The sequence below is a fragment of the Nyctereutes procyonoides genome, unplaced genomic scaffold (assembly GCF_905146905.1).
Source record: "Nyctereutes procyonoides isolate TBG_1078 unplaced genomic scaffold, NYPRO_anot_genome, whole genome shotgun sequence".
Taxonomy (NCBI): Eukaryota; Metazoa; Chordata; class Mammalia; order Carnivora; family Canidae; genus Nyctereutes; species Nyctereutes procyonoides.
Genome location: NW_026575133.1, coordinates 48495027 through 48567115, shown reverse-complemented (window position 1 = coordinate 48567115; position 72089 = coordinate 48495027). Strand labels below are relative to the sequence as shown.

The 72089-nt window shown below is 42.4% G+C and overlaps 1 long non-coding RNA gene and 1 pseudogene across 1 annotated transcript; both read right to left on the bottom strand.

Annotated features, from left to right (window-relative positions):
- Positions 1 to 25024: 25024 nt before the first annotated feature.
- Positions 25025 to 25946, bottom strand: LOC129523190 (40S ribosomal protein SA-like; annotated as a pseudogene).
- Positions 25947 to 36441: 10495 nt separating this feature from the next.
- LOC129523117 (uncharacterized) lies at positions 36442 to 42376 on the bottom strand. Its single transcript, XR_008667078.1, has 3 exons — positions 42243 to 42376; positions 39030 to 39213; positions 36442 to 37093 (listed from the first exon to the last, which is right to left on the bottom strand). It is a non-coding gene; the product is annotated as an uncharacterized LOC129523117 (long non-coding RNA).
- Positions 42377 to 72089: the final 29713 nt, after the last annotated feature.

Here is a 72089-nt window from a genome sequence, read left to right as displayed (position 1 = left end):
TAAAAAAGCTGCTTAAAAAAAAACACAGTGAGATATCACCTTACACCTGTCAGATTGGCTACAATCAAAAAGACAAGAAATAAGAAGTGTTGGCAAGGATGTGGAGAAAAAGAAACACTGGTGTACTCCTAGTGGGAATGTAAATTGGTGCAGCCAGTGTGGAAAACAGTATAGGAATTCCTCAAAAACCTAAAAACAGAAATACCATAAGATCCAGAAATTCTACTACTGAGTATTTACACCCCCCCAAAAAAAAAACCCCAACAACCTAAAAATGCTAATTTGGAAAGATACATGCACCTCTATGTTTATAGCAGCATTATTTACAATAGCTAAGATATGGAAGGAGCTCAAGTGTCCATCAACAGATAAATGAGTAAAGATATAACTCACTCACTCACACACACACACACACACACACACACAATGGACTATTATTCAGACATAAGAAAAAAGGAGATCTTGCTGTTTGCAACAACATGGATGGGCCTGGAAGGTATTATGCTAAGTAAAATAAGTCAGACAGAGAAAGACAAATACCATATGATTTCACTCATATGTGAAATCTACAAACACAAAACAAACAAGTAACAACAACAAATAGGCAGGAACAGACTCATAAGTACAGAGAACAAACTGGTGGTTGCCAGAGGGGAGGGGGATGGAGATATGGGCAAAAATGGGTGAAGGGAGGTGGGAAAATCAAGCTTCCAATTATGGAATGAATAAGTCACAGGGATAAAGGTGCATCATAGGGAATATAGTCAATGGTATTGTCATAGTATTGTATGGTGACAGATGGTGAGCATAACATACAGACTTGTCAAATCGCTGTGTATGTTGCACACCTGAAACTAAGGTAATATTGTGTGTCAATTAAAATAATAATTTTTAAAAAACCAGGTCTGTTGATTCCCAGCTAAGTACCATGATAAGCAAATTTTCCAAGGTCTTCTAACACTGAGATTAAAGACAAGAGATCAAAGTTAGATTATCATTTTAGATTATCCAAATATGCCAGCTATAGGCCCCTCCCAGTGCCTGTAGTATGTTAGGGAGCACGGAGTGAGGGAAGGACCTAGGAAAGTGTGAATGGAAAGAACTTCTACCCACCTCAGTACCCTCTAGCCCAAGTTTCAACTGCATGTAGGTATAAGCAAATTTTCTCTCTAAGGACATCATTTGAAGTTCTTTTACCAACACGTAGCCATCAAAAACAGCCTGGGAAGAGATGATTTGATTACGTTGTGAATTAGAGTTTTACAAATATGCATTTAATTTAGAATTAATGGGATGAATTTTTTGTGAGTTAATTGAAAAAAATGATTATTAAACACAAATTCACTGATGTTTGACAAGTTGGTAGTAAATACCCATTTTGCACATGGCAGTTAATTCCCAATAAATATGTTTCTTTCAATAACCAGCTGGTTTTCATTTAACAAATAGATTGCTGTCTGGTGAAATGAGAATGGAGAATCAGGAAACCTTCATGGATAGCAGGGCTCAGCACCCCTTACCATCTGCCCAGTAGACTGTAGGTGAGAGAAGTCCCAGGACAGCCTCTGGGAGCCTGTCCCCCACCCTATCCCCAACACAATTCCAAGCAGCCAAGGGGCTGGTTGACAAAACCAGTAGGCTGTGTGTGTGATACCCTTTCTACCAGAAATCCTCTTCCTTCGCTGTCACCTGGGCAAACCTCTCAAACATCAAGCCTCACCTCAAAGACTGCTTCTCCAGAGTAGCCATCTCAGATGCCTTCAGGGTGGAGTTAGTCTCTCCCTCCTGAGTACTCTCACACCACTATGCATCTTTCAAACATTCATAGCATTGCATTAAAACCTGCAAATTCCTAACGGGCAGCCTCCTGGCATCTAGCAATAGCAACTATAAAAACAACGACAATCTGGCAGAGGCTGCTCCTTTCCTTCCCGTTATTTTTTCTCTTTTATGTCTGTAACAGAGACTGGATTTTACCGGGGACAAGTACAAGACTCTGTCTTCCAGCCCGAGTCCACCTTGCAGCCAGGTGTGACCACGTGATCAAGTTCTGACCCGTGAAATACACACCAAGTATTGACTAGAGAGATGACTCCTTAGGGAACTGATTTAGCTGAGAAATGGCTTCTTTCATCTTCTTTCTGCTCTGCCCCTCACCCCACACACGCTGCGGTTGTTCACAATGTGGGTGTGACAACTAGAGCTCCAGCAGTCACACTGGAGGATGATGTGACTTTGAGAGTAAAAACCACATACTGAAGATATCAGGGCAAAAATACAGATGGTGGGACGCCTGAGTGGCTCAGTGGTTGAGCGTCTGCCTTTGGCTCGGGGCGTGATCCCAGGGTCCTGGGATCAAGTCCCATATCAGGCTCCCTTCAGGGAGCCTGCTTCTCTCTCTGCCTCTCTCATGAATGAATAATAATTTTAAAAAATACAGATGGAGCCTGGGTCCCTAGTGAGTTTTTGACACCACCATATCATTCTTGGACTGCCTGTCTCCCTACTGCTTTTACAGGAGAAAAAGGGAACCTGAGAGTTTTAAAGCCACTACTATTTAGTCACATGCAGCTGAACTTACTTCTAACAAATACAAACAATAGCCAGAAACACTTATGAATGCCTACAAGTTTGTGGTTAAGTATTTATACTTATTCTAATCTCACACATACCACAATCCAATGAGGTCGATATTTCTCTTACCTAGGTGAAAATAATGGGACCCACAGACATTAAGTAGTAAGTCCAAGGTCACAAAGCTAGTAATTGATCAAGTCTGAAATTGCATTTATGTCTGATTCCAGAGTTGGAAATCTTAACAAGCACAACCTCTCAAATGAACAAGCCAGTGACTATTCAGAGAATCCATCAGCCTGAAAATGTAGATTCTAGGACCAGCTCAGCCTCTAAATGTCCTTAGACAAATCATGTCACCTCTCTGTGACTCAGTTTCCTTACCAGTAAAATGACAATGTTGAGCACCCTCTATTTGTCAGGAATTCTGCTAAGCGTCTTACAGATATTAACTAAGTCAATACTCGCAGCCACCCTACTGGAGGAATGCAATTACTGTTCTCACTTTATCAATGAGGAAATTGAAGCCAGCCCTGGAAGTTAAACAGCTTCCTCAAGGTAACAACCTTAGCAGGTGATGTATATAAAAGGATAGATTTTGGACCCAAGTCCATCTGTCTGTCTGACTCTATGACTTACTCTCTGAAATCCTCCCAGGTTTCTCACAGATTCTGAGTATCCCTCTTGTACACACAAGGAAGTGGAAGGTTCAACTACTCAGTGATGGAGTGAAGATTCCAAACTAAGCCACTTTAACACCAAAGTCAAATATTTTCCTGAGCTGTATGAGTGAAGGAAAATGTTGGACAAGTCAGTGTTTGAACACGGAGACTGTGCTGCATCCACAGGGCTCTGAGCCCAACTCTGGAAGTGCATGGGACATGCTATCGATCATGGCATTGTAGGAAAGGAAGAGTGAAGCGCAAGATTGTGAAATCCTCTCCACCCACACCTGAGCCTTCTGGAGCCTTCCAAAGAGACCCTGACGAGCTCACTGAGTGGCCCCAGGGGCCTCCACCACTGCTTTGTCTGGAAGAGAGCCTAGCACTTAATACGTACTTAGGGATTGTATTAGTTTCCTGTGGCTGCTGTAACAAATCACCACAAACCTGATGTCTTAACAACAGAAATTTATTTTCTCTCAATTCTGGAGGCTAGAAGTTTGAAATTCAGGGGTTGGGAGGGCCAGCCTCCTTTTGAAGGCTCAGGGGAAGAATCCTTCCTTGCCTCTTCCCAGCCGAAGCAATCCTTGGTTCCCTTGGCTTATAGATGGACCACTCTGATCTCTGCCTCCCTGTTCACATAATATTCTTACTGTGTGCATCTCTGTCTAACCTTACAGGCTCTCATAAGGACACCAGCCATTGGGTTAGGGTCCACCCTAATCCAGCATGACCTCATCTTAACTTAATTGCATTTCAGAGACCCTATTTCTAAATAAGGTGACATTCACAGATACCCCAGTGAGCATGTCAACATATCTTTTTCGAAGACACAATTCAACCAGCTACAGGAAATACTTTCTGAATTTAATTGAATATGCTGATTCTCTGCAAGGGATTCATTTCCCTGTAAGAAATCATGAGTGGGGCTAGTCTTAGTGCTGATATGTGAAAGTCACACAAAAAAAGTTAGTGTCTGTCTGTGTCTGTGTATCTGTGCATGTCTGTGTGTGTCTCGGTATGTTTGTATGTGTCTCTATGTGTGCATGTGTGTCTGTGTATCTGTGTGTGTCTGTGAGTGTGTTCCTTGAAACCTGCCATTATGTTGAATTCCACCCTTAGACATTAATTTCTTGGGTAGTCCCCTAAGAGGCTAGCCATTAAGTTAACTGTCATTCACCTGGAACTTGAATTCATCAGGGTGCATTTGCAGAGTGAAGGGCACTGAGAAGATGGCAAATGTGATAGGGTAAACCAAAGGAAGCCTGCTGGCCCTGGTAATACAAGTCCAGATAGATGTGTAGTAGGTACTTGGGAGATAGTACCAGGTAGGAGGAGTGACATCTAATAAGGAAAGGGGGAGAGACCTATTTCCCAGGGTGAGTGGTTGAGCTTAGTGACTTTTAAGATACCAAAATCTTTTTGATGTGTGGGGCTCTAATTCTTGATCTTCCCATGGTACTGGGAAAGAGTTGGGTCGGGCTCCTAGTCAATGAGACAAGGGTTCTAGTCCCACCCTTTCTTCCTGGCAGAGGAGAGACCTTACGAGAGTCACTGCGCCCACCCGCTATCAGTGAAATGAGAGTCTTGGGCATGGTCGGCCAGGTCTTTCTCAGGGCTGGGCAGATTTCCAGACTGTGTCCCACCCTGATCCACCTGGGCAAGTGCAGGTCCTGTGGCTACAGTGTATTTATTCCCCATTACCCACTTAGGAAAGTGGCTCTGAAGTAGCAGCTTCTCTGAGAGGGAGATGGAGAGAGAAGAAAAAGGAAAACAAAACAAGAGAAAATGATCATAGAAGTGAAGCCTCAGAAATTCGCTTTCAGTTGTGGGGATAGTGGAGCAGTAAAGGGGCCTCCATCAGGAGAATGGCTCTCGGCAGACAGAGAGGAAGTGGTCCAAATTAACCCTGATAGCAAACTTAGCTCTCCACACTGCAGAGTATACATCCAGAGTGAAAGCCATTTGAAGATTGTCTGCCACCAAATCAAACTGTTCACTTCCCATTAACAGCCCATCACATGCAGTAGGTATTCTTGGCCTGTGCTATTATGCCTCTGGGTTATTGTTTTAAATTTGAGTCATTACAACAAATTACTGTACTTAGCCCTTCTCAAGGAGCTCGGAGGACTTATTGTCACTCAGATATCCTCCTCTCCTGCCTCTCCTAAAGCTTTGCTGCCAAAAGCAGAGGATAGCCATTCCTATCCAGATGCTTCTGGACACTCCAGACCTTGGGGTGGGCTCTGAGGGTTGCCCCTGGGCACACTCATTACACATCTTGGTTCGCGGTGTTTAAGCCAAACCGTCTTTGCTCTGTCCTTTGGGAGAGAAGGCACTAGAAGCCAAAAGAGTGAAAAATAAATAAATAAACAAAAAGTCTGCCTCATACAGAGTCTACTCTGTGTGCCAAGCACTGAGTTAAGCTCTGACCTGCAAGAACTTAAAAAGTAAGCAGTCTGGGTTGGATGCTCTGGCTCTCTTTGAGCTTGCAAAGCTCTGAGCTTCCATGTATAGGCTGGGGGAAAAGGGGAGAGGTGGGGAGAAACAGGGAGCTATAGTCTGGAAGTGGACTCCCACTAGCAGGCTAAGACTCCACCTTGAGGCCATGCCCAGGCATGCAGTGAGAAAGCCCTCTCTGGGACCTGTCACTAGAGTCCTGAGACAGTCGGCATTGCAAAGTGCAGGCAGGCAGGTGATGTTCTGCAGCAGGTGCTGGTGGTAGGGTCCATAAGCCTCCCCATCTCCCCCAAAGACTAGAAAATGAGTCAGTGTTCTTGGTCTTGAAATATTATGAAGACATCTTCCAATCTTCAGGTTGAACCCTTTGTTGGACTTTGTACATATATGTATATTACCAATTCCAAAAGTACTTCCCCTCACATAGATTAAACACTAAATTTGTTGTCTCAACAAATGCTATTTACAAATAATGGTAACTGACATGGAGAAATTTACCTTCTTTTTTTAAGATTTTGTTTATTTATTCATGAGAGACACACACAGAGAGAGAGAGGCAGAGACACAGGCAGAGGGAGAAGTAGGCTCCATGCAGGAAGCCCGAAGGGGGACTCGATCCCGGGTCTCCAGATCACGCCCTGGGCTGAAAGTGGTGCTAAACCACTGAGCCACCTGGACCTCCCAGGAATTTACCTTCTAATAGGAGCTTTTCCACTTTTCCCCAAGAATTTACTTAGCTCTTACTGTCAGGTGTCTTCTACACAATATAAAAATATATCATCTTAAAACTCCTGGAAGTCAGTACTATGATTATCCTCATCTTACATATAAGGAAACTGAGGCACACAGAGGCTAAAAAATTGGCCCAAGGTCACATAACTACTAGGTGGTAGAGCTGGGATTTCAACCCAGGCAGTTTGCTTTCCAAGTCTGTGTGTTTAACTACTATTTCATGTCCCTGTATTCATTTTCATAAACTGGTGAAACCCAAGTGATCATTCTTTCCCTCCCTCATTCTGCATCGTGAGCTTTATTCCATTTTTTCTCCCATCTCACAGTATGTAAGAGCCTCGCTGAGCTCCTGAGGGTATTTGAGACCACACAGGGCTCTGTAAACTGTAAAGTCCTTTGTAAGCTGTAAAGTGCTAAAAAGTAAAGGTATTCATCACTGCATGTCAACTTACACATTTCAGCATTGCTTCTGAAGCAGAGAGGCTTTATCTCAGAAAAAGAATTCCTTATTCCTCCTGAAGAACCTCCTAAAGCAGAAGTGCTGGTTTATCCCATATGTCTTTTCTTTATAACTGGAGTATGTCCACTTTTTCTTTTCCCTAATCTTTGAAAAATAGCTCCAAAAGTGGTTCTCTGGGGAGTGTTTAGAGCTCTCCAAGGTGCTACATCCCCTTCTCTCCATGCCCTTTTCCTAGGCAGACACAGTTTCCTGTACTCTGATACTTTTTATATCTCTCGCCAGAAGCTTGTTAAATATGCTCTGCATGCATCTCTGCTTTGCCATTCCCCAGCCACCCCCAGAAATCCAGTCTAAGAATCAGTATCCAAAAATTATTCTTTTGTCTGTTCTGCAGCTTTCCTTATGCATTTTTAATCTCTCTCCCTTTCCCTGTCCCACATTTCTGGACTATAGCAGTTAGGGTGGCACCTTGCAGCACCATATGCTAGAGGCAGGAGACTGGTGATTTGGTCATCACCATTGAGCAAAGCTCCTTCCCCTTACACCAAGCAAGCTGGGACAGTTAGGCTGACGGTTTGGGGGTCTTTCTTAAACCTAATATTCTATTCTTTGGGGCTCTATGATCTCACAGACCATTAAACGTTTGTTTTAATAGGTCTCAAAATTCTGTGACAGATTTTTGGTCAAGTTGTTTCCATTAAAAAGTACTGATTTTAAAAACTAATAACTTAAAACTGCCACACATGCACCAAAAAAATGGTCCACAAAACATTCTTCTTTCCTTCTGAAGGTTTTACGATGCATTATCATTAACCAGTCTTTTACTATTAAACTTAAATGGCCAATTGACACAAACAGCTCTGAGACCATTCTTTCACCACTGATTAAGACTGGGGTGGCAGGTATTGGGGATAATACTCATTTAGCCTTCTGAGCTTTCTGGGCAGACTTGGTGACTTTGCCAGCTCCAGCTGCCTTCTTGTCCACTGCTTTGATGACACCCACAGCAACCGTCTGTCTCATGTCACGAACAGCAAAACGGCCCAGAGGAGGATAGTCAGAGAAGTTCCCAAAACACATAGGTTTGCCAGGAACCATATCAACAATATTAGCATCCCCAGATTTCAAGAACTTGGGACCATCTTTCAGCTTTTTTCCAGAACGACGATCTATCTTTTCCTTCAGCTCAGCAAACTTGCAGGCAATGTGAGCTGTGTGACAATCCAGCACAGGTGCATATCCAGCACTGATTTGGCCTGGATGGTTCAGGATAATCACCTGAGCTGTGAAGCCAGATGCTTCCATTGGTGGGTCATTTTTGCTGTCACCAGCCACGTTCCCACGACGAACATCTTTGACAGATACGTTCTTGACATTGAAGCCCACATTGTCCCCAGGAAGAGCCTCATTGAAAGCTTCATGGTGCATTTCAACAGACTTGACTTCAGTTGTAACACTGACTGGAGCAAAGGTGACCACCATACCAGGCTTAAGAACACCAGTCTCCACCCGACCCACTGAGACAGTACCAATACCACCAATTTTGTAGACGTCCCGGAGAGGCAGACGCAAGGGCTTATAGTTGGACAAGTTGGTGACAGACTGCAACCAGAGCTTCAAGCAGTGTGGTTCCACTGGCATTCCCATCTTTACGGGTGACTTTTCATCCTTTGAACCGAGGCATGTTAGCACTTGGCTCCAGCATCTTGTCACCATTACAACCAGAAATTGGCACAAATGCTACTGTGTTGGGGTTGTAGCCAATTTTCTTAACGTAGGTGTTGACTTCCCTAACGATTTCCTCATATCTCTTCTGGCTGTAGGGTGGTTCAGTGGAATCCATTTTGTTAACACCAACAATTAGTTGTTTTACACCCAGTGTGTAAGCCAGAAGGGCACACTCATGGGTCTGCCCATTCTTGGAGATACCTGCTTCAAATTCACCAACACCAGCAGCAACAATCAGGACAGCACAGTCAGCCTGAGATATGCCTGTAATCATATTTTTGATAAAGTCTCTGTGTCCTGGGGCATCAGTGATGGTCACATAATACTTGCTAATCTTGAATTTCCACAGGGAGATATCAATGGTGATACCACATTCACATTCAGCTTTCGGTTTATCCAAGACCCAGGCATACTTGAAGGAGCCTTTTCCCATATCAGCAGCCTCCTTCTCAAATTTTTCAGTAACTCTTTTGTCGATCCCACCACATTTGTAGATCAGATGGCCAGTAGTGGTAAACTTGCCTGAATCTACGTGTCCAATGACAACGATGTTGATGTGAGTCATTTCCTTTCCCATTTTGGTTTAGGTTTAGTGATGGTTTTCACAATACCTGTGTTCTGGCGGCAAACCTGTTGTGAAAAAGCTGTGATCTCACAGACCAAAAGTACATTGCTTTCCAGTCTCCTCCAAAGTGCCATGAACCTGGTTTCCAGGATCCTTTCCAGAAGATTCATCTGTTCTTATCAGTGCTCCACAACCGATGTCCTACAAAATTGCATTCTACAACATGTTACCATGTGTGCAGCAAGAAATGTACTCCTTATTGAAATAACTTTGGGAAATGTTGGTAGAAGAAAGGCACTACTGGGGCACTTGGGTGGCAAAGTAAATTAAGCATCTGACTCTTGGTTTTGGCTGAGGTCATGATCTCAGGGCCATGGGATAGAGCCCTGCATCTGGCCCCACACTCAGTGTAAAGTCTGCTTGATTCTCTCTCCCTCTCCTCTGCCCTTCCGACTCATGTTCGCTCACATGTGCTCTCTCTCTCTCTCTCTCTCTGAGATAAATCAATAAATATTTTTCTTTTTTTAAATGGCAGTGCTTCATCTATAAACATATCTTAACACCCCAAAAGGATCTGGTGGAGTGGTATGGCCCCAGATTTTGTGACCATAATTTTGGAGAAATCCTATTAGCATTTGCCAGAAGGAGTGTCTCTTAGGCACAATAGTCTTAAAAATTGTTAGGATCACACTCCCAGGGATCCCTGGGTGGCACAGCGGTTTGGCGCCTGCCTTTGGCCCAGGGCGCGATCCTGGAGACCTGGGATCGAATCCCATGTCGGGCTCCCGGTGCATGAAGCCTGCTTCTCCCTCTGCCTGTGTCTCTGCCTCTCTCTCTCTCTCTCTCTCTCTCTCTCTCTCTCTCTCTGTGACTATCATAAATTTAAAAAAAAAGTAAAAAAAAAAAAAGGATCACACTCCCACATCATTGGTTATCTCTTTTCCCTCCCCTCTTACCAGAAAACGCTCTGGTTCCCCAATTGCACACTGGCCCATTAGCCCTTAGGTCAAAGACATCTGACCTAACTCCTTAACTTTAAGGAGTTAAGACCAGATACTTCCCCTGGATCAGGCAATCCCTGAAATTCACCACCAAAGGAGGCAGATAATTCCAACAAAAGAGGCACATGGATTGTTATCTAGTAACACACTCTTTCAAAGCTATTTCCGTAGATGCTACAGCCACCTTTTCTCCAACCACTGTGAAAGAAGATGTCAACATAAAACTGTGGATACACTTTTCTGATTCTATAACATCTACACATGTGCACACACACACACACACACAGGACTTTCAGAGTGCAGTTAGCTCCTTGAGAAAGGCAGAAAAAATGTTGAACGAGACAGGTGGCCACCTCAGAGCTGCCTGAAAACTAGAGGACAATTTGAAGTCTAGAAGAAAAAAAATGGCTTTTGTCACAGAAATATGCAGGTGGATATGGAGTCATTTACTGAAAAACACCTGCTTTAAAAACATCTCTTGGGAAGAACTTCCATCTATATTAGAATTCATAAAACAAAAACATTCTGAATGTGTTATTAAAATGTTAACATCAGAAACTGTATGAGAGAAACCAGAGAGACTCTGGTTACCCAAAGAGGCTTCAAAGGAGGGAAATCCCTGAGCAATTATAAACCTCGATAAGCTTTTATTTTTATATATAAAAATACAGCAATGGTTAGAAGATCATAGATACCCAGTTTCAGATTGTTGGGAAGAATTATGGGCTCAAGTGGTAATAGGAGAAAGACAGGGGAATGCAGAAAGAAAATGAACATGAGCTGAGAAGTGCTGCACAATGTGCCAGGAAACCAAAGGGGTGATGTTATGCCACCCTGCCATAACCCTGCAAGTCAGGTAGGCCAGACCTGTGTTACTAAATGCAGAAATCCAGCCCCTGAGAGGCTAAGTTGCCCATTTCCATGATGAATATCTGACTCCAGAGAAAGCATGCTGCCTGCCTTTTCTATGCCAGCCAGCAGGAAAGGACTGTTTGAAGCCAAGTGGAACAGTCTCTGCTCCAGCCTGACTTCCTGAGTGGCATACTCAAAGCATTAAAGTCTAGGATGATGGCCACCTTCTGGAACAAGGGCCTATATGTGGGAAGTGAACAGTGAGTCTCAGGTTTCTTCAATATGTATTCATGTTGATTCTGCATAAGTCAAAATCAAGGGGGAAGACAATTGTTCCAGACCCTCATCTCTGAAACCTTTTAGCACAGAAAAGAGAATATGGGCTTTGAAGCCTGATAAACTTGGGTATGGGCAACTCTGTCATAACTGGCTAGGTCTGGTTAAGATTTAATATTAGTAATAATAATTAACTTTTGTTTAGCACAAGTTCTCTATGTGTCAATTTTTTTTCTACATCTTTTGCATGTACAAACACATTTAACTTCTGACAGTAAGCCCATAATAAGAGTTTTCTTATACTTATTTTACATATAAGGAGACTGGGGTGCAAAGTTGTTAGATGACTTCCCCAATGCCATATGGATAATTAATATTGGAGCTAGAGTTTGAAGCCAGGCAGCTGAAACCCAGAGCCTGTGCACCTATGTACTATGTGCCACCAGATGAGATAATGTTGGGGCAGTATCCAGCACAGGGCCAGGCCCTTGGTGTTAGATATATTAGGGGTCTTTCACACTTTCCCTTAATTCTCCCTTTTCAGATTTGCCTGCCTTTATCTTGAGAGGTTAGGGCAGGAGTTAACTTTGATCTATGAAAACCTGAATCAAATGCTTATGAGGAGAAATCTGGTCTAAGAATCTTTATTACAATTCTGTTAGAATCTGGCCACAGCTATATACATCTGTCTAAGAAGCATGACAGCTCAGGATGGGAAGAAAACTTGGAGATTATCTAGTCCATTCTGACAGTCATCAGTTACGGAAACAAAGGTCCAGGGAGAACAAGTATCCCACTCCACTCCCCACATCTTGTCTAGCATTGAAGCAAATCATAGCAGCACAGGGTATTGGAGGGTTCTTAACATGGTTCCTGTGGAGAAGACACAGGCAGAGGGAGTTGGAAGATGGGCCTTTTCTGGTATTTTAGGAGCTAAACTAATTCTCAGCCCAGAATTCAGTTGTGAAGGATAGCTTCCTCCAACAGGTTTAACAAAGATGGCAAGTGAATGGGTTCCAGACACCTTGCTGACCACTGCCTTTCTACCCCACACCATAGCTCCAAAGTAGAGTCACATATGAGACTTACTGTCCATGGTCTCAGAGTCATTAAAGGTAAACTCACCAGACTCTAAAAAACATTCTCACTCAGCACCAGCTTGTTCCAATAGTATATAAGTGAAGTTAAAACTATGAATGTCTATTGAGGTCCTGAGACCCATAAAATACTTAACACACATATATACCTTTTATTTGAAATGAATGTAAAAGATAAGAAGATACAACTATGTCTAGAAATGCATATAGGGTCAAGGGGCCAAATAAAGGTCAGTCACACACACACACACACACACACACACACACAAATCCTTCAACTTTTGTAACAACAACACTATAATTAATACCCCAGCCCAGGGCTCCAAAAGATAAGAATTTTGAATAAAAACATGATCAGTTAGAAAAAAACACTTAATGAGATGGTAATGTCCATATCAATCGAAAGACAAGAGACCAACCAAAGTAAATAAATCCATTAAGTATTAGTATTTCTGGCTTCCTCATCAGTCTTGTCTTTCTCTAATGAATTTGTGATGTTTTTTAAATTTTATGGGTCCATGTTATTCATGTCCTTTCTATACCGAGCAAGTAGAATAGCAACCAGTAATGTTAGAGCCAAGCATGTTATGAATAACATACTACCCTCTCCCTATATTATCAGAGGATTCTAAGAATTCAAGAGATAAATGACTCATTCAAGATCACACATCTAATGGCAGATCTAAACTAGAGCTTATAATAAGGGTCTTTCCCCTCCATCTCTCTGCCTCACATATTTACCCAAGTTATTGTTCTACTTTCCTGTATGTATGTACTCATATCTCTCTCTCTCTCTCTCTCTCTCTCTCTCTCTCTGACATTCAGATGGATATAATTCCACTGGACAGGTTCCCAATTGACAGCTTGGGCTGGTCAGCCCCAGTAATTCGTGTATCTACAACATTGCAAATGCACAAACCAGATACGTGGTGAAGGGCCCCAGATTTTAATTATATCTTATTTCACAGCTGCAGTCAATTCCTGCTACAGCTTAATAACCAGGTTGCACGAGCCGTGAACACTTTTTGTTGTTAATTTTGCTCAGGAAAATTGAGTTTTTACTACCATTTTGGCAGAAATGCTTATCATAACAATTATGACAAAGTGATGAGGATTGGAAACATCTGCAGGAATGAACTTGGAGACAGAAGGATGTCAGTTAGTCTGGATATGCAGAAAAAAAAAAAGAAATAACGTGCTGTTGAAAATCTGGGTTATGGTTCTGTCACCTGCTAGCTAAGACCAACAGGATACTTAAGGGGCCCAGGAGTGTCCCTACCTTACTACTAGGATGTCAAGGAATGCTAAGCCTTTGATAGCATGGACTGACTCTATTGCAGTATCCACTTCCTGCTACGGCTTTGGGGGAGATTTGAAATGAGGAGGTGAAAGAGCAGCCTGGGCTTAAAACAAAGAACCTTAGAGAATACTTCATCCTGCAGATGAGAAAACAGATCATAGAAGGAATGTCCCAAGGTCAATAAATGATATCTGAGCCTTCTAGCCCCCATGTCACAGCTCCTTCTCTCATATCTAAGATAAGCCAAATCGAGGCTTAAGTGAGCAAATGACTGGGATACCTTGAAATCCCTGGGAAGAGGGATCAAGTTGTCTGCTGGTCAGAGACAGGATAAATGTACAAATCCCAAGAAATGTGTCACCATCTGTGGCATTGTTTGGGAATCAGGGCATAGTCTGTACCAGGGATGCAGGTTATTGGTGTCAAAGAAGAATCTTGAGTGCCACCAACCTGGAGCAATGAGAAAAATAAATGCAATTATGCCAAATCCCATGGTTGCCTGTGGTGGCTTATTCCTGAGCAAATTTTGGGCATCTTTTTATTTCATGACTGATGCTATTAAAGAGTTCATGAGAAGAAAATCTATTTTTCTCCTCATTAAAGGCATCCAATGGCTCTCACTAGAAGTTATTTAGTGCTACCCAGTCAATTTTAAGACTGAAATACCAGACTTTCTCAATTCTTAGACACTATCAATTGGTAAGGTACACCATCAATTTAATAAGAGCTTATGGGAAAGAAAACCAGCACTACAATAAACATATACATCCATCATGGGATACAACCTTATTTCAGAAATGTGAAAATAAGAAAAAGTATTCACTTTACTGAATAATCAAGGATATACTATGTATAGTAGTCACGTGTCTTGATCTGAAATAGGTTATTAGGAGATGAGGTAGAGAAAAGAGGAAAGATCAGCTCTGGGAAGACCATGGAAAAGTCTAGATAAAAGAAGACACTTGGAATTTATTTGGTAGCACTGGAAATGAAAAAAAAAAGGACTAAATGGGTGTGTTATGCTCCTATCACTGTAGAACAGATGACCACAAACGTAGCATCTTAATACAATACCTATTTATTATCTTATAGTTCTATAAATCAGAAGTCTAGACTGAACTTAGCTGGGGTCTCTGGTCAGGCTACCACAAGGCTGAGATCAAGGTATCAGCTGATCAGCTGGGACTGGGGTCTCATATGAGACTCAAAGTTTTCTTCCAGGCTCACTTGGTTGTTGGCAACATTCATTTCCTTGCAACTGTGAAACTCATGGAGATTGCATCTTTGAGGCCAGCAGGAGACTCTCCATCCAGGTTTGTTAAGATGGAGTGTTATATAAGCTAATAATCACAGTAATGACTATCTCATCATAATCACAGTTCCTAAGCATTCTCAAGGAGAGAGGATCACTTAGGGCTGATGTTTAAAGGGCAAGAATCTTGGGGGTCATCTCATAACTGATGATTGCAGTAGGAGAGTTACAAGGATCAAAGAATCAACAAGACTTTGCTGGTAAAAGAGGGAAGTGCGGGATCCCTGGGTGGTGCAGCGGTTTGGCGCCTGCCTTTGGCCCAGGGCGCGATCCTGGAGACCCGGGATCGAATCCCACATCGGGCTCCCGGTGCATGGAGCCTGCTTCTCCCTCTGCCTGTGTCTCTGCCTCTCTCTCTCTCTCTCTCTCTGTGACTATCCTAAGTAAATAAAAATTTAAAAAAATTTAAAAAAAAGAGGGAAGTGCAGCACTAGTCTTGATAATTAGAATATCTTACGGACATATAAGGGATATTAATATTTTGAAGCAATTTACGTCATTTGCCTAAGGTCAACTTGGTACATCACTGGCCTAGCCAAAGCCAGGATTGTAAATTCTGTTTCTTGCCTATTGTACTCAAAACCACTTCTTCTACACCATTCTGAATCATTGCTGTGGATTTTCCTGAGAAATACTTCTATCCATGAAGGCTTTCTTTTCCTTTGGGTAACTCTAACCCAGGCATGGCTAGACCACAGAGACCACACCCTCTGGAGCTCATGAAAAATCTGGGCTCTGGTTTGGCTCTACATTTTCCTGCTGCTCTTATGCTGGTCATGCTGGAAAGCACAATTCCCTTTCTGAATTAGGAGTCCCTGGTTTGATGACATATAGCAAAACCTTATCTCCAAATACCAGCTTTAGACGGCGAGTGCAAAGAGCATGACTTGACTTAGAGGATGTTATGACAGTAATGATGAGGCCATAACCCTAGTATATTTTTGATAGAGCTACTGTTACCATTTCCCATAGAGAGAACCTCATTAGGGGGTTTAGTGCATGATTATGGACCACTAACTTCCTTAAGCTAGAAGGATGTGCAGAGTGCTATGGATGGCAGGAATCAACTGACAGACAAAAAATATCATTTATGTTTGGTCTCTGGACATTTACAGACACAAGCACCCACACAGGCACACAGGATAACATCCATGCATATATGGGTCCCAGTCAAGCCACCTGAATATTGATTTGTGAATAATGAGTTATTAGAAGAACTGTACCCTCCCTATCTTGTACAACCATCTGAGCTCCAAACTGCAACAATTTTTATCAACTCATTAAATGCACATCACTTAAATAAATCTTTCATAAAGGGGATTCAAACTATGTTAACAGTAAAATCTCTGTGGTGATCAAAACATAACATTAAAAATATGAAGGATAGAGGAAGAAGATGAAAGGATCACCTTCTTCCCTTTGGCTTCCTGCTGCTCTGGACTCAGAAATGAGAGAAAGACACTTAATTTTCCTGGGTCTAAGTTAGCTCACCTTTAAAATAGGAGTGTCTAATAGAATAGTGAGATGAGTTTTGAAATGAGACTAATTTATTCTGCTGTGTATTAATACCAAGACTTAAAGAAAATTACTTAATCTGTCAGAACCTCAATTTCCTCAACTATGATAAATAAAAAGTGCTTAAATCATAAAACTGTGATAATTATTTATGCTAATGTACGTGGAAAAAAACAGCACAGAGCATGGCATATGGCATATGGCAGGCGTTCAATAGATGCTAGTTTTTCCTATCCACACTCAGGATCCATTCCTACCCTTTACTTTTCTTCTTAATATTCTATAATCATCAATCTTCCTTTCAACAGTTAAATCATTCAAAGTATTAAAGCTCCATGAAAAACTGTACCTTAGCTTTTCTGACAGTCTGTATGTGGTACCCTGACATTCTCCCACTTCTGATTCCCTCTGTTAGGATTATCTAAGAAAAAAATACAAATGCATGGGTACTTATTTGTCAGCATCAAGATAGATGCTCTTTCTGGGAAGTTCTTTTCACTTTCTGGTGAAGACCTTAGACATCCCCTCCCACTGGTGACATTCATTGAGCAGGAGCAAACAGCATACTGTCATGCAAGGTTGAGGCAATGGCTTCTACAAGGATGAGCATTTAACAACTTAAATACACATATCTGTCTTGACTATTGAGGATGATCTTGAAATGCTCTGAGTTACTTTGTCAAGGCAAAATTAAATCCTACTTCCTAGCCTGTGTGACAGGAACAGAAAAGAAAAAGTATACATATGGTCAAGGGTCCTGAAAAGAGATTCAATTATATAAATCATAGAATTAGTATGCTTTATGAGCTATTTACTGCTGGCCTTTGAGAATAATTGATAGCATAAGCTGTAGGGATACCATTAAGGATATCAGAAAGATCTTTACAGGGATTTAATAGTCTTGACTCCTGGCATGCTTTCCCCATTCCCAAATTCCTCGTGACGCTAAAATAATAAAGGGGCATTATTACAGTGGAGCTTCTTTCGTTTTCTCTTTAGTTTAAAGGTCCTTGTGTAGTTCATCTATCTGTAACAACTACCACAAGTTAGAATGCTATTTGCTGGGACAAGATATCCTGGGAATTTGGGAAACAAATTCCTCAGTCTCAAAATTAATCCACTGTCAACTTTCTGATCATATAAAACCTTTACATAAGAGATTTATTCTTTGGGCTTAAGGAATAACATATATAAATTAGTAGCAGTCATTACCATCTTAGCATGATTTATCATATCACTTCGCAGAGTCAAGTAGCCAAATACAGGACCTGTGTGTTCAGTATGAGACAAAGCATGTTTTGCAGAAAATAATTAGCCTTGGAAATTGATCTGGAGCAAAAGGACAGCTATCTGCAAAGAACAAGTCAGGATCCACAATTATAGAGGGGAAGGAGTCTGAAAACCCAGCACTCAGTTCTACAGAAGAAAAATGGCACTATACTCCAGGCTAAAAGGGGAAAGACTATGGCCTGAAGCTAATCTTTTATTTGTGATTTGTCCTAGGGCTGCCTATACCCTGATGCTATCCAAGGTTCTGAAGCCTTTTTGTTGTTTGTATGCCAAATGTTATCCCCGCCTTCCTTTTCTTTGTCTCCCTTTACTCCACCTGTTGTACAGTAACTGTTAACATTTAATGACCACTCACAAAATGAATGATGCATACTGCATCGTTAACTCACTGACCAATGCATAAATACACTGAATCCAAAACGTCTAGTCTGTGCTTTGTGGACACACATATCATCATCAGGTCCTGAATTTAGCAACTCAGCGTTTCCTTTACCCTTTTATCCACTCTTCCATTCATCCATTTAATATTTATTAAGCTCCCAGTATTAGGCAAAATGCATGGAAAGGAGTAAATGGCCCTTACCTCTGTCTCTGTAACAGAGTCAGGAAACAGTAGAAAAATCATTTGGGGACTTCTTCCATATACAGTTGAGAGAGATATGGAAGAGAATTATGGAACTAAATCTTACTGGAATAAAAATTCTAAATCAATTCAAGGAATTTATAAAAATGTTTGAAATATTCAAAATTTAATCATATAAGAACAAAAACATCTGCACGAGGAAGGAACACAATATACAAAGTTAAAAAGCAAGCGACATACTTGGAAATATAATTGAAGCACATATAAAAGATATATACAATGCAATAGAAAAGAAGATAAAGTTCACAAAATATATTTTCCAGAAAAAAACAACAACTCTTCGGCATGGGAATGAATGTTCAACCTCCCTCCTAATATAAGAGATACATGTTTAAGTTACACTAAGATACCATTTTCATCTATCAGATTGGTAAAAATCTGGAAGTTTTGAAAAACCTTAGGATAGAAAACTGTAGGGAAATACGTACTCTCATAAGATGTCAGGGGTGAGGGCTAAATTACAATCTCTGCAGAGAGTAATTTGGCAATATCTATCAACTTTACAAATGCACACAATAATTGACCCAATAACCTCTTTTTAGAAATTTATCTTATAGATATTTCCACACACATGGGAAATGATACATGCATATGATTATTTGCTACAGCATTTTGGTTGGTGGAAAAAGGATTGGAAATGAATATCCTTCAATGGAGATTTAGCAAATTATAATACCTGCTTATAGTAGAATATTATACTAGTATAAAAATAAAAAGAAGGGTCTGTATATACTGATATGTAATAATCTCTAAAATATATTTCAAGTGAAATGACAATATAAATAACTATCCAGAAAGAATGCAGCAAATGGTAAGAAAGATTATTTATATATATTTGCTTATAGACTCGAATATATTTCTGCAAAGATAAGAAGCTGATAAACACTGATTGTCTCTGGGAAGCTAAAGTTGAGGATGTAGGAGAAACTTCCTCTTGTGAACTTTTAAGCTTTTTGGTGTTTGAGTCTTGTGAATACATTACCTACTTAAAAAATTGAGATTTTTTAAAATCAAACTTATCTTAGAAGGTGACTGTCATTCCTTATGACTTCAGTATTGATTCCTCCCTCATCTAACTGTTCTTGCTTTTAGTGTTTGCACTACCTATGTATTGTCATAATGATAAGCTTCTCTGCTAAGTGCTACATAATACTATTTAAACATATATAATATCAATAAATGAGTTGTGAAATTGAGTGATTTTATATTTCCTTTTTTCACATGAGTATATTCTGTCTTTGGAGATTTTTCCCTGAGGAGTTTATGAAAAAAAAAAAAATTAACAGTCATCAAATAACTTCCCTGCCCCCAAGTCTGCTTTGATGTCTAACCTAATCTCATAGCAATCCTAGTCCTGAACAGTATCCCTCTTCTTATTACACAAATGATAAATTTGGAGCACAGAGAGGATAAATGGATTTCCAATGGTGACTCAGCTAATAAGTGGCAGCTGAGCTAAGACCTGAGCGCATTTTTTCTTGGTCTGCTCAATACTGCCTCCTTGTGCAAAAGAAAAGTAATGGTCTTTGCAGTTTCAGTCTGGACTATACATTGCAGGGAGAGATTTAGATTTAACATAAATGCAAATAGCATTGCACCTGGGTGATAATAGATGTTCCGTAAATGTTGGTTTCTCTTACTCTTATATTCCTGTTTCTAGAAGATTACTATACATTTAGTTTGGTCAAAAGTACAAGATAATTTTTTTTTCTGAATCAAAGAAATCGGAATAATAGTTCTATGGTAAAGAAATGTCCCAGAGGAGGCATGCCAAAAGTAATCTCAAAACATGTTACAGCAAAGTCTCTTGGGATCAAAAGGGCAAGTTCGTTATGCTCTGAGATGTCCTGTTCCCCTCATGGTTTATGAGCTGGAAGGATCCCTTAAAGGGATCTGTCAAGACTGACTTTATAGTTTCATCCAGGTTGGGCACGAGCCACTTTATTAAGCCAAAGGAAGACGCTTATGGTGCCAGCTAAAATTGTACTGCTTCCATCCAGAAACAAGCAGAAGTCAAGTAATGTTTGAAATATAAATCCACTCCAACCCACTGCTTCAACAAAGAAGGTAAACGAGTGACAGAGGGCACCTACAGAGCCCCTGTAATTTCACATAATTGGCCAAAGGACTTCATTGTTCCATGATGCAAATGAAAGATCATTAATGGGCAGTAAAAAGGGGTGGAGGGTAAGAAGAATGCGTAACCGAAGACAGTTAATGCTTTCAGGGGAGACTGGCACATCAGAGCTCTGCTGTAATATGCAGTTGGCTAATTTCACTGAGGTATTGAACAAATGATAGATGGGGGATAGTTAACAGGCACCATGACAGCAATAATGAAGATACTCCCTGCCAGCAGAAGACCTCTGCTCCCGCTTCCTATTTAAATGACTTCTCATACCGCTGAATACCTGCTTGTCAAGAGTACTGGTTACCTATTCCCTCATGACTCAGGATGAGATACTTTCGCTCCAAAGGACCGTCTAGCTATCTACCACCAATCTGCCCATGCCCCCCTTCTCCTCTATTAATGTGATTTACCTAGGAAAGTGCAAAGCTAGGAAATTGAGCTACAAGGAAAATTGAACTTAAGAGCAGCACTGCAATTTCTACCCAGTTTGATGCTTTTCATTGCTTCTAAGTGGCTAGCGGTCTTCACTGTTTTCAGGGCACCACAATGTCAGGACAGACAGCCTTTAGATTTAATTGACTGTCATTATGGTGCTGTGTTTATGCCTTAGGAAGGTCAGATGAGATGTATAAGCCTATGTAAGGTTTTCTAGAGAAAAAGACCAAGAGAAACAGGAGAACAAGGCATGGTATTTGGACAGAGAAGAGTTGTGCTAGTATGTCCAGGTTTCGGAGACTGATTAGTAAGGAGGTAAATAACTTTCCTAATGACTTGGAAGGCAAGCCAAGAACACTTCATGAAATTTATACATACTATGACTTTAGAATCATTTTAAGCATTATTCAATTTAAGACCAGATCTAATAGGTGGAGTGTTTGTTAACCTTACAACCATTTTAATTTTCTGATTTCCCTCAAATATGCAAGGATCCCATGATTTCACCTAGATAGTAACTATGCAAAATATATATATATGTAATATATATGCAATATGCAAATATATATGTTATATATATTCACCTAGATAGTAACTATGCAAATATATTTTGCATGTATATGCAATATGCAAATATATACAATATATATGTTATTGCATATATATTTGCATATTGTCATAGCACAAAATTATATTGAATAAAAATCCTTATGTTATAAAGAGAAAGCTGTAAATGGCAGTTTGATGTATGACAAGGAGATTAAAGGTACATTTTAGACCTTTTCAAGCATGAGTAATTAAAAAAGGTGCAAAAATGAAAGGAAATGCATGACCAAATGTATTATTAATAATATAGCTTTCCTTTTGGGAAATACAAAGTTCAGTGTTGACTTAAATCTGAGTGAAATAGGGTCAGGAGGTCAACATTCAGATTTCAGGGGACTTATTTAGTAATAGGGAGAGGAATACTGAAAATCATAAAGAGAAATCCTAAATGTTCTGGTCTCTGCTATCCCACCTGGTCAAAGGATAAGCACATCCATAAAAATTCCACTGTTTATGGAGTGTCTGTGATGGGCCAGGAGTTTGAGTCATTATTTGGAAACTCCAAGAGAACTTTGAAAGGCAGGTATTAATATTCCTACTTGGCCCTTGAGAATCCTAGAGTTTAGAGAGGCAAGTTGACTTACCAAAAATCATTCAACTAATGTATGTTTAAGCTTGGATTTGAGTCCAGCTCTACCTCCAAAATTTCTCCATTCACAGTGCTATACACACAGCAATGTCAACATCACTTGGAAGGCCCAGATGTACCTGATAATTTTGGTGACTTTACTTTCAAGGACTCTTGACAGAATAGTTTATATTCCAGGCAGAGCACTCAGCAAGGTTTCCCTCTGGCTCTCACTGCTACCACTCATGTGATCTGAGGTTTCTCTTCTAAGCCCACCTCCTCTCTAGGACATCTCTCTGCCTCTCCTCTGTGCCCCTTTCAGCTCAATACAGTTAGTAAAACTTCATAAACATGTGATCACAGTGTGAAAACTAGGCATAGATTAGGTTTGTAGAGGTCAGTTTCTCTTGCTATTGGGATATGGACCTGGATGGGGTGGTTGTTTTCACACTCACTTCCAGTCCACCTTCATTAGCAATATCAGTGGGCCACATACCCATGTAGTCTATCACTGTTTGTGAACCTCCTCACTTTAGTGTTCATGGACAGTCCCACAGGCAGGCCGCTGGTGACACAAGGGCCAAGTACAAACCTATAAAGAGGGGAGGTTCTTTCTTGGAAGGGGTTTACTACCTGGAATCAGATCTTTATTCTCTTGGGTCCTAGGTCCTTCTTTCAGGCTCCTGTCAAAATCAGGCCTTTGTCGATTTCTCTTCAGTGTTGTTCCAGAATTTCACCTCTCCCATTTATCTTTGCTCTTTCACTTTGGGCAAATGGGAGGTGTAATAGAGCAGAGAAGAAGAATACTGACTTTGCATATGTATTGTCCAAGTAATGTGGGACAAGTTAGTTAAACCCCTCTAAAGCTCAGTTCTCTCTCTCTCTCTCTCTCTCTCTCTCTCTCTCTCTCTCTCTCTCGCTCTCTCTCTCTCTTTCTTTTGGGTGGGGGAGAGGGTGGTGCATAGAGGGAGAGAGTCTTAAGCAGACTCCATGCCCAGTGTGGAGCCTGACTCAGAGCTTGTAACCCTGAGATCATAACCTCAGCAAAAATCGAGACTTAAACATTTAACTGACTGAGCCACCTAGGTGCCCCTCTCTATTATTTTTAATAAGAAAAACAAATATAGTACCCACCTCATGAGTTTGCTATGAGGTAAAATGACAAATTTAAAACACATAATGCTTCACACATAAAAAGCACTTAGTAAGGGACTGCTGACACTATTCATATTATTATTATTCAAAAAGGGTTTTCAGGCAGCCCCGGTGGCTCAGCGGTTTAGCGCCACCTTCAGTCCAGGGCGTGATCCTGGAGACCTGGGATGGAGTCCCACATCCGGCTCCCTGCATGGAGCCTGCTTCTCCCTCTGCCTGTGTCTCTGCCTCTCTCTCTCTCTCTCTCTGTGTGTGTGTCTCTCATGAATAAATAAATAAAATCTTTAAAAAAAATAAAAGTTTTTCTACTTCCTCCTCCCCCTTGTTCCTCTCTCTTGCTTCTCTAAAACCTTCCAGTTCTCAACAACTTCTTGTCCCTCATCTCTACCTCCACCCACCCCAGAAGCTCCCCCCAAGACTCTCAATCTTTCCTGCTGGGATTGCAAATTCTCTTGCCCCACCTCTCCTAGCTACTTATCTCTGGGACTATTGTCTCCTCTCAATAACCACATTAGCATAAATGTTATTATCTCTAAAATCCAATTAATTTCAATTACTGTGGCCCTAGACAGATTGCCAGTGCTCTCAATTCATGGAAGATTCTAAGAAAGTTAAGTGTTGCCTCTCACTTCAATTTTACATGGCTGTAAGGACCACGGAAAACAGATGGAGAACCAGATACAGACCACCTCAAATCCCATTTACTCAATCATTCCAACTGTCTCAAGATGTAGGTTTTTTTCTAGAGTGAAGATTTTCACAACATTGTCTGACTTTAACTGGTCTCTGCTGGACATGTCTATAGATTGCAAACAAATAAAATGGGCAAAAAATGAGCAGCAAGAGAGATGCTAGGGGATGATCTAGAAGCATGTACAACCAAAGTAGGGATAATCAAGAACTGACTATATATGTACACCTGTCCTTAATATCCTAAAATTGCAATTTTAGTCAACATATTCAATACCAAACCATTGAATCTTGATTAGTCCTACCCGGTCTATTTTATGAATTCCTTCAACATCTGTCTATTTGATGACTATCCACTATACACCTACCATGTGACAGGCATTCTATTCTGGACTGAGCAAGGAAGAGGACAGACAGGGTCTCTCTCAAGCCTTTATTTGATGTAGAAGATAGTCACAAAGTACTTTTGCTGACTATTATTTCAAGTCATTAATACCTCTGATCCCTCTCATCAACATTGATACTTGAGAAGATATAGTAGAATAAGAAATTTTGCTCTCATTGATAATATCTCAAGGCTACGTGTAGCCCCTGGGGCTGAGGAAGGTTTTGGCTGTCCTTTGATAGTTCTAACCCATAGGTTTGGGTTATGTTAAAAAACAAAATAATAACAGGCTCAAAATGGAGTCGCCTATGCTAAGCCCCACATCACCAAACTAAGACTTAATTACAGCTTCAGCTTCTCCCAAAACTGAAATCTTAAACCAGTCAAACAAGAATTACTGTTGGCACTAGTGAAGCAGTCTGCCTAACAGACCTCTGCCATCCCCTGAAGGAAAGTGGCCTTGCCACAACCAGTCCATTCTTTGATAGTATAAATTCCTTGTCCTGCCTCCCTCTGCCTATAAAGTCTTTCATTTTGTACATGTCCTCAGAACTCCTTTCCTTTTTTTTGTCTTTCTTTTTAAGAAATTATTTATTTTCCATTTTGTTTGCCTTTGTGGAATAGCAGCTTCCCTCTGTGGAAGACCACTCAGTGGTTGTTCCTACCCATTCAGTGGCCTGAGCAGTGGGAGCTGCAGATCAGCCTTTAATGGCAGGCTGAGCACTCCAGTGTTCAGTAGGGACCTGCTGGCCAGGCACAGAGGACACCTGGACACCTGCAGACCAGTCCACAACTTCAGATGGAGTAGTAATCAACTCAGGAGCTAGAGAAGTCCATTCACCCTGAAATTCCTCCTTCGTCATAGCCTTTAGAGCATCAGCCAGCTCTCCCTTTTTAGTCTCTCCAGGATCTCTGTAGAAATAGAGTTCAGGCATGACCTCCCATGGGTGTTCAGGGGAAATGGTGCCAGGCACACTCAGAACTTCCTGGGCCACCATGCACCACATCAAACCCATTGGGTGAGCTCCCTTGTTATTGCAAAGGAGGGCAATGTCCACATAGCACAAAGGAGGATCTGGTAGGCAGGTTAAGGTAAGATGCCACTGTGAGACGCTGGTGGTCAGCCCTAGAATCAGCAACCACCAGAGGTCTCTGCTCCTGGAAGGCTGCCTGGATCTGGTGAGTGAAGTTTCTAGGAGTGAAGTGGCCAGCGATAGGAGTGGCTCCTGCAGTAGCAGCTCACTGGCCACAGCTCACTGGCCACAATTCCTGGGTGATTTGACCCTGACATCAGCCAGGTTTCTAATGGCAACAATGGCATGAGCTGCCAGCAGAAGCTTCTCCTAAGTTCTCTTCAGATCTATGATATAGATGCCATCACTATCCCTTTTGAAGATGTACTGTTCCATTTGGAAGTCTAGGTTGGTGCCACCTACGTGGGTTCCTGCTGCAAGGAATTTGAGGATATCTTCCTCCTTCAATTTGCAGGACCTCAAGGGCTCTGGACATTGTGAAAGTTTCCCTTTCAGTTACGACAAGAACAAGGAACAACATCATATGGATCCCTCCCTGGGTCGTGTGGAAATACTCAGAGCTCCTTTCTCATCTGTTAGATGATGCTACCCAATTCATGAATCTTTGAATAAAGCCAATATGATTTTTTAAAATTTACTCAGTTAACTTTGTTTTTTTTTTTAATCATTTAAGGTTGACCTTTTTCTATACATAATGAGTCTTGTAACTTTATCAGTGGCTCTCTCCACCCAGATAACACTGTCATAACATCCCCTGTCATGCCCAGCACAAGACATTCCCTAATGCTCCCAAGCAGTTGTCTTCAACAGACAGAGTTAGAACGTGGATCATAGTTCTGGTTCCTTTGTGTTCCCAATTCTCTTTCAAGAGCCATTTTTTCTTGTATTTTTTCAGGAAGTATTTTAGTAATACTTCTACTGAGTACTTAAAGTGACAGGTCTCATGCTAAAAACATCACATACATTTAAGCTTCAAATTAGAGATTATTATCCTTACTTTACAGAATAAGAAAGGGAGGACTAGATGGATTGTGACACTTTCCTTGGTCATTCAGTTTGTAGATGACAGGGCTTGGACCACCATCTTCACTTAGTACATGGAGATAGACAAGCACAGAGTCTGTTTCCTGGCCACAGGCTGCCACTTGCCAGCTGGGCTCAGTTACTGTCTTTGAGTGTGAGTTTTTTGAATATAAAGTCAGTGTTTTGGCCTCTACATGTAATATACATTTCTTAATGTATAAGACGCTAAAGCCTTCTCAAAGAGCCAAAGGGGTTAAAACCTATGAAGTGTGATGTTAAAGTCTTAAATGCTAAAACAGTGAAGGGGAGATGGACTCTCCATTTGTACTAAGAGGGCATGCTGCCCCCACAGCTGGTGACTCAGGATACAGGCTTCACATCTGGAACTCTGCTGGGCTTAGTGGCAGTGGCTTGGGAAAACCTGGTCTCCAGGAAGCCAGCGGCCCCAGGATAGGGGGATAGTGTCTGATGTGGGACACAATAGGAGGTGCAGACTCCAGCAAGCCCAAACACACTCATTTCCCCTTCTCTTTATACAAATGTTTAGCGGCTGGAAGAACCCCTGTGTGCAGAGGCAGGTGGCCAGGCTGGGCTGACAGGAAAAACATTCGCTCTCTTGCCCCGCCTCCTTTTCCAGCTTTTTCAATTAGTTCCTCTTCTTAATTTTTGCTTATTCCCTGTTGTCCACACCCTTCCCCATTTCCTTTAGGGTTTCATTAAAGGCCAACCATCTGCCCCCAGTTAAATGATTCTCTCTGAAATTTTAATCCCTAAAACAACAGCGTCAAGTTCAATTCACAAAGGCTCAACTGTTGCTTGAATAATTGGGATTGGACTCCTCAGCAGCACCTATAAAATGTATGTGGCTGGAACCTACTACTGGGAAGCACCATTACCATGGGACTTATGATAATTAGTGGGGTTAAGTAGCTAGGGCCAGGGAGTCCTACACTTTGCTAGGAGTCCTGGAATGACCTGAAGCTACTCTTCCCCTGATGGACCCAAGAGGTTTTCCAGGCTTCAGGGATAAGAGTAAACTTTCCAGCTCTTGGGCTGGAGCGTCTCAAGGGACTTCCAGAATTAGAGATGCAGACACCAAAACGCTCCCCCTTCCTGATTTTGGATTATTCTGGTAAAAAGGGAACAATTTCTTCCTTTCAACCCCTAGGCTTGCCTTAGCTTTCTCCAGCTCATCAGCATATAAAGTAATTTTGATAGAACCCCTGTAATGCTTTCTCTCTAAAGGATTTTAATACCCTTCTGAGTGACATTTAATATGATAACAGTATGTAATTTTGATATGAAGCTGTTTTCCAGGAGTTAAAGTCCTAACAGTCCCACTGATCAGACTGACAATGGCTTTCCTGATCATTATTAAATTCCCTGTGATTAGAAAATGGGCCGGTGCTATTGATTTAAGCTCTTTGAGTTAAGCTAAGCTTTAGAGGACTTTCACAAGGCACAAAAAAGGCATTTGGTATTGTATTTTACTTTCCCAATTAAAGCACTTTTCAAAGTACAAATAGCAAACAGCCAGGCATTAGGCCCAGGCTCCAGGAAGAAAGGTGAGAAGCATTCATGGAGAACAGAGCACCAGAATTCATGTCCCCCAACTGCAGACTCTGGAAGGTAAGATAGAAGGGCATGAGGTCGGACATTCCCACAGGCAGGATGCTTCCAACTCCCAAAGGTGCCTGAGCCAAAGATGCTTTAAATGCAATTTCAAACCTCCCATAAAGGGAGAGGTCATCTATCTTAGAATTCCCAGAGTAATTTCAGTTTCATGGACATTGTCCTGTGGTCACCTCATAATTGTCAAACTTTGTGTACAAATTTTGCATCAAGAAATTATCGTAAAAAAAATTATCACTGAATCTCTAAAGGTTAATGACTCCAATCTATCTTTTCAAATTAATAAGTGGGGAGAGAATGTGGGCAATAGTGTTTCTATTACCACCTAAAGCTCTAGAGAAAACTGGGATCCCAAGAGGAAAATCTTGAGCAATTTCAGGGTATTAAGATTTCTGAGGGAAAGACACTTGAGATTTGCAGGTGTGCCTGCAGTCCCTGTTTGTTGCCCAGATGATAAGCAGTTTGAGTGATTATGTTTGGGCCCTGAGCACACCTTCTCTTAACTGCATATCTTCTCTAATCCCCACAAACCCCAGGAGAGTCTTTCCAAACCCAGTTGTTGCTGCCTCTCTTGCTCTGAGGTCCTGGTGTCCAAGGTCTTCTTTAATTCTGCCCATGAGAACCTGAACATCCCTGCTAGGAAACTTGTGGTATGCATTCTGGATTCTGGCAGTTTTTGTTTTTTTGGTTTTTTACCATGGTCCATAGTAAAGAATACACTTTTACTCCACAACCCAACCCAGCCCATGACATATTCAACACTGAAACAAGTTTCACCAAACACTAGTATAGCATGGTAGGTACATTTTTAGGTCACAGCCTACAAAACTGATGCCATGACTAGCAGGTTTCCACCTGCAAAGTGGAAACTTCTCTATTATGATTTTAATCAAGAATCATAAATACTCATATATTAATTTATCTAAAAAAATACCTAGAGAGCACAGGGCATGCACCATTTCTATGTTAGGTATCGTGTGTGGGTAAAAGGAATACAAGTTTCCCCCTCAAGCAGCTCATAGTCTATTTCGAGAGCCATAACTGACATGTGAGAAAATGTAAGGAACAATTCCAAAAAGAATTGAAATTGGGTGCTCAGATGCTGAATGGGTCTATGCTTTGGGTATTTTAAGGAGGGAGGGGTGGAGAGAGGAGATGTGCACAAATGAAGTTGGGGAAAACTGGGAAACTCTTTTCATCCTCAAGGGAGGGGCTGCAGCTCCTGCACCTACCTCCCTGTCTGTCCCAAGGGTCCCTGCACATTGCGGGCTTTGAATAGTTGTGCTTTGAATGACTCTGTGGTTAGATATTAATAGGCTTACCACTATATCCAATAGTTCCTATTTATTGAGTAACTGCACTGTGCCTGGCATTGTGCTGGGAGTTTAACCTAGTTATCACATTTATTCCTCATAATGAGCTAGTGTAGCAGTGCTACTATCCCCAATTTATAGGTGAGGAAATCAATCCTCAGCTATGATCAATGGCTTACCCAAGGTCACAAAGCTTAAGTAAGTAGTGGATCTGAGAATTAAACTAGACTTCTTGAATCAAAGCAAATGCTCCTTCCACTCCTTCAAAGGATAAGATGGATTTAGGTCACTTTTTTAGGAGGCCAATGAAGGCAGAGAGCCTAGGAAGGGAGATGGTGTAAGCACAGTGCATGGCATCTTTCAGGAACAAAGGAAATCAGCAAGATAGAAGTGGAATTTAAATTTTAGGAGAAAACAGTGAAAGACCAGGTTAGAGGGAGATGGAAAGGGAAAAACAGCTTGAAAATGAGTTAAGACTGCTGAAAAATAACAAGAATAAGAACAATGCCAATAACAACAGCAACAATATTTCTGCTGAATATGCTAGGTACCATTTCAAGGTCTATATGCGTTAGTAATTTCATTCTATGGTTAAAGAAACTTAGGCACAAAAAAAGCTGAATAACTTTTCCAAAAACCCAAGCAGAATCATGTCTAATAATCCTAGGTAGGTATGAAGTTGGTGTTGCCACTACCACTATGTTATCTTTGCTCTCCCATTCTTCATAAATCCAGCTTTTTTCCAGGTTGCTCAATGGGCAGCATGAGTACAGGGTACCTGCAGTGGGCAGATGTTCTTAGATCCCTTCATCAGGGTTGATTCCTCCAATCCCCAGCTGGTTAGAACAATTCACAGCTGAATCGTTCACTAGGAATTGCCCTCAGTCATCAGGAATTGCTGGAAGGTTATGCTCCTTGTAAGAGACAAACTGTGGTCAATGATGAGCTGATATGAGACTCTAAAGCCTCAGCACCTTTGCCTCAACTGGAGAAATACTGAAAGGCCAGCCTAGCTCTAAGCTCCTCATGCAATTGACTGACCGCTCAGTGAAAAGTGCATTTAAGGTCAGTTGCTCCTGCTCCTACTTCTTCCTCTTCTTTATTAATCTTACCTTTCTCATTTTGGGGGGGCAGGGGAGGGGATATATGTTTCTCCCAAGAGCACTTCTCAATATACCCTGAATTAAATTTTCTATCTTGTAGTCTGTTTCCAGAGAACCCAATCTAAGCCATGTATACCAGGAGTGATCCTATGAAGTGGACTATAAAATAGAAGTTTGGAGCTGATTATCCCTCTGGCCAGCTAGAGATGTAGACACCATCACTGGTGGTTGGTGGGTGTATTATGGATAGTCTCTGATGTGCTGTTACAGTGCGATTACAAATGTCTACCAAATGTGTTAGGACACTAGTGGAAGATAATGCAGTGGTTGGAGTAATGTCTCTGGAATGGATAAGCATGCAAGGAAAGAACAACTAGAACAATCATAGAATAGGTGGCTGTTGCTGAGTGTCACTGATTCACTCATGGCAATCAGAAGAATCTGGCTCATAGTAATTTATTGACAATTCAAGGCAAAATGATTTTCTTTTTTTTTTAAATTTTATTTATGTATTCATGAGAGACACACACACAGAGAGGCAGAGACATAGGTAGAGGGAGAAGCAGGCTCCCTGCAGGGAGCCCAATGCAGGACTCTATCCCAGGATCAGGACCTAAGCCCAGTACAGATGCTCAACCACTGAGCCACTCAGGTGCCCCAAGGTAAAATGATTTTCAAGGAAAGCAGATCTCCTTGGCAGCATTAAAGAACATTTTGAACTCCTGAAGCACAAGGCCATTAACACGAAGGACTAGGCTCAGGACTTAACCATGGAAGAGCAGCAGAGCTTCAGAGGAGGTTCAGTTCCTCCCTTGCAAGTCTCTTACACCAAGGTCAAAGCCATAACAGAAAAAGAGTGGAACTTTGAGACATAGGATGTGGTTATCTGGGTTAATGTAAATGAGAATTTTGAACTCCCTATTTCTTCCAAAACTGTGAACCTGCAGAAGTGGCCTCTTCCCCGAAATGGAAGATAGAGAGCACCTCCCTTCATGAGTATCAGTCAGAGGTCTCAAATGAGTCAGGTGCCTTACAAGATTTACTGGCTGCCCTCAGGATCCCTGCTCCAATCTCCCCTTTTATTAATCAGGCTAATAGGGATCATGGTCAAAATCATGATTGAATCAAGACACAGACAACAAGATCATCTAAGGGAAGAGAGGAGCTAATAAATACAGGAGTTGGGAGTGGATTGGACTAGATCCCAAGGGTGATGGATCAAGGGAAGGAACAAGGTCGGATAAAAGAGAATTGGTTTTAGCTGGCAAATATATTAAAATTTCCTCATAATACAGAATGTAGCACTCTGGCAAAAATTCTGGGAAAAGGCACTGATAAACTCCAGGTTGAATCTGTAAATCTTGGAAAAACCAATGGTCCACACTAAACAGATATACCAGAACTTCCATGACAGATGATGGAAGATGAGTTCAAAGGTTCAGGAAAGTGGAGATTATAAGGTGGACATTGGCAGAAAAACTACCAGCTAACAATGTTCCACGGCAGACTAGGAGGACAGCCCATTTATTAAAGTGATAAGGAATGTGCTGGGAAAATGACACCAGCACCATTAAGATGCTCAGGGTTCTGTCCTCTTACAGTGGGACCTGACAGTAGGAGATGCTAATACAGAACTGGACTTCCTGATGGCAACGGGAATGCTAGGATCTCAAAACCCAGATAGATCATGGTGGATGACAATAGACACTGCCAGTAACCAAAAAAGCATCCGCAAATGTAGCTATCATCCACTAGGGTACCTTTATTAGAGTAAATTAACACAGACTCCAGTACATGATATGCAGACACTACTCTAGTAAAGCCATTCTTTCCCTCCTCCCTTTCACAAGCAGTGTGTGCTTACAAACCACAGTATACATTTATAGTCTTGCCCCAGGACTTTGTTAATTCACCTTCCTTCTACCAAAGAGAACTGAAACATCTGAATATTCCAAAACCATAAATTAGTCTACCATCTTGGTAATATCATACTAACTAGACCAGGCAAGTAAGAAGGGACAGATGTGTTGGAGGCCTTGGTAAAGTACACATACTCCAGAAGGAATAGATGAACTCTACAAAGTTTTAGGGTCTTGCCACAGCAGTGAAGTTTTTAGTGTTCAATGGTCTGGGGACATAGAAGGATATTCCCTAAATAAATGACTAATTATTGCATTTCGCATCTCCCACCACTAAGGAAGAAGCACAATGCATTATAGGTTTCTTTGGATTCTGAAGGAAACATATTTTACACTTGGAAAGCTGCCCTGACCCACTTACCAGGTGACATGAAAGGCTGCCAGCTTTAAATGAGGCCTAGAAAGGGCTCTGCAGCAGGTCCAAGCTGTGGCACAAGTAGTCCTGTCATTTGGCCATACAACCTGGCAGACCTTGTAGTATTAGAGATTTCTGTGTTTAGAATAAAAACACCAAGTAATGCTGATGGCAAGCCCCAGTAGGAATCACAATGTGACCCTTAGGGTTTTGGAGCAAGATCATGCCATCTGCAACACTTGAAAGGCAGGACCTAGCTTGCCATGAGATCCTCGTAAAGATGGACTATTTGGGAATGGGCATCATGGCCTATCATACCTATGAAGTCATAAAATCAAGCCAACCCAGAGCCAATTCTTTGTAAGCTGGGAGAGGTATATCTGGGAGTGGCCATGAGCATGATCTGCTAGTAAGCTATTTAAGAAGGTAATCTCAAAAAAAAAAAAAAAAAAAGGTAATCTCAATCCCCATGTCACCTACCATTGATGATGCCTCCCTCTTATAGCTCACATCTATTGCTGGGGCTAGGCTGTCCAGGGGTGGGGTTTGAGCTTCCTATACCCAGCTGATGGAGAAGGAAAAGGTCTGAGCTTATTTCATGGACAGGTCATCTTGGTAAGTCAGTGTGAGCTGAAAATGGATAGCTATTACTCTATGGCCTCAAGAGGAGTGTCCTTAAAAGAGAGCAATGAGGACAAATCTTACCAATTATAAAGGATTTGGGCAGTGCATCTGGCCTTCCATTTTTTGGAGAGAGAAATGGCCCAAAGTAAAAATATTCATAGACTTAGGGTATCTTTTATTGGACTGGCCAGTTGGACCAGATTCCTAAAAGGAGAAAGATTGAAAGACTAGAACAAGGTCTCAGGAAGCTCATCTCAATAAACAAATAGGAATGAATATAAAGTGTGAACAATTTAGTATGGCATACTAAAAACCACAAGAGAGTACCCATAATGGGAGAGATACTAAACAATCAAGTGGACAAAATGACCAATCATTTGACATTACTGGTGTTTGTTATGGGCCACCCTAACTCCTGATAATCATGATAGAAGGGATGGAAGCTATGCATGGCTCCATCAGGATATGCTGCTACTCACCAAACATGATCTAGCTACTGCTGCCACTGAATATTCAACCTACCAGTGACAGAAATTAAGGCTAAGTGCCATATTTGGCACCATTTCTTAAGAAGATGAATTAGGCACTTGATAGCAAGTTGACTACTCTGGATACCTTTCACCCTAAAAAGACCAATGATTCTATTTTATTAATACCAATACATAATCCAGTATGGGCTTGCCTTTTCTGTGCATAGGGCTTACAACTACAACTACCTAAGGACTTGAAGATTTCATGAGCTGACTTAAAATCCTAACTAACATTGCCATGGAACAAGGGACCCACTTTATGAGAAAAAAAAAAAAAGTTCTGCACTGGCAGTGGACATTCAACCATGGGATCCACTTGTCCTGCCACCTCCTGTACCCTCAAGAGTCACAACCCTTATAGAATGGTAGAAAGGGCTCTTAAAGAAGCCACTGAGATGTCAACATGAAGACGATACCAGTACCTAGACATAGTATGGATCCTAAATTAATAGCTATTGTATGGCACTGCAACTCCTATAAGTAGAATACCTGAGTTAGAAAACTAAAAATAGGAATGGGCCCACTTAACCATCAACCTCTATTCCACTTGGGAATCTATTCTCTCAATCCTACAACCTTAGGCTCTGTGGGTCTAGACATCTTAGTTCTCAGAGGGGAGATACTTTGACGTAGGTTCTCAGTAAGAGTTCATTAAACTTTAAGCTACCACTGCCAGCAGTCATTTTGAATTACTCATACTAAAAGACCAATAGGCATGGAAAGGAATCGTACAACAGAAGTCGGGGCTGCTGCTAGACAATGGGGGCAGAATAGAATATCTCTGGCACTGAGACATCCCTTAGTGTTTACATGCCCTGTTTTAAGGTAAATTGAAAGATACGGTAGGCATGTCCTAAGAAAAGCATAGCAACCAGGGGCTCAGATCCCTAAGGGATGAGGATCTGGTTCACCTCACCAGACTTAGAATAGTAATGGTGTGAGTCAAGGTGAGGAGTATTTAGAATGGTGACAGAGTGGGGAGAAAGTATCAGTTAGGGCTTCAAGGTCAACTGTAGCAGTAAGAGGTATGGTTTGTCTCACTAATCCTTTGCCTGTAAATTGCTAGAAAATGAGACCAATCAGAATCCTGAAGGACCTTTTTCAGGTTGAGATGTAATGTTAGTAGATCTGAATGACACTAAAGTTAGACTGTAGGAGAACAGATCCCTCTTTCTCCTAACATCCATCCCCCGTGCTGCCATAGCTGCATCCCTCCCCGGGAATCACCCTTGGCTGCAGAGAACTAATTCATCCAAGGTTACCCTCCTTCCTCGGGGGCAGCCCATAGTCAGGGACTGGCTAATGTGAGGACACAGATCCTGTACCCTTGACCCATTTTAAGATAATTCTGAAGGTCTGGCTCAGCTCCAGAGTTCTCTTTGGGTTCAACTGAAACTTTGGTTGTAACAGCATTGCTGATCAGTTTTTCCCATCGCCTAATCCAGTCCTCCTGACCTTCCTACAGGGTGTCTTCTAAGAGCAATCCACAGGAAGCCCTCTACATGTTTTTCTTTGTCTCAAGGTCTTTTTCCAGTTAACTCAGACTAAGTCAGCACACATCACTTCCCTGGGGTGAGGTGTCAAATATACTTCTTATAATGGTGCGTGAATGCCCTCACCTACACTACACTTCTCTAGACTGAGTGAGAGTACACACAGATTTCTGGGCTGGTCCCACACAGATTTCCAGGGAAGATGTCTGGATATTACCAGAGTCTATCTCAGCTTGGTGGAAGGGCTCGCAGACTGGCATGCTCTATAAATGAAGCCAGTGTTGCTGAACTAGAATGTGAGACACACATGCTCCCACCCAAGCATGTGGAAGGCTGCAAATTTAGGAGATGGAGGGGAAGAAAAGCCAGGCTTCTACAGAGAAAAATTAAAATGTTATTACCCACATCTCTGGCTCAGCTGAGAGTAGAAACTGGCGCCCTCTGTCTGCAAATTCACACATGAGCATCTTTGAGGTTCTCACAATGGAAGGAAATAGCATGTATCTCGGATTAATGTCTGAACAGGAAGATGTTATGAATTACTAAATGACCTCAACATTTACCAGATTCGCATGTATTCAACTAATAACCTCTTTCTATCTGTTCTCATGATGCTTAGTATATTTCTAAACTTTGCATGCACCATACTATACTATAGTTCCTGGAGGGAACCATTCTTAACATACTCTGAGAAATTTCAGAGAAAGAACCTAGATTATATTCATCTCCATATTCCAAAGACCTGGATGAATGAATGTGGTTTCAGTGCCTAGTTCCCAGGAGATGTAATAAATGACCAATCACCTCAAACTATTTCTAAATGGCACGTATCAAGATGACAGAAAAGGCTACTTAGATATATGTGTGTGGAAAGTTTATATATTCTTTGTTAAGAACATCAAGCACATTTTTGGATAAAGGAGCACTATATTTATTATATCTATAACAGACTTATTTGTTTTATAATCTCTTCACATTAAAAAGCATATGTTTTGTAATGTTTAAGTTTCTTAAAAGAAAGAAAGAAATAGCAATCCCAAGAGATTCTGTCCATTGTTCTAACAACAAACAGGGTTTAAGCTTGCTTTGTGAAGCTTCCTAGCCTTTTTACCAAGCTTTTGTGAGAGCCAAAAATAGGATTGTTAGTGTTCTCCAGAGAACAGAACCAATAGGACATATATATGTAGATGTAAGAGGAGATTTACTACAAGGATTGGCTCACATAATACTGGAGTTTAAGAAGTCCCATAGTCCACCATCTTGTTCTATTCTGGCCCTCAAGAGATTAGATGAGGCTCACTCACAGTGGTGAGGGCAACTTTCTTTACTCAGGCTATTGATTCAAAGGCTAATACATTTCAGAGACACCCTCATGGACATCCCCAGAAATAATGCTCAGTTATCTGAGCATCCCTTAGCTCAGTCAAGTTAACACGTAAAATTAACCATCAGAAGGTCTAAAGTTCTTTCGGGTTGAAATTTACATCCAACCTGCACTAGGAAAAAATGTGGAGACTCTTGCAGGACCAGGCTTGCAGCTGGGAACAGCTCCTCTCTGTCTCCCCTTGGCAATGGCTGCTCCATTCTCTTCTTGTGCTACGGCACTCCTGGTTGTCAGCATGTCAGCAGCCTATGAATCAGAAAATCAAAGCAAGAATTAAAATTCCACTGATAAAAACACAAGTATTTCATATTTATATGTGTATTTTGAAAAACTCTGGAAACAACAATAGCCAAACTATGGAAAGAGCTGAGATGTCCTTCAACAGATAAACGGATAAAGAAAATGTGTGTATATATATATATACATACACACAATGGAATATTACTCAGTCATCAGAAATGATGAATACCTACCATTTACATTGACTTGGTTAGAACTGGAGGGTATTATGCTAAGTGAAATAAGTCAATCGGAGAAAGAAAATTATCTCATATGCAGAATATAAGAAATAGTGCAAGGGATCATAAAAGAAGAACTGGAAACTGAATAGGAAAAAATAAGAGAGGGAGACAAACCACAAGAGACTTTTAATCGTAGGAAACAAACCGAGGGTTGCTGGAGGGGAGGAGGGGAGAGGGATGGAGTAACTGGGTGATGGGCACTAAGGAGGGAATGTGATGTGATGAGCACTGGGTATTATATGCAACTGATTAATTATTGAAAACTACATCTGAAACTAATGTTGTAGGATATGTTGGCAAATTGAATTTAAATTTAAAAAAAGGAAAATTCTGGAAACATATATATCATGGGTGAATCTGGTTATAGGGAAATTTCATTGGGAATATGTCTCTAATTGGATTTATTTTCACAGCATGTATCTGTACTTTAATGATTCAATACTAATAGTAAATAATAAAGATATTTCATTTAGGAAAAATATATGGGGATGAGAGAACCCATAGAAATGTTAAGTACCTGTACCTTGCGCAGTGTTTTCCAAGAGTCACTGGGGAAAAACTAATCAGTAGATTGACTTGACCTGTTACTTTGTCCCCCCATTCACACTGCTGAGGTGATAGCAGACAGTCACTGAGGGAAGCCCAAGGCACTAAGTCTCGACATTTGAGTAAGGCAGCAGGTGAGAAGGAGTCCTGGAATGTCAGAGCTACAAGGGCCTCTGAGCATCACCTAATCTAACCCTGTGCTTTAGAAATGAGCTAGCTGAGGCCCAGCTGCCCAAGATCACACAACAACCCAGTGGTAAAGCCAGAAATAGAAACCCTTGCCTACTGTTATCCAATCCTGTTCCTTTTCACCCAGCAAAACTGTCACTCCCATTTGTAGCTGCTAATGTTCCTAACTATAAGCGTGATCACTAAACCTCCCTCCCCAAACCCTTCTTCAAAACAGAGAAGAGAAAGGAGAAGGAAGGAAACAAAAGAGAAGCAAAGAAAAAAGGAAAAGAAAGTGGGAATAGGCTCATCTTATCACCTAGGTGAAGCAGGCAAGAAGAGAGCCCCCTCTACGTCCCATCTGTTCTTCTGATTCCCAGATGCTAACAGCCCTTTGTGACACTGTTTCCCCTACAAGTGACCTCTAGTTAAGATGAACTTCAAAGGGAAAGACAGAATGTAATTGTACCCTGGCTCTCATCAGAGATGGCCAAAGTAAGAGGCTCCCAGGGCATCGGAGACAGTCTAGGACCCCAGGGGACTCTGGGATGAATGGCAGAGGGAGAGGGTGCTTCTTGTTTGAACTGTGCTCACTTTGACACAAAAATAACTCTTTATGCCTCCTTTATGCCACCATAAGCAACTCAGAAGGAGGACAGGGTATCTCCTTCATTACATGTGGGGCAAACACTTAGTGCTCAAGCACGCATGTACATTAATTTTTGCTGTCTGTTGCCTTTGTGTTTTGGAACAAGTCAGACTCCTTGGTGTAATTGCTTGATGAAACTTTTTCATCCATTCTGTTAACAGAAATTACACAGTTAAATAATAATGCCACCCCCACCCCACCACTACACCCAGGAGAAACCCTGAAGATATGGTCTCTCAGAAGCAGCACCCAATCCCAGCCCTCCTGCCTGCCCTCTGACCCAGCCCAATCTCCAGACCTTAACATTCACTTTCCATCTTCCAAGGATGGTTGCTAGGAGACAGGAATAAAGCTGGACCAGTCCATTGCTTGTCTACTTTGGGGAGTGGGAGAACAGGGCATGCAGGACCACGGAGAACACATGGCCTCGAGGTCACAGATGCTATCAGGGTCTCAGAAGGGGTTTCTCTGTGATGAGGCCCCTGCAACACAGAGAAAGGGGCCTCTTACTCTCAATGAGGAGTCTCTCACTCATACTCTGATGGTGTTTCTCAGAGTGCTTGTATAAAGTAACAGAATGTACACACGCACATATCTTTTCTTCATATTAACTAAGTCAAAATACATTTACATGCTGTTAGGACAGGAAGGGTATATGCTAAGGTCTGAAGGTTTGTATCTCCAGAGATTCATATGGTGAAATCCTAAACCCCAAAGATGATGGTATTAGGAGGTAGGGCCTTTGGGAGGTGATTAAGTCTCCTAGTCACTAATGGGATTAGTGTCCTTATAACAGACCCCACAGAGTTCCTAATCCCTTTCAGCATGCGAGAACACACCAAGAAATTGCAAGCTACAAACCAGAAAGAGGCTTTTCACCTGTTGTTCTTAGCCACCCGAGCTATGGCGTTTTGCTATGGCAGCCCAAGTGGACTAAGGCAGACTATCAGTCAGCTTGGGCTGCCAGATGGAGCTTAACCAACATTTTCTCACAGTTAAGGAAGCTAGAAGTTCAAAATCAAGGTATCTAGTGAAGCCTCTCCCCTTTGTTGGCAGATGGCCACCTTCTCTCTTTCTTCACGTTGCCTTCTGTTCTTCCTCTTCTTATAAGGCTGTCAATCCTATCAGAGTAGAGCTCCGCTCTTATAGTCACATTTAACCTTAATTATCTCCTAAAACTCCTTTCACCAAATACAGTCATACTGAAAGTTGGGGCTTTTGATGTAAGAATTTTGGGAGGACACAATTCAGTCCATCACAGGGGGAAGCCTTCTTTTCCAAAGATACCTGCCTTGATCCTCTGGCCAAGTGAAGAGTCAATTTTTAACATGATTATGGCTATCTGTTCTATAATTTAAAATTTATAGCATTAAGACTTTTTATTTTATTTTATTTAAGATTTTATTTATTTATTCATGACAGAACCAGAGAGAGAGAGGCAGAAACACAGGCAGGAGGAGAAGCAGGCTCCCTGGGGGGAGCCTGATGTAGGGCTTGATCCCAGGACCCCGGGATCACACCCTGAGTCAAAGGCAGATGCTCAACCACTGAGTCACCTAGGAGCCCTGGCATTAAGACTTTTTAAAACTGGGAGCATAAACACAGCTTTATTTTAATTATATACCTGGGGAATACAAATTAGAAAGGAGCCGTCATTCCCCATGTGTTCTGAAGCCATTCCTTCCATTTTACTGAAGGGGAGACTGATGCACAAGAGTGAAAGAGGTGATTCCTTCTACCTTGCAAGTGCCCTCCAGCCATACTCAGTATGGCCAGGGAAGCGTGTCCTCCCCTACCTCCTCCCCCTCACATCATGGGGCTCATGTGGGTGAGATGGACTTGATCCACTTCTTTACTGGGGGCCTAACACAGTCCCCACACACAGGCACCCACCAAGCCCCTTTGGAGAAAAGACATAACAATCTACCCTCCCACCACATACTTTAATCTGTACCAAAACCTTAATGCTTTGCATCCTCAGCATTAAAACCAAGGTTTTGGTAGTGTTGGGACAACCAGTATTTCTCACAAGATGTAACTTTCCCTTTTGTCTGTGTAGTTATTGGCAAAAAATACAAACAGAGCAGGAGGGCTCTTGGGGTAGCCCATTTCTACCCAAGCCCAGAGGTCATTTCCCAGGATGCCTCCCAACCTGCTTCCACTTGATCTGCTACTTTCCAGCTGTCTGACCTTGGCACAACACCTGACTTCTCTGAATCTCAGATTTCTCATCTGTAAAATAGGATAACAAAGCTTCCCTCATAGCATTGTGATGAGAATGAAGCAAAGTAATGTATATAAGGGATGCACATGGTGTCAAATTGTCCCTAACTAATCCTCCCTGGACACAAAGGAAAGCCTGCCAATTGCGTTGGGAAGCAGATTACAGGATATTTACACTAAAAAATGCAGCCTAAAGCAGAGAGGTTAAATTGTAGATTGTAGGGGCTGGAGAAACCTGTGAGATCGTCTAGCCATTCAATGCACAAGAACAGCGACGAGGAAACTGCCTACAGAAGTAACATGGTTTGCTCAAGCTCACACAGCTGGCTAAGAGCAGAGTCGGGCTCCCACTTGGGCAAGTAGACTGGGGCTCCTACTTTTAGCCCAAAGAAAAAGATTGTGAGGGCTTTGAGAGTCAACCAGCCTCTATTAAAGGTGTGGCAGCAATTTCTAAGGTGGGACTATAGTGTTTCCAAATTACTAGATATTAATCTAGGTTTGGAAGCAAGAAATCAGAATTCCCAAAATCATATTATTTTTAAAATACTTCCAACATTCTTCATATTCTTTATTATTATGAATATGTTTCTTAAGAAACTTATTTAGTAAACAAGGAGAATTCAGTTGGGAAATATTTACAAAGGACTGCAGTTGATAGTGAGTTTTCATACTCCAAAAAGCACCAGGGAATATTTTTGAGTGGTATTCATATAATACAGCATCCAGGTCTCCCAGCCAGAATAATAGCATCACATAGAATTGTATGTCAAATTGCCAATTTAAGGACTTATTTTAATACCCAAACTTGTTATTTCTTGGGACATCATTCAAAATATCTGTAGACAGTATGTTACACATATACTTAGTAGTATGTACTTCATTTGCATGAGTGACTAAGTCACCTAAGGGTGAGGGTCGTCCAGCAGACAGGACCATAAGCACACGTTTTTAACTTGGCAATGGCTACAAACAAGATAGCTTGATCGAATTGTGATCCTACCTCTCTTGCCTGCTTCTGTCTCAGCTAACAGACTACCCACTTTAACCCTCAATGCCACACTTCAGCATTTCCTGCTCACACTTTTGACCGATCTTAGTGGACTCCATCAGAGCTGAAAGATATGTATGTGGATTATAAGGATTATAATTAATTATCCTTAATTCTCCCGGGAGACTTGTAAGACTTTCTCCCTTTTTATGATTCTCAACAATTTTTTCTCAGGATTCAGTATTCTAAAGAAAAACACAACACATATCTTCAAGAGAAACACCAGGAAGGATTTCCTACCTGAAAACTTGAGGCAGGACACCTGGGTGGCTCAGGGATTGAGCATCTGCCTTCGACTCAGGTGTGACCCTGGAGACCTGGGATCGAGTCCCACATCGGGCTCCCTGCATGGAGCCTGCTTCTCCCTCTGCCTGTGTTTCTGCCTCTCTCTTTCTGTGTCTCTCATGAATAAATAAATAAAATCTTAAAAAAAAAAAAGAAAAAGAAAACTTGAGGCAGGCATGTGACCTCCTTCCTGCCCAGTGGCCTGTACTCTGTGAGGGCCCATGACTGGACACAGGGGACACCGAAGTCACACACGGGACAGAAGAGGTGACCACACAGTCTAGGCATTCATCCATCCAACTGAGCAGCATGCAGGAATCCCCCTGGGGTCTGGCACACCAGAGCTCCCCATAGCTGCCATAACAAATTACCTCAGGCAAGGTGGCTTCAACAGCAGACACATGTTCCATCACAGCTATGGAACCTAGAAGTCTGAGGTCAAGGTGTTGGCATGGCCATGCTCCCATGAAGACTCCAGGGGAGAACCTCTCTTATAGTTGGTCTCCTAGAGAAAGAGCCTGGCTCTGCCCCATCCTAGCTTCCCAGCTCCCAGCAGGCCCTGGCATTGGCCAGCCTACAGCTACATCACTCTGGTCACCACTGCCACCATCTTCACAGGACCCTCCTCCTGCTGTGTGCCCCTGTCTCCAACTTTCTCACTCCTTAAAAGGACCAGTCTTTGTATTTAAGGCCCACCCTCATTCAGATGACCCATCTTAACCAACTATATCTGAAAAAGTCTGTGTCTGAATAAGGCCACCTTCACAGGAACCAGGAGTTAGAATTATTTTTGGATACACAACTCAAAACACAACCAGCTCCAATAGTCAGCAAGTCAAACATGGTCCTGGCTAGTCCAAAGTTTACTAAGTAAAAGGGCAAGTATTTTCAATGTACAAGCATCACCTAGGGTGAAGGGAAGCATGACCCCAAGTGGAGTAGGAGGAGAAGCCACTCACTCCGAGTGGTAATCAGGGAAGGTTTCCTGGAGGAAGAAGCATCTATGTGACAGAAGCAGGATTTGTCCTGAGGGGAGTGCCAGAGAAAAATACAGCAATGAATGAAGCCCTGGGGTTAAATGAACAAGGTCTTTGCCTTTGCCCAAGTTGTCCCCTTTGCTAGAAAGCAAGTCCCCAAGATCTTAAGTGTGGCTGCCTCCCTCCAGGCCTCAGGCCTCAGCTTAAATATCATGTCATTGGAAAGACATTCCCTGACTAGCCTTTATCCACTCTTCTCTATTCATCACCGTAATTATTCCCATCAAGGCACTATCACACCTGCCTTGGCTATTTATTTGCTCACATATCGTCTTCCTTTGCTCACATATCGTCTTCCTTCAAAACCAGAAGTTTGATCCCTGAATACAGGGATCCACTATCTTTTTCATAGATACACATGTAGCACTCAAAACAGAGCCTGGTATACCACATGATAAAAATGAATTAATAAATGATTGAGTACATGAATGATCAAACCAGATGTAGATTTAATGTGGCTAGATTGTAGATTTTGAGGGGAGGTATCAAGATAGAAAGATGAGGAATGAACTGTGAGCTCGGGTATTCAGGGCCCCTGTGGCAGGTGGAGTTGCTAAGATTTGTTCTAAGTGTAATGGAGAGAAGAAGTGGTTTGGGTGGGATAAGGTGGGGGGTTCTTTTAAGTAGTTGAGTGCACTCCAACTTCTAAGCCACCCAAATCTGAACAGCTTCTGAAGGTAATGCCAGCCCCTCCACCAAAGGAGAATGCTTGGGTGAAGTGAAGTTCTAACCCTCCTGCTCGATCTCAGAGCTCAAACACAGAGCAACAGTCCCCTACGAGTGGTGGGGGGAAAGCAGTCCCGGCTCAGAGGAAGGACCAGCAAGGAAAGCAGATGAAAACAAAGTAGATGGGGTGAGTGTCCCAAAAGGCCACCGTGGGAACTCCAGCCGTGGTCCCGGAGACGGAGGGAACAAAGACCACTGGAAGGAGCCGGATAGGAAAGACAGCAAAAAGGATCAAGACTCCCTATCTGCACCTGAGCCAAAGAAACCTGAAGAAAATCCAGCTTCCAAGTTCAGTTCTGCAAGCAAGTAGGCTGCTCTCTCCATTGATGGTGAAGATGAGAACGAGGGAGAAGATTACACCGAATAGACCTCTGCATCCTGTGCTTTCTCCTAGTCTCTCCACCCTGGAACATTCGAGAGCAAATCAAACCTCTATCCAGACGAGACAATAAAACTCACCATCTCCTGGAAACCTTTCTTAACTTAAAAAAAAAAAGTGAAAAATAAATAAATAAATACATAAATACATGAATACATACATACATACATACATACATACATACATAAATAAATAAATAAATAAATAAATAGTTGAGTTCATGGAGGATTCGGCTTGGCATCTAGCAATGCGTCCAGATCCTGTGTTCTCAGTGGGAACAGATCTTGAAGGAGCTGGAGGTTTGCACTTAGCAAGAACTTTGCACAAAGTAAATACTGGTCAGTTGGATGAGTGAGTATATGAAAAAGTCTCCTATACAAAGCCATTCACTTCCAGTTGGATACCAGGAGTCAGGAAGAGGTCATAGAGTTCGTGCTTTCCTGATAATTCTACCACTTAAGTTTTCTCCTCCTCAGAATTTTAGGCTAGTTTTTCCTTCCTTTTCTTCCTCCACTCTCCTAGACCAAGGAAAAGGAGGCCTGTGCACAGTTGGCAGAAGACAACCATGCCCAATGGCCAGAAGCCAAAAGAAGCAGGAGCCTGCAGGTGAGAGCCAACACTCACTGCTTCAATCAGCTCTGAGCTGGCTTCACAGGTGTGCTCCTGCCACCAGGATACACCACCTCCTGCTGCGGGAGCCCCTGGCAGCAGCTCTGCTTGGAAAGAAAAGCTGGAGCAGACTCTTTTGAAGGCTCAGCACCTCACCAGGTTCAGAGGGCTGCCAGCAGTGTCCTCCCACACTCCCCACAGGGACTGTAAGGTCATCAGACACCTGCAAACTACAGATCTCCCTTTGCATCTCCACAGCATAGGATTTTCACGCCCCTGGGTGTTTCCCTTCTTACTGTGAGCAGAAACTGAAAAGACTAGGCTTGATCTGGTTTTATTTTATTTTACTCTTTTCAACACCAGGCTACTGTCCACTGCTGTTTTTACTGCTATCATTGCTCCGTGCAAAGACTGAATTTGCTGGGCAAGGCCAGAGAATCTCTGGGATCCTGAACAAATCAATGGTATTTTGGTTCATTTCTTATTGAGATGTGGAAGATGTCATTCAATTACCAGGCTTATTAAGTCCCTCCTATGTGCCCTGTTCCAGAAGACTTCTAGAAGATGATGATGGTGTGGGCAAACCAGCCCTTTCATCTACCAATAGAGGCATATGTTGGTACAACCTCTATATAAAGCCACTTGTCAGGACTTATCAAAATAACAAAACCATGAATCCTTTGACATGGCTTTTCCATTTCTAGAAATTTATCCTACAGTTGTACTCATACACATGTGGGATGACATATGTATCACATTTTTCATCGCAGCATGGTTCAAAGAACACAGGCTTAGAAATAGCTGTGATGTCCATTTATAGGGAACTGGTTAACATAAATAATGCTCCGTCCAGACAATGGAATACAAAATAGCTATAAAAGAATAAATATGCCCTCTATGTAATTCATGTGGAAAGATCTCCAAGCATATTATCTGTTGTTGCACAACAAATTCTTTGGCTTAAAGCAACATTTACTATCTCCTGGTTTCCATGAGCAGGAATTTGGGAGCAGCTCAATTGGGGGCTCTGGCTCAGGGTCTCCCATGAAGGCTGGAAGCAAGTTATCAGCTGGGGCTGAGGTTGGGAGTCACATCAAAACCTGACTAGGGAAGATGGAGGACCCGCTCCTGGGTCATCCTGTCACTGTTAGCAATGTCTACACTAACACAGTTGTGGGCCAGCCTCAGTGGCTCCCCTCACAGGCCTCTCCTAGGCTGCTTGAGTGTCCCCGGATGTAACAGTGGTTTCCAAGTGATTCAAGAGACAGAGATCTTCCAAAACAGAAGGGGAAGTTTGTTTATAACCCCATCTCAGAAGTGACACCACATCATTTCTGCTGACTTTCTATGCACTAGAAACAAGCTACCAAGGCCATTCCATAGTCAAGAGGAGATAAATCCACCTATTAAGGAGACATGCAGGGCAGCCCGGGTGGCTCAGCGGTTTAGCGCCGCCTGCAGCCCAGGGCGTGATCCTGGAACCTGGATCGAGTCCCACGTCAGGCTCTCTATATGATGCCTGCTTCTCCCTCTGCCTGTGTCTCTACCTGTCTCTCTGTCTCTATGAATAAATAAAATAAAAATCTTTTAAAAAAATAAATAAATAAGGAGACATGTATCAAAGAATCTGTGGACATATCTCTAAAATCACCATACGGAGATAGATTTCTAAGCAAAAAAAAAAGAAAAAAGAAAAGAAAGAAAGAAAGAAAGAAAAAGCAAAGTACAGAGAAGTTTGTATGGCCAGCTACTCATATGTAACAGGAGGAAAAATAATAGTTGTATGTATTTGCTTGGAGAAGCATAAAATATTTCTGGAAGGATACACAATAACCGTTAATGGTGGTTGCCTCTAGGGAAAACAATCTGGTAATTTAGCAGCAGGGATGGGAGGGAAGCCTTATACTAGGTATCCTCATCTACCTGTTGAAGTTAGCACCATGGTAAATTACTTGTTCTTAAAAAAGAGAGGAAAAAAACAAAGAGAGAGGATACAATTATTCGATTATTCAATTATTCCATTAATATTTACCGAGTGTCTTAGAAGAAGATGCCAAGGAGTGTCCACACTCTTAAGGAATTTGCAGTCTCACTAGATAAATGGGATTCCAGCACAGTTGAAACCTTTGGAAAATAGTTTCTTTCCGAATACGTTGAAGGTCAATGTACTTCGCAGATAAAAGACCCCTTGCAGGTGCTGTTGGAAGACTCTGGAGGTGAGAAGTGCTTCTGTGGGACTCCAGCAGAATGTGCAATGCGCGGGACAAGCAGGGTGAAAATTGTGTGTGTGTGGTGCGGAAATGAAAAAGGGACTGAAATGGGACTGTGGGGTTAGAAAAGGAGAAGGAAGGACTCTGGGAAGACTGGCCAATATAACTGGGGGTTTATGTTCTTTGTTCATTACTTTTCCCTAACTCCTTAGTTCTATCCCTGACTCTTCTTGCTTTGAGGAGGAGGCTGTGGTTCTACCTGAGTCACCACATGAAATGAATATGATGTAAAAACTGGGCATGCTCCTGACCTAGAGAAGTTATTCGGATGCTAGAAACACATATCCATTCACTTCAGATCAAATCAAAAGAAGGTTTCCTAAAGGGTTCGAGGAATCTCATAGAACCTGACTAGAGCTGAGCCTAGTGACATGAGCTTAGAACTGGAGAGTTGTAATTCAGAATCTCTCTCCTCCGTCTCCTCTTGAGCTACAAACTCTTTTGGGCCTGCCTTTCTATATACATCTGGGTCATGTCTCCCCTGCTGCCCATCTCTTCTTGATTTGTTATAGTTTCTGCTCCTCTCTTGTTTTGGGTTGAACTGTGCCCTACCCGCAACCCTATGTTGAAGTCCTAATGTCCAGTACCTCAGAATGTGATCTTATTTGAAGATAGGATCACTATAGGCGTAATTTGTTAAGATGAAGAAATTATAGTAGGCCCTAATTCTATGTAACTGGGTCTTTATAAAAGGGGAAAATTTGAACGCAGACACACACGGAGAATGTCATGTGAAGATGAAGCCAGATATTAAAATGCTGAGCAGAAGCCAAAGACCACCAAAGATTGCCAACAAAACACCAGAAGCTAGAGGAGAAGCATAGAACAGATGCTCCCTCACAGCTTTTAGGAGGAACCAACCTTGCTAACACCTTGATATTGGACTTACAGCCTCCAGAATAGTAAGAAATAAATTTGTATTATGCAACCTGATTTGTAACACTATTACAACAGCCTTAGCAAGCCAATCCATCCCTCATATTGACTTACTCCTGACTTTGGTTTCCATGGCAGACCTGCTCACCTTTGAGTAGAGCATAGACTGACCATGGCCCGGAGTTTGTTAGCTCACATTCGCATAAGAGAATCTGATGACCTAAGGTCACCTGTTTTATGGATAAGCCACCACTGAGCCTGGTCTCATCAGCTGTGAGGGGAATGGACTGCATCCTCTGCTATAAACTGGTCACCCAGGTTCCTGCCCACCACAGGAGGTATGGGAGATGAGGCAGTTCCCAGAGAAAGACGGAGCATCCAAAAATGCAGCCCTAATTGCGATATTCTTTTCCTTTTAACATATCCCCAGAGCCCTAGTTCTCAACCTAAACAGGACAACAACCAGGAGGAAGAGGGGACACTTAGGCGAATATCACCTAAGTATCCCTGCCCAGTTCCCTTATCCATGAAATTTTAAAAACCCATAATGCTAGCTGCCGGGAATATAAAGTTGAAGAAGACACTACTTTTCAGAAGAAGCTCACAACCAAGAGAGGGAGACAGACAATAAAAATAAACATTTGTTTTACTGGATGCTTACTGTGCCTGAAGTGCTTTGCAGGCATGACACAATTTGATCCCCTTAGCAACCCAATGGGGTGGACCTCTCTATCCATCTTTTACAGGTGAGGAGGCTGAGCCCCACAGAGATGAGGAAACTTACCTGAGGCCACACGGCTGGCAGGTGGTAGATCTTGGATATGAACCTGGTCTGGCTGGTTCCCTACACCCTGCTGCCTTGCATTCAGATATGTAAACGTGACTGTACTGAAAAGTCAGGAAAAATCTCCAGTAGAGCTATGGCTGGAAGTGCCATGGCAAACAGGGATGGGAGAGCTGAGTGTGAGCTGGGCCTAGATGTCTCAGTGTGGAGTAATGCATGCGGAATGCTGAGGGTATGCCAGCGTGCAGAGGGCGCATCTGGAGAGTGCATTTCTGGCATCAGTGGAGGGCAAGAGGCAAAGTGGGCTCTTGTGGAGAAGGCTGGACGGGAAGTGAAGGGTCTGGTGAAATGGCCAGCAGCCTTGCACATCAGGCTGAGGAGTATGGAGTAAGTAAGTAAGTAAGTATTAACAGAATTTTTTCAGCACAGTAGCATGATCTGAGCATATTTTAAGAAGATGCCTTTGGCATCCTGATGAAGACGCAGCATAGGAGGTTAGAGATGGAGTGAGGGAGCGTATTGCAGAGAATTGCAGCAGAAGGAACTGAATCAAGGGTGTGGCCAGGGGCTTAAAAACAAGAGACTCTGGGGAGGTACAACAGAGAGGGTGTTTTATATGTAAGAACCAGGGGAAGAGACAAATCAAAACATCTGGGGTGTCTCTGGCATTTCTCCTCTAGGTGGTTCTAAAATGTGTCTCTAATTCCAAATTCCCATTTCTGACATTATTCTTTCCACCCAGTCCTCCCAGGCCTGCACACACACGCACATATGGATGCACATATGTGGACATACACACATACTACTCTGACCTACTGTCACATCTAGTACTTTTATTTTACTGGAACAATCTTTTTGACATGAGAGGAGGTAATCGGAGTATCTTTTTCAGGAAGGCAAGAACTGTTTATATTCTTGACCTGATTCCAAACACCCAGCAAATCCCTGGGGAGCAATTAATTAAATGGTTATCTGTGTGTCTGGCTTAGAGATTTCTCCCATCCTCTCTCAGTCTTTGTCTCCGTCCTCCTGAATCTTCCTTCTCCCCCTCCCCCCACGTTGTACCTACTGGTTAAGAAGCTAAATTTCATTTCCCTTGGTGGTGGAACAACATTGCTTTGTTTTTTAAAGACACTCACAATCTAAAGGCTTTATTTTTTTTTTCCTTTGTAACGGTGTTGTTGCTATATTTAGTAATTTTATTAAGGAGATAATTTACATAAATTCCATACCAGAGCCCTGCTGAGTAGCAAACTAACTAATTCTATTCTTCTTATTAGGGAAAACAGACAAACCAAATGAGATTTAAAGACTAGACAGATGAATTTGCGTCTGAGCTAAAGTCAGGCCTGGGACCTCAGGACACGTGTCTGGGGATCTAAGCAATGGAACACTGTGTTCCATCTACCAGCAACAGTTGAAAGAAGGGATGTGGGGGGAATAGATTTCAATTAAGGGATGTAGCATCAAGAATTCACTTGGGGCACAGGGGTACTCTCTTTTGGAAGAGCATCCACAGATCTAAAATGGAAATGTCTCTCTTCCATGTCCCCTTCATAGGTGTCAATGGAGACAGAGGGCCTCATGGCCTCCCCAAGTATTTCTGTGTCTGTTTCCTCTCTGACATCCTTGAGCTTCACTTCAGCTACACACACACCCCTGCCCCCCGCATGGCATAAGGGACCAAGTCTGTTAGACAGATTTGTTCAATCTCTGTGTCAACACCAAGTCTGTATATGTGGGCTTCTTAAATACAAGGGAATCCCACTCTCAACAAAGCCAATACATGAAAAAACTGATTCCTACCAAACACATCAAGGAGGTGGTTATTAGCTTTACAAAAAAGACAAACTAGAGAATTCTTTTAAATGCCCAGCTCCCTCAGTGCATTGGAAATGAGATTCAATTTAGAAAAAAAATTCAATTGATACACAACTTTTGAGAATGCTCTGCTGGTAAAAAGAAGTCACAGCGGGGACCAGACACTGATGGTGATTAAGAAAAGGAAGTGAACATAATTCCCCTTCCTTCCCAATAGGACTGATACCAACATGTAGTGAGGGCCCAGTATATGCCAAACACTTTCAAACACCTTCAGCATTTTGCGTCCATCCCCCTGGTAACCCTGAGAGAGGAGATTTAACTTTATCTCACAAATGAGGAAACTGAGGCTCAAGGAGCCTTGTCGATAGGCAGTGAGGGGTAGAATCAGAATCAGAACTTGGGTCTTTTGCCTCCAAGCCCCTTCTGCTATTCCACAATTCCCTCTTCCTCTGAGAACACATGTCCATAGAATTCCAAGGCTGGCTTCCCTTCCCTAAACAAACCCAGCAACTGACAGGATAAGCAAACTCCCCTCAAAATCAATATGCTCTTTTCTGGAAAAGCAATTAGATTATCCAGGACCCATTCCCCATCTGGGCTATTAAAGACTGTCAGGAACTTTATAGGTTCCTGATCTGCCGAGACTCACAAATTAAGGTCCCTCCCTCTGATTTGGATTTACACTCATTCCTTTGCCCTACAGAGCCCTCCTTCACCATCATCACCCAGATGTACTAGAAAGGAAGCCTCTGGCCCCTTACTTTCTCCCTTCCCCAACAGACTGGGCTTTCTTCGCCTCAGATAAGAGCTTTTCATTCTTCCCATTTGCTGGATGGCTGGCTTTTGTGGCTAGTCTGGGTGACCTCAGATGACTGCGACTTTCCAGAAACTAAAAGGGAAGAATATTTACTGACCAGAGCTGCGGCTAGGATGAAGTTAGAGATGTGCCAAGAATGCAAAGTTGAAGGAGATGTTCCTTTGTGAGGTCAACTCTGAGAGCAAAGTCTCCTTCACTTTTACGCCACGTGCTTCCTCAGCTTCACCCCAGCCCAAGGCTGGCCACCCATATCCCAGATATTACATGCTCTTAGACCCAGAAGTGCCTTTAAAGTTTTTTCTTTCTTTTTTCTTTTTTTTTTTTTGTCTAATGGTTTTTAAACTTTCTCAGCAAACCAACATTTTCATGGAAGCCCAAGTAGGGGAATTTCTCTGATGATTAAACCTGTGGTCATGATATACAACCAAACTCACTACTGAGTAAGGATGGCGCCCTGAGCCTCTCAGGCCACTGTCACAGCAAACCACCCTCCATTAATTGAGGAATACTCAGCTGTCTTCTGCTGAATCTTCTCACACGGAGAAACACAGGCTCCCTGGTATACAACCAGGACAATCTGGAACAGCCTCCAGAAGATAATCTCAGAAGTGAGGAAAGAAGCCAGTGGTTATCCATCTCTCTTGAAACACTTGGGAGACACTGTCTCCTGTCAGCTAACTTCCAGTCAGCTCCAGCCTCTTCCTGATGAAGACTTGAGGTCTTGCTGTGTTCTCCAAAAAAGGTGATCATGAAAGATGACAGAACAGGTTTCCGTGCTGTGAAAGGCCCACCTGCCTGGCTCTGGTTCCCAGCCCAGGGACATCACCCTCCCCACATGTTCTCTCCCAAGAAAGCTACAAGCCAGTGGGGAAAGCCATATAGTCCTGTTTGTTTGCTTGTTTTGTCATTGTTGAGAAACACTATCGTTATCTTATTTTCCAATCTATTTTAAAACTACTTGTGAAGGCTGTTGAGCCATCTGAGGAGGGTGGGGCGGGGGGAGGAAACATTCCAGGAACAGCTAATCGACTCTTGTCCTAACTGGCTTTGTGCTTTTCTGTTCAAGCAACATTGCCTTTTGTTTTTGTTTTGTTTTTAATTGAGCTGTGGAAGGGCCTGAATGGAGCTCAAAGAATTTAAGCAGGGAACTAGAGATTCAAGGCCTGGGAATTCCAGCCCCAGCTCTCTCTGCTGTACAAGACTTCTGGGCAAAGCACTTCAAATCCTGCCTTGTGTTTCTCCCTGAACAACAGGGAGATTGTTCTCCTACTATAATTGTGGTCGCAGCTGACTTTCACTAAGGATATAGAAGCTTTGACGTTGCGGGGGAAGAAGGGGTGGTGTGAAACTGAGCAACCAGGTTGTGTGACAATGCCCCGTCCGATGATCCCCTGCTACCCTCAGCCAGAAGACTTGAAAACTCCAACTTAACCTCAGTTTGAATCCAACCATCATTCACCCATAATCCCTGGTCAGGGGCCTCAGCTCCTTCATCTTTTAAGGAAGGGAGAGCAACCTGTCCGCCCACAAGAAGAGAGTAAAGAAAACATTTATTAAGCACATGTAGGGTGGTCAGTGCTCACATGACTTGGGTTTTTTCATTCAATCTTCATAATTTTATAAGGCTGGCATTACAACCTTCACTTTCTGATAACAGCAATGAGGTTCAAAGACATTACACAACTTACCCATGGCCTCACATCTACTGAATTGCAGAATCAAATTCAAGCCCTCCTTTAAAGCTCTTTAAAGTCAGAGGAATAACAACATATTACAAAATAGGTCCAGCCTAGTTCAGACATTGGACTGCTTGCTTCTCTGCATCTCTGGCATTAGTTGCCCATAGTTATAAGCTTCAATGTCCGAATGCCTCTTTTCTAATAGTCTTTTCTTATCTTTCCCCTCACCCCCCCCCCAACTTGTTTTCTCTTCATCAGTCTCTAGACCTCCAGGGGCCTGGGCAGTTGTGGAGGCATTGGGGTGCTCCTCCCTTCAGTAGAGTCCAACTACACTTCTCTATGCTTTAGAATCAAGAAAGAGGCTCCCATGACTTTGAATAGCCACCAACAAGCAAATTTGGGAGCCTGGGCCCAGAGAGTATCTTTTCTACAGTTTTGTTCTTGTGGCTGTCTTGGTGCAGAATTTCCATCTTTCTCCTATCATCCTGACCAAGTGTCCTCCTTCAAAACCAGACTCCCAAAGCGCTTCCACTGGTAAGTTACTGCAGGCCCCTTCCCACTTGCTCCTGGCCCTCATGTGCTGTCTCCACTGGATTCCTGTGATATCTGGTATGGGCCTCCTCTGAGACACTCAGATGTACAAGAGAGAACCAGGCACAATGGGATGACCTTCCTGTATGGCAAGGACTATGGTTGATTTTATTTGTGTATAACCAACAGGTAGGAAGGGAGTGAACATCACCTGTGATGTGGAGGAACAGATTTTGGACACAAAGGCAGACACATGACTTCCAGACATGATGGAATTTCTCACAAGCTGCAGTACCTCTCCAAACTTCTTTATCAATGAGGCCTTTACCACTCAGTTATTGTGAGATGAAGAAGCAAAAGGAATCTGAAAAATACTGTAGTCTTTTGAGAATAATGCCTTATAAGTATTTCTGTTGGATGCAATAGATGTTCAGAGGGAGAGAAGGTGTTCCTTCTTATGGGGCAAGAACTGAAAACATGGTTAGTGAGAAACTCATGAAGAGTGGACTTAAAGCCAACTTTGAAGTGCATGCAGGATTGAGAAATGCTGAAATGTGGATGGGGTAGAAGAGGAGGTCAGGTGAGGGAGGAATGAGACCAAACCTTAGAAGTTGGCATCAATTTAGTCAGCACATTATACTGAGCAACTATTATGCACCAACCATTGTTCTAAGTGCTAGAGATACAGGAGTGAAGAAGACAGACAAGGTCCTTGCCCTCAGAGGGCTTACATTCTAATTGGGAAGGACAGAAAAGAAATGAGCAAGTGAGAGTCCAAATGACTTCTGATAGTTATAAAGTGACGTGAAGATGTTATGTTAGGATGACCCTAGATAAGATAGCAAAAAGGCCATTCTAAAATGATGACATCTCAGCTGAGAAGAAATTGATGAGCTAGAGCTGGGCTGATGCAGAGCATTGTCAAAGGAAACAGCAAGTTCAAAGGCCCTGAGATAGAGCAAACTTGGCATGTTTGAGAACAAGAAAATGGCCAGTGTGACTAGAGCAGAATGCTCAAGTAGAAAAGTAGGATGTGATGAAGGCTAATGGAAGCCTAAGTTGTCTATTTGGGCAGAAGTTGAAGTAACAGATGATCTTGGAAAACTAATTTGGGACTAAAATCAGGAAACCTCAGACACTAAAGTGGATATACTTTATTCTCCAGAAAAACTGTCTCATGAATATCCAAGCTAGTTCTGCAAGGAAGATCCTTTGGGACCCTCCCTATACATTTCTCATAAAGTAGGGTGACTTTGGGGATGTCAGAAGCACTTGATCCAGAGCACTAAGGCAACAAGGCAAAGAGAGGTGTGAGACTGTTGGCCACATTTTACTACAGAATATCTGAGCAGAAAAATCATTAAACCCATCCTCTTCAGTAAAAGAGGAAATGAAGCCCAAAGAAGGAAACTGAGGCCTGGGAGGGTGCGAGTAGAAGATACAACTGATGTTCATCAACTCTGGTTATCCTCTACCAGAAATGATAATATGCCACTCTGGGGCCCAGGCATTTAGTGGCTGGTGTTCAGCTCTGATCCTTCTGTGGTAATCACTTGTTAACACAAAGATACTATAAGACAGATGCAGTGTGGCACACTGTGCCAACATCTGGAAGGCAGCTCCCTTGGAGGATTACCCAGATCCATGATAAATTTGCAAATAAAAGGTTGTATTAAATTACTGAGCTGGATGAGGTTGCTTGTTATAGCGGGATAACCTAACCTGTAATGACTAAAGCAGAGTGTATAGGCAAAACAGTCCAACTTTGCTATGACTAATAGAGTTCCCACTCCAACAGTTCTATAAGTTTTTAGTGTGTCTGTGGATGTGTGTGCTCATGGATACATGTGCAATGTATATGCAATGTTGCATACAAGTAATTTTATGTGTCCACCTCTAGTGGCACATGTCTGTCTGAGTATCATCAACCCTGACACCCTGGCTGAGCCTGAACAGATTCTAGGAAGCCTACCAGAGCACACCTGTTGTGTACCACCCAGGCTATGTTCATGACTTATAAAGCTGGGATATGGAACCAAAAGGGAACTTTGCCCCTTCTTAGGGTCCCAGGACACCCGACAGTGTCCCGAGTCACTTATTTCCCCAAAATTCCCTCCAACTATTTCTATCCTTCCTAAAACTCCAGCCAAGGGAGTTGGTTGCAAAAGCCAGTTGGATGTGAACTGGCCAAGACTGGAGGGTAGAAGCAGCAATCTACAGATCTGAACACTTTCCTCCCCCTGCCTGCCCTCCTGTACCCCTGGGACCGGGGCCCATTATGCATGCCTTGGCAACTTAAACTCTTCACAGTGCTTCCATTTGTACCTTATTATAATAGAAGTTCTCTTCCGACTCCCTATCTCCTCACTATAACCACTACAGCCCAGGGAGGAAAGCCAGGCAGGAATGAGGACCCCATTTCACAGATGAAGAAAATAAGGTTCATCCCACAGGTGGAGGTGTTAGCTCCAACAGCTTGTGAGGGGAGGAGAAGAGCCAGCGCCACCATGTCTTGCCAGCTCCAGTGTTCTTTCTCACATACCTTCTTGGACTGACACCAGTTGGCCAGGAAAAAATAAATAAATGCTAAATTTTCCACTTGTCTGGAAACATTTTTGGCTGTCCTCTACACAATGCCAACAAGATGAAAAGAAGAAAAGAAATCATTCCATCAATATCTCTGGCTTCCTTGGGTACACTTCTAATTAAAGTTAGACTGCCAGGGGCCTTCTGGAAAAGGGCTAAAAATAAACTAAGGGCATTTTTGGATGGGGGAAGACTGTTTGAGGGGGGAGGCTTGGAGGTGAGGTAGTGGGGTAGAGAGTGCCACGTCCTAAGGGGACAAGACTAATAGTCACTTTCAGTGCAGACAACAGCTGCCCCCAGCTGCCATCCCCATTTATTTCTTTTCCTCCCCGTCTTCTCTTTGAATAATGTGTTTTTGCTGCTACTTCAATCTCAGCCCCTGCTCTACGCATTAACATGTATATTGCTTGGTTAAGGGCTATCTGGCCAGTCGGTTCTAAATAACTGGAAAATGACAGGAAGGTGATGGGGGCAGGATGAATGAGCAGCTCATCAAAAGCTCCTGACTGCCTTTGTCATTTATAAACAAGTGCCCGACTGACTTCCACAATTCCATCTTCAACTGCACTCTTCTAAATAGAGTAGGGACAGCTCAGCAAGGCTTGTCTCCATTATCTCTCCCTCCCCTGGCCCCAGCCCCTGACCCCGGGGCCATGTATTTACTCAGCATCAGCAGCTATACTTGCTTCCTCCTTCCTCAGAGCCAGGCATTAAAAGTCAAGCTTCAGGGAGCTCACAGCCTCCATAGACAGATACTAAGCCACAACTGTATGTTGTTTGGTGCATTAAGTGCCCAGACATGGTATGGGCACAAAGGGACATTCCATTCAGACAGGTTCTGATCCAGGAAGACTTCCTGAGGGAAGTGACCCCTGATCGCAGTGAGGATAAACAAGTAAACCCTTGTTAGCCTGATGAATTAGTACTCCAAACCCACCAGTCCACCATCCCCTCACCCTGGGAGCTGCTACATTATACTATTTACTTTCCCTCATGGCATTTTCCATTCATACACACACACACACACAAATAAATAAATAAATAGATTCAAAATGTGTACATATTTTGGTTATTTGCTTTTTCTAAGCTATGTCTCTCTCTACTATGCAAACTCCAAGGGACCAAAAACACTGTATCTTGTTAACTGCTATAACTTTAGCATCTTGCATCATGCCTGGCATATAATAGAAGCTCGATATCATTTCTGAATTAAAAGATAAGTAGATGGATGGGAGATAGTGTTGGAGGCAGAGGGGCCAGCATCTGCAAGAGAGCAGGGGCCATGAGGCAGTGTAAGGAGCTAGGGAACCACACAGAGCATCCCTGAGCTGGGGTGAGGAAAAAAAACAATTGAGGTAGATGAGGGCCAGAGTGGGCAGACCCTGTGAGCTATTTCAAGTTCAGACTTCAAGGCAAGGCAATGGGGAGCCATTGAAGGATTGTTGGCAGGGAGCAACATGATTGGTTTAACCTTAGGAAGACCAGAGGAAGAGGTAGAGGAGGAGGAGGAGGAGGAGGGGAAGATAGGCTGGAAGGCAAAGTGGCAGCCAGCAAACTGAGAAGTTGTTTACTGACATGCAGGAGAGAGAAGGCCAAGTACTGGACCATCTTTGTCACCCCTCCACTGCCAGGTCAGTATCGCCCTTTTGCGGAGCCAATGCTGGGCTAGGAGTCAGGCCTGGATTCTGGGACCCTAGGCAATGCACAGATCCTTGCTTGTCTGAATGGGAGAGATGAGAGGAGAGAAGATACAATTCCCAGTTGGGAGTGCACTGCCTGGGCGCTCCCGACCATGAGCTTTTACCTCTGAGCTGATGTCAGCCTGTCCCCCCGCCCCCCGCACTGTTGCCCTCTGTGGCCAAAATAAGGAGCATATTAAACAGTCCTAAGCACTCTTTCTGTGCCAGGTACACGTTCCAGGCATTCGATATGTCCTATTTAATCCCCACAACACACTCCGAGAGCACCAGCTCTATAGTCATCTCTCAGTAACAGCCGTGCAGCCGTTCCCGGTGTTATCACTAACATTACTGGCTTATCACCATCCATCCTTATAACAGACATGTGAGCTAAGCAGGATGATGTTATCCTCCTCACTTCACACGTATAGAAACTGAGTTCAAAAGCATCTGTGACTTTCTCAAAGGCACACGGTTAACCAGGAACACAGTAAGTGGAGAATCCAAGGCTGCCAAAGGAAGGACATTCATGCAGTCCAAGCCCTAAGCTACCACTCCCCCATAGCTTCTCTCTATGATGCTTCACAAACAAGTGGGTGTTATGATCTCCCTTCTGTTTGCAGATGAGAAAACTCACATAGAGAGGCTAAGGGACTCACCCAAAGTCACATAGCAAACACAAGGAAAAGCCAGAATTTTTTTTATATAAATTTATTTTTTATTGGTGTTCAATTTGCCAACATATAGAATAACACCCAGTGCTCATCTCATCAAGTGCCCTCCTCAGTGCTCGTCACCCAGTCACCCCAACCCCCCCCCCACTTCCCCTTCCCCCACCCCTAGTTCATTTCCCAGAGTTAGGAGTCTCTCATGTTCTGTCTCGCTCTGATATTTCCCACTCATCTTTTCTCCTTTCCCCTTTATTCCCTTTCACTATCCTTTATATTCCCCAAATGAATGAGACCATACAATGTTTGTCCTTCTCCCATTGACTTATTTCACTCAGCATAATACCCTCCAGTTCCATCCACGTTGAAGCAAATGGTGGGTATTTGTCGTTTCTAATGGCTGAGGAATATTCCGTTGTATACATAGACCACATCTTCTTTATCCATTCATCTTTCGATGGACATCGAGGCTCCTTCCACAGTTTGGAAAAGCCAGAATTTAATCTCAAATTATTCTGCCTCCGAGGTTCATGTTCCTTCAATTCAATCACATTGCTGGGATTCAGAATGCTGACTCCCTGAATCCATCAGTCCATTTTACAATTACGTATTCCACCCCTACCCTATGCCTGGCACTGAGCTCCAAACCTGAATATTTACTCCTACCTCCTCTGATAGAGTGCGGAGGAGAGGATGTTTCTGACTAGGGTTGGTGGTCCACAGTGACTCCAGTTTGGGGACCTGAAGCAACCCACACAGCTTACAGGATGATGCCAGGGACCTTCCTCCACTCAGGGAAAGGAGCAAGACAGCTGATTTCCCAGAAGAGCCACTGTGGCTTGTAAAACCCTCTCCCTTGCAGCCTTCAGGCTTTGGATGCAGTGCTGAAGTTAATCTTCCAATGCCCATACCCTATGAACCCTCTGTGTTTGCCACCAGGCAGCATAGGAGGGAGCACAAAGTACTCTCATTGAAGCTGCTGTGTGAGTTCAGACTCAGCACCTCCTCCATGAGTCCTGGGCCTGTCACTTTACCTCTCTAAGCCTCGTTGATCTTCCTTAACAAATAGAGGTAATAAGGTACACCTTATTGGGTAGAGGCCCACTCTAGTTTATTGCACTGATTTTCTGAGCATGTGTAGAAAGTCCTCATTAATGAGCTCCTTCATGTCTTTCCTTCTTAGAAGGTTTAGAGCCTGCAAAACAGGCCCCAATTTGTGTCAAGGCAGTGCTTATCATCCACCAGCCCAGAATTTGGAGGATAACTCTGTGCCATCCATAGATCTGCAATGCCGGCAATGTTAGCCTCTTCCAGGGCAAACAATGTGTCTGAAGTGCCTGCCACTAGCCAGCTGCACAACCCTGGGAGAGGTATAGGGTCCCTCTGGTCTATTCTCTGAGATAGGACTGATTCTCTGGGACTGATGTCTGTGGCACCTTTTAGCTCTCACAACTTTGGGCCAAGACCAGGGGGCAGGTAAAAAAAAAAAAAAAAAACACGTGACTTTTCTTAGCCCTCTTCTTTTAAAAAGCAAGTACTCCTGGGGGAAGTAATGCATTACCTCATCACCCATTAAAGGATGTTTTAACATCTTATGGGACAACTCCCTTTCAATCTTGCTACTCAGATATGTTCAAGCCAAAGAAAGAGAAAGAACAAGCTAAAGGGAGGAAACCATAGGCCATTGGATCAAATCACTAATGGGATAGTGTGAGTTAGTTCATCTCTATCACTTTCCTCACAGGTTGTCATCAACAAATGTTTAATGAGCACCTGCTGGGTACAAGCTACTTTGCCAGGTGCAAAAGAGGTTTCCCAGTTCCCTCCCCGCAAAAAAAACAGTACTCAAGGTAGAGCAATAAGACATATTGTCATGTCACCTCCTGGGTGAATGATAGCTGTAGAGACAGAAGCATGGGGATGTTTGGAGCCCTTCTCCCTCTGGCCTCTCCTTCCTCCCTCTGCCTCTCTCCCTCCCATCAGCAGCCCTGTCTCTCCTTCCTCTCTCTGCCCCTCTCTCCTTCCCACCAATAATCCTGTCTCTCCCATTCTCACCTCTCCCAGACCCTAAAGGTCTCCCTGCTGACTCCCTGCCTTCAGCCTGCCCAGCCTATCCTTAAACATTCCCACAAGGAAGTGCATGCATCCAGTCTTGCCACTCCCATCCCAATATAGTTTCTCATTTGAGAAGAAGGTCCAAATTCCTTAGCAGTTTAATTGTCTAGAAATCCTGCAGTCACTGGGGACTAATCTTACCATGAGCGTGCCTCTATTCATGCTTGTCCTTTCAGGCTGCTATGAAAAACACCACAGACTGGGTTGCTTAAACAAGACATTTACTTCTCAGTTCTGGAAGCCAGAAGTCTAAATCAAGGTGCTGGCAGATTCAGAGTCCGGTGAGTGCTGTTTTCTGGTTCATACCTGGCACCTTCTTGCTGAGTCCTCACTTGGCAGAAGGGATGAGGGAGCTCTATGGGGTCTCCTTTATAAGGGCACTAATCCCATTCATTAGGGCTTCACCCACATGACCTAATCATTTCCCAAAGGTCCCAGCTCCTAAAACAGTCACTTTGGGCATTAGGTTTCAACATACGAATGTTGGCAAGACACAAACATGCAGTCCATAGCAGGGCTCTTCCATCAGCCTCAGAAAGCATCCTCACTATAACCCTCACCACCCTCCAGGGTCCTACTCCTCTTATTAAAATTCAGCAAACCTTCAAAGTGCAATTTAAATGACATCTGTGTCACAAAACTTACCCTGATCCTCCAAGTCAGAATTAATGGCTCTTTTCTGCTCCTGCGTTGTTCTTGTCTTTCTCCTGCAACTGCACTTTTTACTTTCATTGTAATAAGTTGTCTACACATCTGTTTCCCTCATTGGACTGAAAGCTCCTCCAGGGCAAGAGCCATATATTATCTGGCTATGTATCCTATGCCCTTGCTACTCAAAATGAGTGAATCAGCAGCATGGCAGACATGGGAGCTTGTTAGGAATGCAGACTCTCAGGCCTCTCCCTGGACCCACTGAACCAGATTCTAGTTTTAATGAGATCCCTGGGTATTTTGTATGCACAGTAAAGTGCGACAAACTCTATCTAGGGAGCATCTTGTACACAGTGCCTTGCACACTGCAGTCATTCAAAGAGCATTTGACGAATGAATAAGCGAGCAAATACAGAAAGGGTCATCAGAAGCCGCTCCCAGCATCACCCACAGCCATGCCTGAGACTTGGAGATCTTTCTTAGCTGTTTATATAGAGTCATCTACAGAGAACAATCCTCCCACACTCTCCTCTAACTTTACTTCTCTACCTCCTCCCTCAGAATCAGGCACCTCCCACCTCCCATGGACAGTCATGTCCCAAGCTCAAAAATATAATTAGAAAAAATAGTTTTTACGGCAGCTCATCCATAATCCACCCCAAAGCCATGCCTGAGCAGAAGAGGCAGTCCATCAGGGGCTGTGAGTGATGGTCCAGCCAGCGGGTCATATGGGGAGGGAGCCCCGCTCCCATCCATCATCCCTTCTCTCTTGATAACTGTGCAGACCTCACAGTAAGGCAGGACGGTTTCTTTCAGGTCTGCAGACAGGCCGCTGTTCTTCATCAGCCTCAGCACTGTTTCTCCTGCATGCATCACCCACCTGTGCAATTTCCAGGGTCAGAAGACAAACATAAAACCTGCTGGGAAAATCTCCATGAGACAGACTTGTCACCAGGGTGTAACAAGGACAGCAGGTAACCTCTTAACCACCTGCTCACCACCAGTGATGGTTGATTTCATGTGTCACCCTAACGGGCTGAGGGGTGCCCAGATAGCTAGTAAAACATTATTTCTGGATGTAGCTGTGAGTGTGTTTCCAGAAGAAATTAGCATTTGGACCAGTAGACTAAGTAAAGAAGATAGTCCTCACCAGTGTGGGAGGGCATTGTCCAATCCATGGATAGCCCAAATGAAATGAAAAGGTAAAAGACGGATGAATTTCCTCTCTCCCTGAGCTGGGACATCTATTTTCTGCCCTCTGACATAGACCCCCCTGATTCTCAGGTCTCCTGGCTTAGGCTGGAACTACACCACCAGCTTCCCTAGGCCTCCAGTTTACAAATGGTAGACCGTGGGACCTCTCAGCCTCTGTATTAGCATGAGTCAATCCCTCTAATAAATCTCTTTCTATATATCTCTATACATCATCGGTTCTGTTTTTCTGGAGAACTCTAACACACTCACACCTCAAGCATCTGGGAAACTATATACATGAAGAGTTTGCCTGCCTATAGAGCAAATTGCAATCATCACCTGAAAATAAGTCAGATTTATGGGCTCTTAAAGTCAGAAATTCAGAGGTCTTTAGACCACACTCCTACGTTTTCAATAAAGTAGCTAACTGTGCTATACATTGTAAAGAATTTTTTTAAAACCATATTATTATTTATATTACTTTGACTTTGTAGAATCTTTTACCCCTTTCAAATTGCTTTTATATTCATTATCTCCTGAGTCAGGCTAGTAGGAACTATTATCACCATTTTACAGAAGGGGAGCCTGAGACCCAGAGAGGTTAAGCCTTTTCCCTTTTTTTTTTTTTTTTTTTTTTTTTTTTGGTAATTCCCTCCCTATGTTCAGAAAGTATTTTCGGTGGCTTAAAATAAAGCCATATTAAAAACAAAAATAAAAATAAAACCATATTTACATAACGACTAACATTTGACATTTAACAATAGAAACATTTCTTCATTTGGCCAAAAACTACATGCTGAAAATATGTTAATAACAATTTATGTACTTCAATTTATGAGGAAAATCACCATTTTCAGGTTTTATTTGTTCAATAAACTTATATTGAATATTTTAAAAACATTTAACTACATATATATATGAATATAAGATAAAGTACAAAAGAAATCTAAAGCTGTATGAGCAAAAGAGGAAAGTTTATGCTAAGAGGCACGAATGAGCTCTTCATTCTGATAAGCTTTAATTTGCCACTGAGCTTCCCAGCAGGGAGAGTAAAAAGAGGAACACGATGTGTTGCGAACTTTACTGTAAGATGAAAGAAAGAGTATCCTTACACAGAAGAAACAAATGTTTCCTAGATTCACTGATTTCTAAATCCTAGTTCACTGATTTCTAAACAGAATTTAGCAGTGGAATCTTACAAAAATAGAATTGAGTAAGATATTAGGTGATCTCTTCAGCAGTGACTACTCAGATGATCCAGAAACCTTCTTCATACTAAGGCTTTGCATGTAAATCTTAAAATCCAGTTCAGTATCTTGTCTCAGGATAAACTCAAGGAAACTTTATAGATTCCTTGTTCTCCTATAGCTACTGGTTAACTTCCCTTCTTCCTCTCTCAACCAAAAGTTTGTAAAGATAGTCCACACTTACAGTTCCTATTTCCATACCTCCTACTCACTATTTAATTCTCCAAAACCAAACTTCTGCAACAACTCTCCCTGGAAGATAGCTCTCTCTAATAGCATTCCGACCGCCACCAATAGGCATGTTTATACATTTTACCACTTGATACTTTCAGTTCCATTCAATATGCTCCTGTCCTTGGCGTGGAACAGCCCACCGCCCTGGCTCTCCTTCCTTTGGTTCTGTGTAGCTATTCATTCTCTGACTCCTCCTTGGGGCTTCTTTCCCTCCTGCTGATGCACTTGGCTGCCTGGGGGAGCTTAGGCATTCTCAGGGTATGTACCACTACTCTAAACTGAGGAGTTCCAAATCTCCACCACCAGCCAGAATTTTCCATCAGGTTCATGTACACGCAACTGCCTGCTGGACCTCTCTGCCTGGAGATCCCTGACTCAACTTTCCCAAACTAAATGACCACTGACTCTGCTCATCCTTCCCTCCCCTACCTCCATGCGCACTTCCCTGGCTCCTACCAGGGGCTCTGTCTCAGTCTGGATCTTCTTCTTCTCTTCCACAGAACCAACCAACAAGTGCTGCTTCTTTCATTTTCTAAACATTCCTCAAATGAGTCCCCTTCTCTCCATCCTTTCTCCCCAGCTACTACTACTAAAACCTACCAGTTCATCTCCTGGCTTTTCCCTAAATCCATTTCTCAAAATTGATGCTAAAGAAAATACAAATCAGAATGCACACCTGCTATGTTTAAAAATTTGAAATCACTTATCACTTATATCACTTATATATTTTATATATCACTTATAAGATAAATCCCAAACTTCTTACTGTGGGCTATGAAGTACTCCATGATCTGTCCCAAACTCACATCTGAGAACTTCCTGCTCAGTCATAGCAGCAATAAACCCACAAACATGCCATGCCCGTCTCCAACAAGCACAGTTATCTTTTTCCAGCATGCTCATGCCACACACTTTCTAGCTGCTTGCCTTTGTTTTGGCAGCTTCCCATACCTAGTATGGCCTGCTTCTTCTAATTCTCCCAGATAGCTCTACGAGTCAGATTATAGTCCCTTCTCTAGAAGTTTCCTCTAGTGCCCAACGCTAGAAAGGGGCCTCTTAAATTGCTCCATCCCTCCTCCATCTGTCTCAGTCACACTACTGTATTGCCTTAATTGCTTGTTCTGTGTCTGCCTCTCTAAGACAATCAGTAATCTGTATGTTAAACTATTTGACTATCCTTTATTCATCTCTGTAACCTAGAGTACAAACATCAAACATTCAAATGTTTGATGAATAAATAAATGTGTGAGTGAATGAATGAATGAATGAATGAATGATTTCTTTATACAGGAATTGGGACTGGAATCCAGATATCCTTCATTCTACTTCAAAACTCTTTCTCTTCTATTCCTCTGCTTTATAGTCCATGCAGCCACATTCTCTCTCTCTTCAACTCTTACTGGAGAAGAAGAAAGGCAATGTGTAGAGAGCTAAAGGCATAATCAAGACAAGAAATGTTTACCCAGGCAAAAAGCATTCCTAGAAGACTCAGAGGAAGATAATAATAGTCAACAGTGGGTGGGATGATAGAAGGGCCAGTCTAGGACTCTGGGGACAGGAAAACCATAAAAGACTTTGGGCAGGAGGGTACTTGCAAAGCAAGGGAAGAAGGTGGAGCGCCAAAGATTGGAGAAGCTGTTTAGGAGAAGTTAACCTAGTTTCAGGAGAGATGAAGAAGGAGGTCATGGAGAAGACTTAAAGCGACACTCTGAGGTGAGACACAACAGGGCTATTCAAAGGAGGGAAGTAGGGAAACAGTGAGGCAGGTGTTTTAGGAACAAGTGGTCCAGAGAGAGAATAGGAGTTTGGTCAGGCTGCCAGGTGTCCATAAGAGCCATGAAAACAGAAAAACCTCATGTTCAGCAAGGACTAACTGATAGCAAGGTATTGTCCTTTTTTTCTATCCATCCTCTTTCTTTTCTTTCTTCCTTTCTCAGGGAAAATGCAGTAAAAACCTAATTTCTTTCTCTTCTCAGCTTCAGTAACAAAACTACACCAGTTTTGAGGAATGTGCACATTCGGGAGTACCTGTGTGCTTTAAGGAGTGTGTGGCTGGGGGACGCTGGGTGGGGAGCACAGCCAAGTGAAGAGACTGTCACCTGGTACTCTGCTTCTCCAGGAGGCTCCTTCAACCAGCTGTCAGCCAGACGGAAAGCTATTCAGGGCTCAGAAGCAGAGAGTTAATCTCAGGCTGTAGAGACATCCTAGTAGACTGGGTGGAAACTAGGAAATACTTTCCCCCAAAGTCTATCCTTTCTCTTATGACAATGGCATCAATCCAGACTCAAGAGACCTAAATTCCAGTCCTTTTTCTAGTAACTCCCTATGATCTTAGGGCCCCTTAACTTTGCATGAATAAGATGACATTACTACTACCACCTTTGCTGTGCTGTGGGGAAGGTAAAGGAAGCTGTGGTGAACATCCTTTGAAACCTGTAAGTCCTTGCATTGCTCAGGGATTATCACAGTGGCTAGTGTGGTTCCTGAAATTTTGGTCCTGAGGCCTCCTTTGTGAATCTTAGGAAAGGATCCCGTATAAACCAGGTGGAAAGCAGATCTCAGATCTCACAGTGTCTGTATGACACTGCAACATCAAATTTGTCATCAGCGACAATAAGACTTTTTATAATCATTGATTATAAGTTTAATAAGGAATTTAAAACTGAGGTTCTCATATCCTCCTTAGGGCCTGAGAGCCTTAGGCTTATCTTAACCAATCCCTTGCTGGCATGCAAACTGAGGACAGCACTGAAATTCCAGCAAACTTTACTTCACTGCTATGCCTGTCCTCAGATTCTTCTGCTCTGAAATGTAACCTACCAGATTCCCAACCTTGTGTGAAGCTCCATAGGCGGAGGGACACACAGAGAAAGGCTCACCAGCTGGGGGTGGACATGACACATTAGACATCTCAGGAGGACAGGAAAGTGTTGGATAATTGGTTCTGATGACTGAGGCCATAGATAGCCAAAGATCAGTGAGTAGATCAGTGAGCGCAGGAGTCCCCTGAGAAGGAGTTTGTGGAGAAGAAAAAGTTGCCTTGGACCTTAAAGGATTTAGACAGGTGAAGAGGAGACAAAAACAAGAAAGCATTACAGGAAAGAGAAAAAGCTCAAGAAAAGGCAAAATATTTCATACGAGAATTTAGGAGGAATTAGACCTTGGATGGAGCCCCACATGGGGCTCAGTGCTCAGTGAGGAGGCTGCTTGTCTCTCTTCCTCTGCTCTTCCCCCCCTTTCATGCTCTCAGTCTCAGAAATAAATAAAATCCTTCTTAATTTTTTTAAAGATTTTATTCATTTATGTATTCATGAGACACAGAGAGAGGCAGAGACAAAGAGACACACAGAGAGAGGCAGAGACATAGGCAGAGGGAGAAGCAGGCTCCCATCAAGCAGCTTGATGCGGGAGTCGATCCCAGACCGGGTGATCACGCCCTGAGTGGAAGGCAGACATTCAGCTGCTGAGCCACCCGGGCATCCGAGAAATAAATAAAATCTTTTTAAAAATAATAACATATCTTGTACACTTAATATGCACCAAGCATTGTGCTAAATGTTACACATTAATTATGTCATTTAATCCTCAAAAGCATTCTGTGACATAGGTGGTACTGTCATCTCCATTTCATAAATAAGATAACTAAGTCATGAAAGGGATTAAATAACTTGCTGGTCACACATCTAAGATGTATGAGATGGGTTTCAAACCCAGGCAGTCACACTTCATACTTATACTCTCAACTACTGTGGTTTATAGATCAGACCAGAGCTAGGGAATGTTCTGAGAATCATTTAAAACCTGAGTTTCTAGGCTTTCCAATTGCAGTGGACATTAGCTGTTTGGACCAACCAATCACCTATCCCCTTATCTCCTTACCTCCTCCTGTTAGGAATACTCCACACTGTTTTTTAGAGAACTGCCCTTCTCCCAGCTGACCCACTTGAATAAGGGAAAGCTGCCAGTCAGGGCTCTCCATTCATCAGCCTTAGACACAGCCTGGGCCAATCAGAATCCTTCCCTGGAATTTTTATTAATTAACGGTGAAGAATTTCTCTCTTTCTCCTGGGATTTCCAAGTGCCAGGATATTACTCTAGAATTGTTCATGGCTGTGTCCTTAAGCTAAAGAGCATGAGAAGGCTGCTGACACAGATGGGGACTGACTGAGAGATGAAAGGAGAAATAAAGTTTGAGAAAGAGGAAAAGAGAGAAGAAAGATTTCTGTCTGTGTCTTTTATTATCCCTACACCTGCTTCTTTGAAAATTTGTTATATATTTTTTTTCCTTAAGCTTGTATGAACTGGGTTCCTGTAACTTGAAACTATAAGAGTCCTGAACAATGTGCCAATCCTCCTAAAATATTTAAGGGCAGGGGTAGCTGGGTGGCTGAGTCGCTTAAGCATCCCACTCTTGGTTTTGGCTCAGATCATGATCTCAGGGCTTTGAGATCAAGCCCTGTAGTGGGCTCTGCACTCAGTGGGGAGTCTGCTTGAGATTCTCTATCCCTCCCTCTGCCCCACCCCCTTCAGCTTATGAGCTGTCTTTCTATCTCTCTCAAATAAATACGTAAGTCTTAAAAAAAAAAAAGTCTAAGAGGGGATTCCATACTCAGTTTTTCCTGGAAGGATATCAGAACAGAAACCCATTTTTTTACTTTTTTTTTTTTTTTATTTCTGTGACTATCACATAGGAGTACAGACTTTTCAATGTCCCTTTGGAGAACAGAAGTTAAAATGATCTGCTGGAAGGTGATTCACAATTGTAATTTTGACTTTGATAATAATGGTATTGGTATTGTTGGTATTAATGGTAATACTATTATTAATGTTAATACCAAAAATACCATAATAATGGTATTGTTGATTTTAGTAACTTTATTATTGCTGACTTGTTGAATGCTTACCACATGTCAGCTACCATGGTCAGAACTGTGCATGCTCCAACTCATATGATTCCAATAGTCCTGTGAGAGAAGGTCTACTATTATCCCCACCAAACAGATAAAGAAACTGAGGTATAGGGAGGGTTAAGGGACAGCAGACAAATGGCGCATCTGAGGTTCAAATTCAGATCTGTATGACTCTATAGAGTTCCAACACTTACACTCAACTCAGCCACTTACTTCCCTGATATTATCCAAATGTAATGTTACACAAAGCTTATAACAAGCATTTCTCTTGTGAAATGGAGAAAAAAAAATAGCATAGCGGAGAGGGCAGGTCAGCTGCCACCTTCTGATGGGAAAAGAAAAAAAGAAAGAAAAAAAACTCAAAGAGGAGCATCTTCAAAAAACAAAGCTCAGGAAACTAAACATTATAATAAGCTTTAGAAAAAGACTATATTTTGGAGAACCTGTTATTTAAACAGTTGTCATTTTGCTGAACAAAATGTCCAATTATGGATATCAATTCTATCTCAGAGCTCTCTGACAAAATAGACTAAAAGTGATGCCATCAAGAAGTGTCCCTAGTCCAGCTCTCTACAGATGCCCCACAATAAGATGTGTGAGTACTCAGACTTTGGACATCTTCACCATGAAATCAAAATGGTCTTACCAAGCTGGAGTTGGAGGTGAGGATCACGGAGGTGGGAAGGGAAGCCCTCTGAGAAATCCCACATGATGGGTGGAAAACTGTTACAGGTCATTTCCTGGGGTGACAATGTTCCTCCTTTACTTGTGTTCTCCTTCTACCTACCATACATAGAGTGGACTTCCTCTCCCTGTCACTGTTGTAGCATCTTTACCACTCCCGTCACTGCATTTCCCCATGTCTGAGGCCTGTGTTGGCCTCTGTTCCTTGTTCATTTGCTATGAGAAAGCATCATGTGTTCTCACAGCATCCAGCATCAATCAGAGCCCCCCATGCTTTGACAGCCAGGAGGCAGGATGGAAGCAAGGGTAAAGACACATTCCCATGTAAGACCCTAGAGCCCTTTCTGAATCCTCCATAGGCCAATCCGCCAGGTAGTCCATGTAAAAATATTTCCAATTAGCCATCAAGGACACACCTTTCTCCCACACAGCCTAAAAGAAGAAAAGGCAAGATCTTTAAGATCACATCATGAGATTCTTTTGCCATCTGATAATACTTACCACCTCTTGTTGCATTTATTTATAACCTCTTTTGCCTTCATTCTTTCTATGTCTTCCCTTCTGGTAACTTCTATATTCACATACTTGATCCATTTTAACATCCTAGTTTCTCAATGCCTAACGTCACTGCCAGTAATCAGCTCAGAAATTATCTCAGCCCATCTCATCCAAGAATTTCCATGTCCATAGCCCAGACTATTGTTACCAAATGCATCATCTCTAATATCTTGATATCAAACATCTAACTGACCATCATCACCAATATTGCAGTTTACTCTCTCTAATAAACCTACTTCAACAATCCCTCCAGGATTTCCAGATCATAAAACCTATGCTCACTGTTATCCTACCTTTTATGTTTTCACTCCATCTTCCATTATTAAATCAACCCACCGGATAAGCCATCAGTTTCTTTTGCTCTCCATCATGGAATCCATCCTGGATGCCTCTAATCTTTGGTTAAACCCAACTCTCCATTTACCTCATAACTGCATTCAGCTGAACGGAAATGATGAAAAACATGCAAACCCCTTGACTGTTCTCATCCTAAATCCATGACCATAAACCCCAAGTAGAATTGTGTTCCTACTTTATTTTCCTATTCATTTCACTTACATGGTAATTATTTCACAACTTTTCAATTCTCAAATCTCTAATACCCCTTCTTACTTCTTCACTCTTGGATGATGGTCTATTTCACCGAGAACACAGAAACAATCAGAGAAATTATTTTTCTTCCTACAGCCACACTTTCCAGTCTCTGTACCAATAGACTCTGCCGTTTTTTTCTTCCAGAGGAAAAATACTCCTAGAGGTCAAACTTTTCATTGTTCAGAGGACTTTGTTTCCTTCCACCTATAAGACTTTATCACTGTAGTTATTCTATCACTCTCCTTCTTCACTTTCAACTCTCAAAGAATAGTGTATCACACACAAACATACTGAAATAACACACATACTAGAGAAGGTACTACCCTATTAACTTGCTCCCTTTATAGTAAAATTTGTGATTATATATATATATATATATATATATATATAGTAATTCTTATCTTCACTAATTCATCTTCCAATTTATCTTGAACCCTCTTTGTAGAACTGCTATTGTTCTCAACTATTGGCTCCTCCTTTCTGTAATGATTGTAGTTGCCATGTGACCTGTAGGTGAAGTATATCTCCCATAAACATCTGCAGGCTTGGCCATGTGCCTGGCTTCCCAAAAGAATCATAGTAGACATGATATGAGCTATGTTTAAGTAGAAGTTTTAAGAGGCATGTCAAGTTGCCACTGGCAATCTTGTTCTTCCCCTAAGCTGTGATAACTGTAAACCCCAGATTGGAGCTATTCCTTCAGCCTGGGTTTTTAAATGAGAACTTATAAGGAGTAGAATTATAGTTTACCCACAGCTGTCAACAGGTAACATGAACAACAAAACATTACTGTTTGACAAGTCCTTGAGAGTTGGTAGTTGATCGTTATGGCAGCCTTACTCAGCAAATTCTGATTTTCTAAACAGGCTTGAGTCCCCGTCATTCCATGGAAAACCTACATTTGTCAAAACTACTTCTTCTAAATTGATAATTTATTGGTCTCCTTATTGAACCACTGATAATGCATCCTACTTAAAACATTTTCATGTCTTGGCATCCGGAAACTCACTTTCTCTCTTTGCCTACTACTCCACTCGCCCCTCTGTAAGTCTGCTTTACTGGCTCCTCCTCTTCTTGAAATCTAAATGTTGAAATCCTAGAATATATCTATTTTCTACCATTTTCTCTGTATTTTTGGCTGGGATTTTAA